Source organism: Centroberyx gerrardi, chromosome 12 (genome assembly GCF_048128805.1).
Source record: "Centroberyx gerrardi isolate f3 chromosome 12, fCenGer3.hap1.cur.20231027, whole genome shotgun sequence".
NCBI classification, from domain to species: Eukaryota; Metazoa; Chordata; class Actinopteri; order Beryciformes; family Berycidae; genus Centroberyx; species Centroberyx gerrardi.
The window spans coordinates 24,259,018-24,331,106 of NC_136008.1; the positions used below are offsets into that span (position 1 = coordinate 24,259,018).

General features: G+C 41.9%; 4 protein-coding genes across 4 annotated transcripts; 3 read left to right on the forward strand and 1 right to left on the reverse strand.

The window, feature by feature from the left end:
- The first annotated feature begins 16,626 nt into the window (after positions 1-16,626).
- On the forward strand, positions 16,627-19,949 carry ncoa7a (nuclear receptor coactivator 7a). Its single transcript, XM_071925482.2, has 6 exons — positions 16,627-16,813; positions 17,192-17,344; positions 17,716-17,868; positions 18,000-18,095; positions 18,496-18,569; positions 18,803-19,949. The coding sequence occupies exons 1-6, from the start codon at positions 16,700-16,702 to the stop codon at positions 18,939-18,941; spliced, it is 729 nt and encodes a 242-aa protein (XP_071781583.1). The 5' UTR covers positions 16,627-16,699; the 3' UTR covers positions 18,942-19,949.
- Positions 19,950-24,305: 4,356 nt separating this feature from the next.
- On the forward strand, positions 24,306-27,898 carry hint3 (histidine triad nucleotide binding protein 3). Its single transcript, XM_071925490.2, has 5 exons — positions 24,306-24,443; positions 24,740-24,857; positions 25,197-25,266; positions 25,662-25,788; positions 26,862-27,898. Exons 1-5 carry the CDS (start codon positions 24,306-24,308, stop codon positions 26,907-26,909), a joined length of 501 nt encoding a protein of 166 aa, XP_071781591.1. The 3' UTR covers positions 26,910-27,898.
- Positions 27,899-29,460: 1,562 nt separating this feature from the next.
- Positions 29,461-29,982, reverse strand: LOC139931868 (actin-binding Rho-activating protein). Its single transcript, XM_071925495.2, has one exon. It carries the CDS (start codon positions 29,980-29,982, stop codon positions 29,461-29,463), a length of 522 nt encoding a protein of 173 aa, XP_071781596.1.
- A 1,255-nt stretch (positions 29,983-31,237) lies between these two features.
- trmt11 (tRNA methyltransferase 11) lies at positions 31,238-42,944 on the forward strand. The gene is made up of 13 exons (XM_071925485.1): positions 31,238-31,318; positions 32,060-32,125; positions 32,217-32,290; positions 32,600-32,681; positions 33,179-33,271; positions 33,371-33,505; positions 33,889-34,045; positions 34,161-34,241; positions 34,348-34,512; positions 35,051-35,123; positions 35,463-35,597; positions 39,889-40,009; positions 42,544-42,944. Exons 1-13 carry the CDS (start codon positions 31,241-31,243, stop codon positions 42,694-42,696), a joined length of 1,413 nt encoding a protein of 470 aa, XP_071781586.1. The 5' UTR covers positions 31,238-31,240; the 3' UTR covers positions 42,697-42,944.
- The last annotated feature ends 29,145 nt before the right edge of the window (positions 42,945-72,089 follow it).

Genomic DNA, 72,089 nt, shown 5'->3' on the forward strand with positions numbered 1-72,089 from the left:
GTGTACACAAATCGGAGGTCTGAGGGTGACAACAAGTTTGGGCAGTTGATGGACAGTCTGTTGAGGAATGTAAGTGATACAGCTTGGGATGAAACTACTTGGGGGTCTGATAGTTGCACACTCGTTTTCAGAGGGGAATCAAAATCTCACACAAATACAAAAAAATGTAGAGTGAAATACAAAAGAAATGGGTATCAAAATCATGCCTTTAGTAATGTGAAGCAAAAATGTAATTTCATTATTAGGACTCCAACCAATGGAAGAGAGCAGTGGCCCTCCAAGGATTACCATACTACTTGAGAGAAGACCCTTTTCCCCTAATCCCTTTGCTTGCTTTCTTTATCGATTTCAATGTCTGTGCAAGGTGTATTGTGACGCTGATGTATAAAATGCACTTCAAATTAATTTCAATTGCTCTGAATTGGAATTCTTTAGATTTGGGATTTTTACCACTCTGATCTCCCAAAGGATGCAGGAACCCGCTGAAAGACTCAATACACTAATAAGAAAATAGGTTGGCTGGTGTTATCACGATTTTGGAAACTTACACTTAAACTTAACCTAATAAAGTTATTAGAATCCCCTTTTTTCGGCATTTTGTGCCATTAAACTTTCATATAAATAGATATCAGATTTTATTCCAAATTACAGCATTCTGTACACCGATAACCAGAAATGTTTAGTTGTCCTGTTTGTCTACTAATAGACTGTTATACATTTAGCTTCTCCCCTACTTCACATAACAATGTAGATCAATGCAACACTGAAAAAAAAAAACCAACCAGGTACAATTGAACTGCTATGGCAAGTTGCTACAGCTTGGTGGCAGGCTCTACTCATACTGTGGCTGGTTTGGAGGCAAATAGGCTGCTGTAAGTGGAAGTTGACATGATGTTACAATTAGAGGCACTGTGGGGTTCTGTGTTGTGTTACAGGAATTGACTGAACATGCCTTAAGCCTAGTAGGAGGGGGTTTGAGGTAAATACGTCATACAAGATTAGATGCTGATTAGATGACTGCAATACGTCATCTGTGCACAACTTACATCACTCACCCCCAAAAACTTATAACACCATGGATGGAGGCGGGACCACTCAGTTATTAAGTCAATCATGTATTTACCACTGTTGTTAAGAGTAAAAATAACCCCCTTGTTGTGGAGCCAATCAGATGTAATAACTGTATCCTTCTTGTGATTTTTCAGTTTTTGTCAGTTTGTGTTTGTTAATTCAAACATGTATTTCTTTATCCATTTATTTAGTTATTTGTGTGATGTCAAAATCCCCCTTACCAGCAACACTACTGCTGGCAGCATTACGAGTTCACCAGTAATCAACCAAATAATCACTGTTACCAAACTTGTTGATACACCCCTTAAATGTGTAACTTAGATATGCAACAGCACCTCAGTCGTCGTTGTAATCTCAGTGAGTCTGCAGATAAGTACGACTCACGCCTGGTAGATAGTGTGGGTTTCAAATTGGTTTCATAACGGAAGAAACAGGTTGGTGTTTAGCTTTGTATAACTGATTTGAGAACCATTATCTCTGAGCACAGTGTAAATAATGTGCATGCCACCTTTTACATCATAGCTGCAGGTAATCCTATAACTAATTACAGGGGGCATTCACCCATTTCTACAATATACAATATCAGTTTTAATAACATGATGATGATGATGTATCTCAAGTATATGATGCTTTTGGATTCCTATTTATTGAACAGAGAAATTATGTACATATAAAGCAAGATTTCACACTTCTGGGAATTTCACAGAGTAAGTAATGAAGTTATAAAGACTATGTAATAAAGTTATATAATTGTTGCAACTGATATTGAACCTTTGTTTTTTTTTTATATTACTGCAACTAAAATTGAAGCTTGTATATTGGGAAATGCATTTCACTCAAAAGGTGCTAGGCTAGCTTTACCGAACAATGCCAAAATCACAAACAAACTTTGTATCAAACTAACTGTAACAACATAAAAAGTACCGGATGTTCTGCAGAATAATAGTACCATGACTACCAGGCCAGATACAGTTTGACATTAAGGAAGTGGTGTTAAATGGTTGAGTACTTTTTACTGAAGCAGAACCTAAAGGACAGTTGCTCTTATCCATGCAATGTCCACAGATAATTACATGTTTTATGCTAACTGTCCAAGGATGCCATGTGCAACTGAAATAAAATTAATAAATCTATCGTATACTGCTGCTTTTGATTTCATATAGTGATATCAACACTAAAACTGGGATAATCACTTGGATAATTATTGAAATAGACCAGCATCCAGCTTGTGGTCAGGCTAATAATCATGTCCCTTTAACTGCTTCATGGCAGCAGAGTGCTGCGTCAACTAATCTGTCTAATCTCAGTGCTGCTCAGTAGAATATTAACAATAAAGAGGTATATATAGAGGTAAATAGTTGGCACTCTTGTCCTATGCAACTTGTGGCATAAAAGTAAGAATTAATATGGTGGCCTTTCTCTTCTGCAGCATGTTTGAGTTGTCAAAGGTTTTGTTGCAACAGTTTGATTCGTTTTCTGCCTGTTTAGGTTTGAGATTCAGTAAATTGTTATTTAATATTATAGTTTGCTCAGCTGATACCTACTCATGCTTCACAGGCAAATCTTCCATTGTCCAACACATCATATACAACAGTTCTTGAACGTATTCAGCAGGGACCCAAACATATTTAGTCTCTTATCGTGGGACCCAGTCACATAAGAGCATTGCTTCACTTGACATTTGGTAATCCCCATGCCTGTGACCCATTTTGGGCCATGACTAATAGTGAAAAAAAAAAAAGAGAAAAGATTTGAGATGGAATATTTTATTAACAGGGATGGCACAAAAGGTAATTAATAAATGTGTGGCCTAGTTCAGGCTGCAGGCTGTGAAGTTTATGGTGAATTGTCCTGAATAGTCTGTTCACTGATGCTAATACTATCCACACTGAGGCTGCAGTGTTAAGCTGGCAGTCTCTCTGCTCACTGTATCAGTGTAGAATCCATAACCTCACACCGATTCCCTCTGTGCCACTAGAATAAAATCTGATCTATTTAGATCTAAAAAATGATAAAAAATATTTCCATCACAGGTCTCATTTGCCAAGTGAGTCACGACAGTTTGAAAACAGAAAACATGCAACTTTTCAGAAAATGAAAAGTAGGCTAACTTTAAGATCCTACTTGCTGTGATGCAAGTACTTTAAAAAATTAGACATTGTTTAAAGTTTGCAACTGTATGTGATCCCTGACGTTTTTATGTGGCAGCTGTGACACATTTCCTGTGCTTATACATATATTGTAGACATCTGAACGTTCTCAGACTTCAGAACATACCTGTCAACATTGGGCTTTGAAAATAAGGAAGATTTTCCAGGACCCCCACCCGACCATAATTTTTACATTATGAAAGGGATTTCCTCTCTCGGTTCCAGAGATCTACCAACTAGCATGCTGGTTGACATCTTTTTTTCCCACCGTGACCAATAACGTTACTAAACTTCACCCTAAACCTTGCAAAACGCATGGTTGTTGCCCAACATACTTCTGGTCAGGAATGGATAAATAGTCTCCCAAGTGTCTCCCTTAGCTTTTTTTTGCTGGCATCTGATCAGGGACGGACTGGGACAAGAAAAACCCTAACCCAACAGACCCAGCCCACTGTGGCCAGGTAGAGCCCCAGATAACATACCACAACCTAGATGTGCACGCCTCCTTTTAAAAACAGGAACTGAACTTCAATCTGCCATTTCCGGTTTAATGTCCATGTGAAACAACAAACAAAAGGGGGTTCATAAGCTCAGCAATGGTGCGGTCATCATGTGAAGCTGCTGTAAATATTTATTAGTTGGAAAACGTGAGCGACAAGCTGGCAGGACCTTGAAAAAGCTAGTTAACTTGTAACCTCCATTATGGGGCCAAATGTGGATGAATACGCTTGCAAGGTGCATGTGTTTTCAGGTCTTGCTGGATAAATGAGCAACCTCCCTTTACAACTTGAGATTGTTCTAAGAAAAGTGATGATCTGATTTTATATTGTCACCTATTGCACAAAGAGACCTGCATTGTAGAGTATGATTCATTTACACAAAACAGGTACATAAAATGTAACATTAATTTCCCTTTGTAGCTGGTTTCACAAACTATGGGTCAGGGGCCAAAATGGGCCATGCTTCTACTTGTGGAAGGGTTCCTACATGATCAAATTAGAGTACGAGGGTAAGAGACTTGGATCATATACTGAAAAGGTTTACGTAGGCTCTGAGCTCATATGTTAGACCCAAACGATATCTTTAAATAAAAACACATATTGCTCAATGTTGAAACTGTGTGGTGAAAGATTGCACACCCACCACTGAGTAAACTGATTCTCATCACTACCTACTCTTTTTCCAACTGGGTCACAGGATAAAAATGTTCCTTTACCTGAGGCGTATTTGTTCACTGATCAAGAAAACCCACCATCAACAAGGCAAATTAATGATGAATGCATCTTCTCCCCCAAAAAATCAACCTACCATGCTATTGACTAGACTGTTTTTTTTTTTTTTTTTACTTACTTTGATAACCGTTAAACACGCAAGTTCTTTAGGTTTTTTAATCTCTATTTATGCCAGTTTCGGGCAGACAAAGAGAGTTTCTTCTCTACTTTATGGGGGAAGTTATAGAGTTCATTTCTCCTCTACCTCATGTAACAATGTAAATCAATGCAACTGTACCATTGGGCCATTTAAGCATAGGAAGACCTGTCTGTTTTTATGACAGCCCATAAACGACTGCACAGATACAGAGAAATGGCCAAGTTTTCATTGGGGGAGTATAAAGTTGGCTGTGGCTGTTACTATGTAAAGCCCAGTCTGGTCTAAAGTGCAAAAGTGACAGAAGTTCTATTTGCTGACAGCCAAGTTGGTTTTGGCAGGCCACCAGAGTCTGATAATCTAACATCTTTATCAAGGTAAAAAATTGATTTACTAATGTGGATTTATGTGTGGATTCACTAATGCCAGAATTATAAGCTCAGAGGTGATACAGGTGATGAGGATCGCTGGTCTTGAATGTCACGACTGCTCTTGGTGGCAATGTTCTGGACATGGATCAGGTTTAAGTCTAAAGTGAGGAAAAACAAAAAAAAAGTTACTAAAAAAAACATATCCAATGAAAAAGTTATATTTGTCTACTGCTAAAATTATTCTCCTACACTCTCCATACAGGAAACGTGCACTGGATGTAAAGTCAGTCACTCATCTTTTGTCTAGGGAAACGGTATGAAAATTAATATGAACTGTATGATTTTGAGCCACGCATTCCCACCAAACTACCTCAGGTAAACATTAAAAATAAGGTCAATTTTTTGGTAATACAAGTCTGTTATTAAGATTAAAATGTGATCAATCATAATAAAGGTAAAAGTGATGGAGGCCTTAATCGGACAACATCCAAGGGTTTATGTAGGGAAATGCATCACATCATCAGCAAATTAAATGACTTCAGCTGTACACATTCATTTTTCCTTTTGAACATTTCAAAAATCACATCGAAACCTTTTGGAAACTTTATGGAAACACGATAAGCAAACCGAAAACAGATAAAAAGCACAACATGTCCCCTTATCTTATTTTCCTGAGAACGGAAATTTGTACAATGTGAGAAATGTCAAATGATGACGCACACTTTCTTTTCTTGGTGAAACCCTTCTTTCATCTTCTACCCACAACTTTCTCTGGAAGCTAGTACCTAGCAGCAGAGGAAGCCTGCTGTTGGTTTGCCCGTTAACCAGGTTTAGAAGTTCTCACCTGTGGTCTTTTCTAACCTCCAGGTCCCCACATGCATGTTATGTATATGGGTCAATGGAAGCCTTACTCTCTGACAAACATCACTGATTAACCCCGACTGACACAGCAGAGTCAGAGCCAGCCGTCATCAGGCATAAAACCTTCCTTTATGCCCTTGGTACAACTGGCATTGCATCAGAGAGTCACAAAAAAGCATTAAAGTTAAATGTCCCTGGGAGCGAAGTGCTGGGTAAGCAAATTCTTAACAGAATGTCAATGGGGTGAAGAGGGGACTGTGAAAGAGAGAATAGAGCACAAGAGATAAAAAGAGAGAGAGAGAAAATTTATGTCATATATGATAACCTACTTTTATGTTTACAATTCCCAGGTCAGCACATATGCAGACACTTTGTATTGCATAATATTGTATTCTATTGTAGTCTTTTCTATTAGAAATCAAGAATTTGAATCATGTTGTAATTCCCTAAACACGCACACACCTCCATGTGCGCACACACGCACCCCCCCCCCCCCCACACACACACACACACACACACACACACACACACACACACAGTCCAGAAGCAGTGCTTTATCCAGACCAAACCAGTTCTGTGAGCTCTGAGATTTGGTTCCTCAGCAAGCGGGCACAAGAAGATAAAAAAAAAAATTGCATTAAGCTGGTTTTATGCACTAATACCTCCCAGTTGTGATGGGCAGCCATGGGGAAAAAGACTGTGACTATGCAAAAGCCTAAGTAGAGGCATTGAACTACAGGGTGTGGACAAAATAATGGAAACACTTATCAATATATAGCTAGCCTATAAGCTTCAGTCCTTCTTGCAATGCTGTCATACAAATCCTCAAGTGGGATATTAGATTCTTGAACTGTGTGCATTGACATTTTGGACTATTCACCAAGAAGCAAAGCCACCAGTTCTTTGAAGGAAGATATTGAAGGTGGAAATCTTCTTTGCAATCTGCACTCCACCACAGCTAAAAGTTCAGTGATGTTTAGATCTGATGATTGCAGAAGCCACAAACGGCATTTGATGCTGGTGTTTATGAACCCATTCATGAACTTGTTCAGCAGTGTGTATATGGGAATCTTGAGGGAACAGACATTATTTGGACTAACTTTATTCTTTTGGCTGTCCAACAGTACTTAATTGATTCAGTACTGTAAGTACTTGTAAAAATGACGCTTTTATAGAATATATAGTACTGTGCAAAAGTCTTAGGCACCCTAGATTTTTTATATAAATTTTGCCTTAGATGTTTGTGTTGCCTTTAAGGCATTTGTTTAACTTTCTCAAATTTCTTCTTTAAATAATTTGTCGGTACCTATTTCTAGTTGAAAATGAGAAGTGAATAACTACTTTACTGTTTAACAAACTCATTTGTAAAATTTATATTAGTTGTCCGTTCGTGTAATGCCACGACGTCACTTCCTGTTTAGCCCTTCCTGGTTCTGCAGAAAACTGAGACAGACATGAGCTGCGTTCGGAATGGTTCACTCATTCCCTCACTCACTATTCCCCATGTAGTGTTTATCATATAGTGAACTATATGGGCAACGACCGAACGAAATTTCGGACACTACAGTAAATATCATTGCATCAAAAAAATGTGCTGGATATTCGTGTGATGCACCGGGACGCGCCCAGCATCATGTAAACAAACCAAGCATCATGACAGCGACTCATGATTTTGACAAGTTTTGAACATTAAATTACAAATAAATTGTTGAAATTCTAATTATGTGCAAGTGTGGTTTTGTCAACTTTGGTGCTGTCTGCTAATGGCAGCAAGCTGTTTTGGTTTGGTAAACAAGCTTGTGAGCTAATGACTAGCACAAGCTTTCATATCACCTCCTGTATTGGTGGATAAAGTAGTTAGCTGACCTGTAATGATGATTCCTGCAGTTTTGCTGCTCTTGGTTCAAAACAGAGGCAACTTGAATGAGGTGTCTAATACGTCTTTTGTTGATTTGCCAACGCTGTCAACCGGTAAATAGACCAGTTTCTATTAGCTAACATGTTAGCTAGCTGCTTCTTCTTCTTCGGTAAGACACGATCACATTGCATTGTGGTATACAGGAGAAATTATAGGGTACAGTGTCTGTTCACTACAATTTGTTGTAGTTTAGAATGCTACTGTGCTCTGTTTACAGCTATGTACAATGTAATGTTTAGTTAAGAACACAGACACTGAATATTTTTGTATTTACAGTTTTCACCAGCATGTTAATGAGGAAGTGTGACAGAAAATGGTCAATCTTACTACGATTCTGTCTTCATTGGCTACGGTTTAACTTGGTGTTTAGTCAGAGTTTCGACACACTGCACGAGAACACTATAATGTTCATTTATTTGTTCTCTGCATTAGTGTGTCAGTAGACTGCTCTTTATAGTACATTTTTTGATATTTAGAAACTTTTCATTTCATCATTTTTGAATGCTTCTTCGCTTTATAGATTTGTGCCTAAGACTTTTGCACAGTACTATAAATATGCAAAAATACATTTAAAACTGAGCCACCAGGACCCCATTTACACCTGACATTAAAATGCGTCTTTAGCGATCGGACAGCATTCCGATCGCACTTATCCACATAAAAATCGAGGTGTCAATGCACCCAAAACACATTGGGGACGGATTAAAGTCCGATTGCTTAAACCACCTTGGAGGTGGTTTGAGACACACTGTGGCCGCAAGTTGATCAAGTGTAAATGGAAATGTTTCTTCTAATCACATACACAATCTCTATACTCCTCCCAAAAGTTACGTATGGTTAAAAACTAGACCTGCATTCAGGAAGAGGAATTTGCATATTGCGAGGGAAAGCACAAGCGGAGGGCAAGCGCATTTGTATCTGGCTGCGAAAGACGCATTTAAATATAATGTGGATACATTTTGCCTGTAACTTTTGTGTGAACTCTGCCGTGGCCATGCTCTCTGCCTGTGGGAATTGATTGACAAATGTTCAGTCCTGTCTTATTATCATATAGACACGTACACTGTTGACACACACATACAACCACTGGAGAAGTGAGTTTCAGCAATAGCCTCTCATGAACTTTGGGAAAGTTTTAAATCAATGCTTTCTCTGGGTTCAATGTATGGTCATGTCATAAGAAATGACCTCTGCACTGCATTTTAACTTCATGTGAAGTCCAAAGACACATACAGAATAAATGCTAAATATTGCATTAAAGCTGGTTTCTTGGTCTTTTTGGTTACCTTCTGATGAAATATCATTTAAGGCATGCAGACTACAGCATAAGCTCATCTTATTAGTGAGGTTTTTTTGACAATTATGTAAAAATATGACACATAATACACATAATAACACATATAAGTCATATACTTTGTCTATGTGAAGTTCTTGATTGTAAAATAATAGTGGCAAGATGATAGAAAAAAGTGGTCCTTCAGTCATGTCAAATAAGCCCTTTGATTGATTCATAGCAACTAATTAAAAAACAGTATTAATTTATTTTTCCTATAAAAATGTGTGTGCCTGGGGGGGTGTCCTGAGGATGAGTGGGCTAAGGCGCACACCATGTGACCGTCCTGGGTTCGAATCTGGTCCAAGACCTTTGTCGCATGTCATCCCTCTCTCTCTCTCTCGCAGTCTTTCTTGTCTCTATGTTGAACTGTCAAATAAAGGTGAAAATGACAAATAAAATAATCTTAAAAAAAGAAAAAGGTGTGTGCCTTCTGGAATTCCCCTTTTGGGGGAAAGAAGACAATTGTCTACATTGAAGAGTATTAGCGAGTTAGTGAGATGAATTGAGACCAAACCACATTGTTTAAACAAATTGAAAAACATGCTGAAAAGTTGCTGTGTTGTGGATTGCACCTCCAGCAAGTGCAAACCTCTGATCTCCGGTTCTCAGAAACGTCAGCTGTTAACTGCTACCTTGTGGTTTACGGCTGTTGAGTGGGTGGCTCCTTGGCCATGGAGTCATTCAAGATCTCTCATTCAAGTTAGCAGCACAGGTAAACAGGACTGCCTTCAAAACCAAAATAATGAAGCATTTACTTTCAGTAACCTGGTGATTGGATCAAGGTGTATTTGTCAGATATGTAATGTCTGGTCATTGATCCACTTTGAGGGAGGGAGCCTGATGAAGGCTGAACAATTGTCTTCATTTCTCCAGATATCGCACACGCTCAACTTCAGGCAGGGTCGCAGTCGCACAATGATCTAAAGACATATCTTTCCTAATTTACTTAATTTAGTGAACAAATACTTAAGTGGACTGATCAAACATTTGATGAAAACATGTAAAAACACAATGACACCTACAGTCCTCCACTTTAAGTAGCACACACCTAGCTGGCAAGCTTAACTTATTGTTTTATTCTTTTTTACTTTTTTATTTTGTCGTAACTGATTGTGTTTTGTTGTTGTATTGGATTAATTAGATAGCTTTTTGATCAGTCGTGTTTCTCCACTTGAGAGACTGATCTGAGCCTATTTGGGATTTCGGTGTGCAGCATTGCAGCTAGCCTGTCAGCTGTGTTTTAAGCGTTTCCACTAGCCTAGTGGTTAAAGGATATGGCCGGTGTTTTTTAATGCATTGCTTACCGTCAACAAATCCTGTGAAAATACAAAATCAACAATGCGTTTGCTCTACTCCCGTTACTTTCTGACTTCCCACGTACCGTTTTTAGCCTACAACACGGAAGTCATTGGCTCAAATTGTAAGCTAAAAACCTTGAAATACAGCTCACAAAGACAGTTTCAATTTTAAAAATCACTAACTGTTACCACGAAAAGTCAGGCTGTTGTAGTTATTACCAAATCAAATTCAAATGGGAACAAATTCTTCATTACGCCGGGGACTATTTTCGGTGCTACGGAACTACTTTCCTGAGATCGCAAACGTGTTTACAGCCGGCTTATTAAGTTGTTTGAGGAAAAAGTCGGCTGGCCCGGTGCATCGTGATGATGAAATATGTTGCCCAGAGCAACGGCATGGCTCTTTGACGTGTTTTTAATCGTTTTTTTAATACAATGGAGTCCTATGGCTGCATTGGGCACCGGCTACATGGATGAGACTTGTTGGTAAAACAAAATCATTGCTGATTTTGTTATTTTCATAGGATTTCATGACGGTAAGCAACGCATTAAAAAACACCAGCCTTATCCTTTAAGCTTACCTGTGCGCTCCTCTCCAGTCGTGGCTTGTACACTTGAGAGCGAAACCGACAACTATGGTTACGATGGTCATCTCGTCCATCTCACAATGTGTGTTTGTGTTTGCAAGTGCAGTGGCTAATCTACGAGTGCTAAAAAATATTTTTTACCGGCAAATATTTTAGTTACAACTACATTACGCTAGCAAAACAGTTTTGGCAATGCTAACGAAACATTTTGGCTAACAGCCTACTATGATACTGAAAGACAGCTATCCTACCAGAGCGTACCAATGTATTAGAGCGGATCTATTCTTGACAATACATTGGGTTAATTATGTGCCTACCCTGATTATTCCTGGACTTAAAGTCGAGATGAAACGGCATTTCGAGAGTATCTAACTTCCGTATCGTGACGTATTTTCGAGTGAAACAGGAAAGACAGGCAGGACATAACGTTGGGAGGAATTTGATTTGAACGTTGAAAAGTGGGTGTGCTGTTGCTAGCTAGCTAACTAATGAATCTTAGCCTCTTAGCTCTGTGCGCTAAAAGTTGAAGATTGATTGATGGGTGGATGTCATGATATTATTGGTTGAAATTAGTTTCGGGCATGCTTACGTAAGCACACGGCATATTTTGTTTTACAGGAAGAAAACATGATTGAATTTTGATATAAGAATACAATGAAATTGATTTTTGGTATTTTTTTTGGCATATATTGTTAAATAGGTGCACAGTATGACCGGGGATGTGATCTAAAAGGGTTAAAAAGGCATTTTTCATTTCATCTCGTCTTTAAGTAACTTAAATTACAGTTGATGCTGCACACCTAGCTAGGTGCTGTGGGACTGGACAGCATCTGGACTTGTCTATTTGTTCACCTACAAACATGTAGAGTGAGGCAGTCCTCCTCCTGTTTTGGTTGAGGCCGCTCCTTTGTACCATAAGTCAATCATGCATGTTTCGTGGGGAATCGTACCCAGGTAGACATAGAATAAACACTTAGAAAATAACACATAGAATAGACCAATTTCCACTATGATGGTCTCATTTCTCTATGTTATGCTACCAAAATTAATTTGAGAGTGATATATTTAGGTAAATATAGGGGCTTTAATAAATACATTAGGTAGTCCATTAGGTAGTTTTTGTATCATTACTGCAATCAAAAATACGTGAGTAACAGCTTTCCTGAAAGATTGTAATGCACTTTGAAACATTTGCAGCATTAATTTGCAGTAAAAGTAAAATTTGCATTCAAAGGATTGCCAAGAATTGCAAATTGAATAATCTTCACTGTGATAAAATGGTGCAAATTTTTTTTACATGTCAGTCCTTGACATTTCTCAAAAGAATATGCAGGATTTTCAGCAACAAAAGAGTATATGTCAAAATTGCAAACCCTTTCAATGTGTGGTGAATAGTTGGTTTTGCAAAAAAGTGATCTTAAAATGACTTCTAGGGGTTCCACTGAGGACTAATGTGTTTTTAGACGCTCCATGGATGTCGAACAATGACATTGTTCCGTAAGTCAATCTTTGGATTTACCTGCCTGTGATACTCACCCTGGCTTTAGATATTTTGCAAATCCATTGAAAATAGTTTTTCAGCTGACTTTTGACAATAACCTTTGTGCAATATAATAAGAAGGGCAACAGCGATTTGCATTAAGCATGCATGCACAGACGTAGTAACACTTATACAGAGTAACTTGTACATCTACAGAGAGACAAATGCATTTGTTTGCCAAATGCCAGCATTGGTAAATACGATCCTAATATCCCATCCCTCATAGTGATGCTGGTCCCTTTGGAAAGCTGTGTGTGTGCGTGCATGTGTGTGTGTGTGTGTGTGCATGTGTGCATGCCTGCATGCTTATTTGCTGTGTGTTTGTGTCTGTGTTTGTGTGTGCTTCTGTACAGTAGCTCCTTCCAGAAACGTTGGCATGCAGGCCCATACAGGGTTTTTCCACGTCTTGCTGGAGGCATGCTGAGGCAGAGGATTTGCAAGAATTGGAGGAGAGGTGAAAGAACGGCTCTGCAACAACTGAAGCAGTGACTAACATCCAGTAAAATGACTGTCTAGTGTGTGTGTGTGTGTATGTGCACGTGCATGTGTGCGTCTGTTTGTGTCTGTTTATGCGGTATGTAAATGTACGTGAGTATTGGTCTACAGCTTCTGGGAACTGGTGCAAACTACTTCAGTGACTGATGGTCTGTGTACGTTTATATCCAGAGAGCAGACCCCTCTTCAGTTTTCTTGGACACAGGCCTTTGCAGTCACAGTTGGAAGAATGTCCCATTATTTGTCAATGTGGCCATTATCTCCAAACCCCTCTGTCCCACTATCTGCCTGAAGTAGAGAAAATCACAACACATTGACGATTATTTGATTGTATTCTGGTTTTTTTTCACTTATCTGAACCTGAATTTGTACGTATACAGTTGCATATACACTATTAATACTAACTGTATTATTCAATATTTTTCCTGTTTCAAAGTACACCTATATAGACTATTGCGTGTTGACTTATTTTGTTGTTAAATGACTAAATAAGTTAAAAATGATGAAAATTATAGAGGATTGTTTTCATTATTATTATTATTATTGTTACTAAAAATTGTACACCTACTTTTGAAACATACTGTATAAAGTGATACATCGGAGACAAATTACGAATCACATAGTAAATGTCTGTGATTTTTCTGCTCAGTCTTGAACAGCTTGCACATACCCGGTATGCATGTATATCTGCATGTGTTTCTATTGCAGTGTTTACATCTACATCTATATATCTGTACACCTGTGTATTCGTCTATCGATCCTGTCTGTGTGTCAGACCGGACAGCGTCTCAAATTGATCTCCTCCATCCTATTTCTCTTGTGTAAGCACTTTTGTGTCTTATTGACCTCAAAATCACCCTATCGCAATCTCCCAACCTGATATCTGAACAAGAACAAACCTGTGTTCGGGGGCTGGGACCCCAATCATAAGAAATCATTTTGCAGATTAGCTGAATACAGTGTTGTATTGTCATTGTAACTGTACACATCTTCATTCTTATATAACTGCAAAAAGTGAAAAAAGATCTCAGGCTCTTTCTTGTATCTATCCTGAATTTGTAGAACACAATTTACAAATCTTTTTTTTTTTCATGGATTGAAATAACATTGCATTGCATCTGCCATCATAAAAGTGAGGAAATTTGGAAATAACACTCTCAAAGCAGCTCTCGCAAATACGATTAGTGTTTCAGCAGCACGGGGTGTTCAGATGTTCTGGCCCCTTCTGAGATGTTTTGTTTGTCAAACCTAATCCTAATAACCAGAGATAGAAGAAACAGACAACTCTGTGATTCTGTTTGAGCATTAGTGGAAAGGAGATAAGACCTGAATAGCCAACACTGGAAATTGATCATGTATGAATAGTCAACACAGAAATCACTTGATTAAATCTTGAGATTGCGGCTTGACCCTGAGACTAGGCCTGATAGAGCGGAGACTGTTGAGATAGAGGCCTCCGTTGACAGAGAGAGGGAGAGACAGAGAGAGGGAGAGACAGAGAGAGAGATGTGTGAGACAGAGAGCAGCCAGGTACCGGTATGAAAAGGCAAACAGACAGACAGGCCCTTATCTCTCTGGCAGGCCACCTCACACTGAGCCACTGCCCTGACACAGTAACTCTCTGAACCAGGGACAGGGACGGCAGAGCAGGTCAAGTTAATATGTCACCAACTTTGGCTTTCCAGCACCGTTGTGAAATCCTCGTGTGAATACGTGCCGTGGAGAAAGGGAGGGTTTCTGGACAAAGGGGCTTATCTCAGCGATCGGGCCGCTGGTATAAAAGGCCGGCGATGGCAGAGACTCAGAGTGGACATGCTGCTGCAGCACTGAGCCTCCAAACCATCCACTTTCACCTCCTCCTCCAGTTTGCCACCAGCAAACGCTTCATCCGGTTTCAACCAACCATGGGAGTTGCCTACAGTGTTGGAGAGTAAGTGAGGAATGAATGAAGGAATGAACAAGACAACTGAGAAGATTGTGGGACTGGATTGTGAATGTGGAGACCGCCATGTTGTAAAGATCTAGGGCAAAACCAGAATCAGCAGAATTTTGATTTTGCTTGTTTCAACTGGTTTAAAACATTAAGCAAAAAAAAAACAATGTTAAGCAATAAAATGCATGCTTATAATTGGATTGCTCCAAGAGAACATTTAATTATGATACAGGAGTTTGAATACAGTCCTCTAAATTTGTGTCACACTGAGACCAAATCAGCTCAGTTCCATAGTCAATAGCCTAAACCTTTTTCAAAATTGCAACTCAGATGGCAATTCTTAATATTCTAATATGTGCAAAGGAAACAGGAGAAGGATTTTACTTATTTGGGCATTGGGGATTTCTATGGTGGAGGGGGGTAGGGGGCTGTGTGTGTGTGTGTGTGTGTGAGAGAGAGAGAGAGAGAGATACAGAGAGAGAGCGAGAGGGAGAGAGGAAAGGAGAGACTGGAAATTCCAGACTTTCAGGAAAAGTTCCACAATCTCCTCTTGGATTTCCCAGAAGAACAATGCTTTATTTTGGAATGACAGAATTATGAAGTACAACAATAATCACTTCTAGCTGCCATGTGTTCATGCACGATTTGGAATTTCCTTCATTTGTACACAAACCGTGCCTCACTTTCCCGCTCTTCACGTCAGGGCTCGTCTCTTCGGTAGCCTGATATGGTTTCAAATTGGCATTTGTTCAAACATTAATTTGTTTTCATTCTCATGGGAGAAATAGGTTGGGCCAACTGTCTTTAGAAAACAGGAACAAAGCGCAACTGCAACTGAAGTAAATGTTTAGCCAAAGCTTTATTTACTGTATGTTCAGGAAAGTTGACCTAGCTTTACATGAATGCAAAATTGAAATCTTATCGTATCTTTATGTCAATATAACTTCATATTGATGAATCAGTAGCAGGGTTTGGTGGTGGCAGCAGTAGTGATAGTGGGGATGTGGCACATGAAGGTTTGCTGTCCTTCCCACATTAAAATGTTCTTTTTTAGCCATGGCAGACCCCAAAAATTAACATTCTCATCTGTTTTCATGCGACAGCGCCTTAAGATCTGCATGCAGAATAAATAACTAATGCGCTCTGTCCCTTCGCCTCCGCAGGGTCGACCACCTCTACACCTTCTTCGTCCAGTGGTCGCCGGACATCTACACCAAAGACAACAAGAAGCACCGCCGGCCCCGCTACCTCATCAGGGAGAAGCACCAGAACCGCTACCTGGTAGTGGAGAAGGACAAGGTGGCTGCGATCAACAAGCTGCTCAAAAACCCTGACAACCCCACTGCCAACAACTGGGAGGTGAGGACTGCATGAACACACACACACACACACACATCTATAGCCTTTCAGCTGCGGGGTCTCTTCAGGTCAAGTCCGTATGCCTTTTATGTATCGGTTTGTAGATATTGAGAGGTAAACTCATAAAGTATCTCTGACTTAATCGGAGCAGCAGCATGCTTGGCAGTTCTCCCGGAGGTTGTGGGAAATCCTGCCCTCTCTATATATGGACATACTTCCCCTATCTCACCCCAACAGCCCGGCACGGCGCCTCGTTTTCCTGTTTAGAGAGAAAAGAAACCGTTCAACAACCGCAGAGGCGACCAATGGGATTTCACTCTCGTCCCCGACCAATGGCATTTCAGGGGTGGAAAGTGAAAGTTTGTTCGAAGGCATTAAAAGGGGTGTATGCTGGCCAGTTCAGTGAACAGACATGTGGTACACCAGAGCAAAGCGCTTGAGAGAAAAACCTGGAGCTATGAGGCAGCTGCCCGAGAATATCAGGGTGCTTTATTTTGCCAGTCAGTGTGTGGAGCCATATGTTGAGGTAGGAATGCTCTCTGTGAATCTGTACTGAATCACACTGTGTTGCATGGAATTGTATTAGGGGATGTATTTATGGGGTAAGTAACAAAATATCTGATCTAATGTCTTGGATGAAAACATGCAAGTGTGCTTTGTCATCCATCCATCCATTCATCAAATTATGAATTTATTTATGATGATGCTGGTTTCAGCTTGCCACTCACTGGTTCTGTAGATTTCGCGTACTAGACACAGATTGTAAATGAGTCACCCAGCCACAGCATCCTGTATGTACAGTAAAGTCCAATGGAATTCAGGTTATTTGTGAATCGAATGCGAAACTGAACATGTTAATGTAAGGTTTCTAACAGACTGTGTTGTGTGTCGTGCCCTCTTGCAGATCATCAAGGTGAAGGACTCCAAGCGGCGTCAGAGTCTGTGCAGCTCAGAGGACTCTGAGGCGGAGGAGCCCGAGGACCAGGAGGAAGTTGAGGATGTTCTTCCCGTCCTCACCCACCACAGCCAACTGCTGGATGACCAACACCTAGAGAACGTGAGTTCCCACTGCAAAGGCATTTTGAATTTTGAATCAGTCTAGGTGGGCAGGTTTCGCAATAAGTACAGCAAAAGGTTTTTCTTCTTTTTTTTTTCGTGATATCATCCGCATTGACTTTGTCCCCTTTGCCCTTTGCTTGCTATTATTTATACTAAAAGCAACTTATCCTCCAATGGCTTATAAAGTTGCCTGTGTATCTTCACCACATATATTGAAGACAGCTAATGAATATCACTTTAAAAAGAAAATTGCATGAATATATATGAAAATTAACCAATTACCCAATGTGGTGTTTTGATGAATCGTAATAATCACTGTTATATCTATCATTTTCTGATTTTTTTGATGTATTTCTTCAATACCAACAGCTTGCCTCTCATATGCCAGCAAGGACCCAAGGCTATCCATGGCAGCTAGTCTACAGCACTGCGATCCACGGGACCAGCCTGAAGACACTGTACAGGAATATGGCCGGTCTGGAAAGCCCAGTGCTGCTGGTCATCAAGGACACGCACAACAAGGTTTGCATCTGAAGCCCTCTCCCTCTCTCTCTCCAAGCCATTCCAATATAAATACTGCAGTCAAACTGATACCCTCATGAAGAGTATGCCAGTGGGACTCCAGGTACTGACCGGGTGTCTCTGTCTCTCAGGTGTTCGGAGCTTTTTCCTCCGATCCATTCAGAGTCAGCAACTACTGCTACGGCACAGGGGAAACCTTCCTGTACAGCTTCGGCCCCGACTTCAAGGTGAGAATGAGACGGAGCCTTCTTTCTTAACCTCTGGATACAAACCGATGTCGAGCTACAAGTCTGAGAGCTTTTCATTAGCGCAGGACCAGGGATGAGACCCACTTTCTGATCTGCAGACCCAGTTTAAGAACCGTTAGAGAAGAACAGTCTAGATAGGAGGTTCATAGAAACCTTGAGACTGAACAGAACCTCAGCAAAATAAAACGACTTTAGGCAAACACTGAAAAACTCTCTTTGGTCCTCCATCATTGACATAGAGTATGAACAATTATCAATAATCAGTTATTATGGTTGTTTTGAAATGTCTTCACTTAGTATTTAAATGCAGTATATTTGAGCTGTGTGTGATGAGTTTCAGTACAATTTTCTTATGTCTTATATTTTGTTGTTTACCCAGGCGTACAGGTGGAGTGGGGAGAACTCCTACTTTGTGAGGGGCCACTTGGAATCCCTGCAGATTGGCGGAGGAGGGTACGTTATATGGTTATTGCCTTCTCCAATAAAATGTACACATGCTCACAGAAAGAAAAAAACAGTAGCATCCTTACCTATCTATGCCGTAAAACGATAAAGCCTAAAGCCATAAAATGATTACTTTCCTTCTAAGAAACCCTCCAGATACCGTAGATTACAACACCATTTATCTAACGAGAACATTTTACTGGGATTGGACTGTAAAGTGCTGTTTTGTTCTCGGCCTGCAGGGGGGGCTTCGGTCTGTGGCTGGACGCCGACCTGTACCGCGGTTCCAGCATTGCGTGTTCCACCTTCCACAACGCGCCTCTCTCCACGCAGCAAGACTTCATCGTACAAGACCTCGAGGTGTGGACCGTGCAGAACTGAAGGAGACCGACCGAACGGATGAGAGAAAAGCGTCCCGTCTGGAGTTGCAGGACTTCAGGGCTTCGAAGGCTTGCATGTGGCCTAGACTGGTTTAGCCCGTTTGACCTGTTAGAGCTGTCAACTGTGCACAGTTTGGCCTACACAGACAAGTGCTAAGGTGCAGGGTCCTGCTGTATGCTGCTGTAAACTACCTGCTATTCACCGGTAGCCCTGCACTAAGCCCAGTGAGTATCTGGCCTCAAAGCTTTAAGCCCTCCATCCCGTCCCCTTGGGTGTGGAGAGCGTTATAATGCAAAGTCCATATTCATGTTTTTATTTGGTTTCATGGGCCCAAGGTTCATGAAACATACCAAGCACATAAAGGGCCATACAAAACTAAATAGAAAATAGAAAAATGGAGTTCAAACACTGTAACATGATAGGATTCCAAATGGCCTATCTATACTCTAATTGTAGTTTTTGAGTCTTGTCTTCTGACGTGATTTGGATGTTTTGTATTTGAAAGCGACAGCTTGCAGGCGACGACCTGACCGCTGGGGTTCAGAAATAAAAGAAGTGATTTGCACTATACATAAGATATTCTCTGTGATGTGTACAGTTTGTGGAGATGGGGACCCCCAGCTGTTAACTGTCACCTCTGTTTTCTGACACTGAGACATCTGCCTGCCTATTTCCATAGATGGGTAGATATTGTTAGGGTGATTTTACCTTCCACTGTAAATGTATATTTCCTCTTTTTCTAAGTTGAAAGAAAAGACTAAAAATGGAAACGGTTCAGTTGCTTTTTTTTCCAGTGTTTGTTCACCTTCTATTAAATCTGTTTTACTATTTAAAGTTATTTTTAAGAAAATTAATCCAGGAAAGCAACCGTTTTACTCCTGTTTGTTTGTCTGTGTTTGGTTTACTTTTCTCTGTATGTGTGCGTCTGAATATCTGCCAGGCAGTGCTGGCGCTGCCGATACCGTTTTGTGGGTGAAAGCTTATTAAAACTTTGTGTTTTCCTGGTGACAGTCTGAGTGACACATTCATATTTTTTCTGAATGAGTAATCATGAATTAACTGATGACATTTTAAGCAGCATCACCCTTTTCCATTGAAGAAGATGATTGGGTAACCCTTTAAATTACAGGCCGTTAATTACGCAGTAATGACTGGAAATAACTAAGTAATATCCAAGTAAAATAGATGTAATAACTAGTAATAGCATTACAATGACTGGTAATTACTGAGTAATATTCAAGTAAAAAAGACGCTTTAGGCAATAATGGTATACAACACTGACAGACTGCTCATTGCCTATTATTTCCCTAGTAATTACTGGTAATGGTAATATGTCGTCTGGTAATTACTGAGTAATATACAGGCCAGAACAGGGCTTTTTACCAGTAGTTGTATTATAATGACTCGTTGTTATTAAGTAGTAAATTGTATGTGTACATGGTAACATCTTATAAATTTCACCCCAATTTCCTCCCCATGGCCTGTAAAATGTAGCGGCCGCTGTTTCCATGCTATAGCTGAGTAGTTTTCCAACAATATAATAACATCTTTGACATTTCTGCAGAATTACCTTACCATGGCCTGTAAAATGTAGTGGCCGCTGTTTCCATGATATAGGCGAGTAGTTTCAGAATTAGAAATAGTAACGTCTTTGTAGTTTCCACAACATTACCTTACCATCAGGGCCGGTTTTAGCCTGCTATATTAGGGTGGGCTGGTAGAAATAATAGGTGGGCAACTTGGGCGGTAGGTAGCCCAGAGGTTAGAGAAGCAGACTAGTAGTCCGAAGGTTGCCGGTTCGAATCCCTGGCCCGATGGCACAAAAATCTGGCAAAATGACAGCTGGCCACCGGAGGGTTGTCAGAGTCAAGATCAGATGCAAGCTCCTGCCATTGTGCCCTCAGGCCTCTCCAGTTTATGGCTGTGTGTTTGTGTTTGGATGGGTTAAATGCAGAAGAATAATTTCCCCATGGGGATTAATAAAGTAGTATTCTATTCTATTTTATTCTATTCTAATTTATAAAGAACAATTTGAAGCAGGGAAATTGGGAGGTAGTGAAGCAGCATTTCTAAGTTTGCTGCTACCCTATGATTTGAGTCAGTGGAGGGCAGATTGATTTACCCTAAAATAAAAAAATTCCTTCATCCAGATTTTAACATAATCAACTCCACAACATTTATTAGTTAGTTCTCAAAGTATTACTTTGTTCTCAAATAAAATTAAAACCTAATCCAGTGAGACTTCTCACCATAGCCAATATTTACAAAACTAGAAAGTAGTCTTATTCAAACTCAAACTGAAAAGTGACAAAGAAAACAACTAAATCAACTAACTCAAGCCTATACTCAAACTTCAATGTAACTACGTGTATATATATAATCCAACAGGTCAAAATCAGAACATTTTATAAAACCTTTTTTTCTCTTTTTTTCCACTTTGTTAGGTACCTTCAACAGCAACCTGAAAATCCATATGTACAGTATATCAGTCATATATCCATTTCTTTATTTCTTTTTATCTATCTATCTATCTATCTATCTATCTAACTATTCTCTGCTGCTGGGGGCGGGACTTTGGGTAGGGGTCTGGCAGACACAGATCATTCTCCTCAGTCTGTCCTCCCTTCATCGAATAAATTTGAGTTGATGCAAATGGACTGCTGATGGAAATTCGCTAGTAGCTAAATCTGGTGCAAAGCATCTCCTCTCTCTGATATTACTGTTTTTGTACATGATCCCTTACTTATATTACTTATACATATATTATTATTTTATTTCATTTATTTATTTCATTATCTATTTTATTCTATTAACTAATATTGTTATTCACATTATTTTTTGTTAATTTCATTCCTTAACATTGTCTTTCATAATCGTAATTGTGCTTTGGCAACACATGTCAAATGTCATGCCAATAAAGCCATTTGAAGCAATTGAATTGAATTGAACTGAGAGAGAGAGAGAGAGAGAGAGACAGCAGCGGTGGTTGAGCGAGCTAGAGAGTGAATGAAGAGAGGGAGCGGTGGTAGCGAGAAAGCCGGTGAATCAGAGAAATAAAACGTTAGTTTCGGATTGTTTCACAGCGGTTACGATCTAAAGCACAAATAAACACGCCCACACCCCCGCACAACCCTGCGGGAAGTGCCGCAATGCCTGATTTGGTGTGAATAGGCCACTCTGTGCAGCGGACGGGTCTGCTTCCGAGCTCCGTGTGTTTGTGCCTGAACACGACGAGAAGTTGGGGTGGGCAGTGGGCGACTTTGGGGGCGGGCTGTAGGCTGCCCACCCAATCAGAAGTTAGAAACGGTACTGGTATTTTCTGTGCTATTTTTCCATTGGCTGAACAAAAAAAACAAAACATTCTTAACTTTTGATTGGGTGGGCAAGACGCACGTTTGGGTGGGCTGAGCCCACCCCTGCCCATAGCTACCGCCGGCCTTGCTTACCATGGCCTGTAAAATGTAGCGGCCGCTGTTTCCATGGGATAGTCGAATAGTTTCAGATGAAGACATGGTAACTGCTTAGAAAGTTCACCGTAATTTCCTCCGCATGGCCTGTAAAGTGTAGTGGGCGCTGTTCCCAAATAACAAATCAATACATGGTAACTACTAGGATATTTCACCATAATTACTTTACCGTGGCCTGTAAAGTGTAGTGGGCACTGTTTCCACAATATAGCCGAGTAATTTCTGAATAATAGTAACATCTTTGCGATGGCATTGGCATTTGTACATTTTGCATCAATTAGTTCGTGTCTTTGACCCCCACTTCTCCTATTACACCACAGTAGGTATTTCAGCAGGTACTACAATAAAAAAACTTTATTTATATTGTACTTTTTAAAAAAAAACATTACAAAGTGTTTGAACAACGTTCAATTAAAATAAGGAATAGATACATTAACGAACAGAAAAGGTAAATAGTGGTAGGTACTATAGTGTGTACTGTAGTAATTAGTGTTGTAGCTCCTCTCATTGAGAATAATGGCTGTATTTACTATAGGCAAAGTCACTGTGCTACAATAGCATAAATTAACTCCAGTTAATTTATGCTATAGTATAGGCAATGAGCAGTCTGTCAGTGTTGTATACCATTATTGCCTAAAAATAACCACTAGTCATTACAATACAATTACTGGTAAAAAGCGTCTTTTTTACTTAATGTATATTACTCAGTAATTACCAGTCATTGTAATGCTGTTACTAGTTATTACATCTATTTTACTTGGATATTTCTTAGTTATTTCCAGTCATTACTGCGTAATTAACGGCCTGTAATTTAAAGGGTTACCTGATTGTTTTTTTCATGTCTACCAGAAACAGAATAGGAATAGACTATAATTCCAAAATGTCAGATTTGTTTGACCTTTAGCTAAACATCGATGTTTGATGCATCGCAGGGACTAGGGGGCTGAGAGTAGAGCAGAAGGCCAGTACACACACACAAGAATATATTTGCATGAATAGAGCAATTACAAGTAATTTTCCTATTTTAGTATCCACACACACAGAGGTAGCCATCATATAGGTCACCTCTTTTGTATTTAAATGTAAATTAGCAGTAGACATATTGTATTAGCGCAAACCTCCTGTCTCTCAGACAGCAGGTTGCTGCACCTTCTCTTGCAGCTTCTGGCAAGTGAACAATAGACTGTTTGGATTAATCCCCTCCTAACAAAGAAGCTACAGCTCAGCTACAGATCAGCACACATTTGCAGTGCCACAAGCTTACAGGGAAAGTTGGACTTGCTCACAGTGCAACAGCAGTCAGGAGGACTGATGGCCCCTAATCAGGTTTAGGTTTAGTGTCTTGCTCAAGAGGACAAGTCAACATGCACTACCTCTACTTCTACCACCAACCTGATCAGCTGAATTGAGTTACAAAAGAATAAATGGATGAGAAGGTAGTTCTCTTCCTGTCATACTATAGGCAAATCCACTAGATAAAACATACACATCTACATTCAATGTACAGTAGTCTTTTCATGAAGTACACTGATGAGGTGAATCCAGGTAAAAGCCATCCCTTATTGATTTCCCTTTTACCAATCACAAAGGAGGAGATGTAGATAAAGAGAAGCAGATGAGTTAGAGAGATGTGGATTGTGTAAAAGGGGCTGCAACTCAATATCAGGAAGATGTGCCTAATACTTTACATCTGTTTTGAGACATTTGGTAGGTCACCTGGTGTGAATGAATTGCACAGTATGCTGGAGCCATAGAGATAATGCAGAAATGTCGCCCTCTGGTGTCCGTTGTTCCTTACAGCCAATCCTCATCGACAATCTCTTGGTTTCCCCCTTGAACTCGATGAGCTCTTGCATCGACTGTGTCGGTCTTAATTTTGACAATTCACACCACAACAATGGCAGGAGTCGAGGCTACACAACCTGTCCAAGTCGATGTTTCTAAAACAAACGCCGTTCCAGATGAAGGATATGACAAGAAATGTATTTTCTGCAAGATTGTGAACAAAGAAATGGGCACGGAGCTCCTTCATTGTGTGAGAATATTGTAATAATAAACAATAACATTGAGCACTAAGCTAGCTAGCTAACGTTAGCCTGCTGCTAGAGAATAGTCATCCAAATTGTGGTGACCTCTAACGTTACTGAGTGAAACAACACTTAAATTAAACTGCAAAACTGCTATAGAAGTACTGATAAAGAGCTAAAGAGAAGAGGAGCTGTGTACATTTCTGTTTTATATTCACAGTAATTGTTTGTGTCACCTGTTGTAGCACCTTTACCCTTCCAGACTGAACTGGAGGTGACTTTAAATGTTTTATCTTCATCACAGGACGAGGAGATCTCGTGTTTCAGAGACATCAAACCTGGAGCGCTGCACCATTACCTGGTGGTCCCAACCAAGCATGTTGGGAACTGCAAATCCCTCAGTAAAGAACATGTGCCTCTGGGTAGGGCTTCATCAACACACTTGATGACTGATGCTTGTGGAAACAGTTGCATTTTGAAATTGGTTTTGGGCTACCACATGTTGCTGTCTTTAATTGCTGTGAAGTGGAGAATCAGAAAGTACTGACACTACAGTCATAGTAGAGTTACAAAAATCAAAGATAATTTTTCTGTTAATGCATTGAAAACCCATCGTATTTACAACTGGATTATGTTAAATTTTAATTGTAATGAGTAAAGTCAACCTTGGGCACTCTACATTCTGTGTTAAAAAGTCTTTATCGTATTAGTTACTGGCATATGTTTAAAAAAGGAACTTGTGTTTTTGTTTTGATCCCCAGTGGAGCGGATGGTGGAGACAGGGAAGGAGATCCTGCAGAAAAACAATGTCACAGATCTCAGCGATGTCAGGTGGGCTATTGGTGCACCTACCTTACTGCTTCACTTTAGTCTTGAAAAGAAAAAACCTGTAAAGCTAAAATGTTATTTCCATAACCCTCAACAATTAAGCTAAGATTTGTGAAAATGAACACATCTTTCCTCAAGTTTGAAACACAAGACAGCAAAGACTAATCCGTCATGTCAACAAGCAGCACTTCAGATGACAGTGGATACACGACTCATTTTGCAGCCAGGATTCACAGGGGTATTTTCTTGGCCAGCCATTGTGTTGATTTGACCTCAACTGGGAGACTGGACCATCTTGTGTAATCATGAGTAAACATCTTTGCTGTAGAGCCTCCTAACTGCATCGTACCTTAAACCAGTGAGCCTGTGTGGAATGAAGCCTTTTCCTTTGTCTGCAGGTTTGGCTTCCATTGGCCGCCATTCTGTTCTGTCAACCACCTCCACCTCCATGTCCTGGCACCTGTCAGTCAAATGGGCTTCATGTCCCGCGTCTTCTACAGACTCAACTCCTATTGGTTCGTCACGGTAAGCGCCCCCCTTGATAGTTTGGTCATTATTTGTTCCAGTACTAAAAATGTTCTTGTACATGATTTGCGAATGTCTATTGCAGATGTCTATTAGAATATTGTTTCACAGGCTGAACAGTAAGTCAGAAGCTAAACTAATGCAGAAGTTAACTCTCAAAGACTTGCCATATAATAAAACGACCATCAGAGAACACAGTTTTTACCATCAAGTGTTAAATCCTTGCTGTTACAGTGTTTTAGAGCGTGATGACACCTACAGTTTGTATTTTTGGTCTGAGCCGTAGTGAAAAAGTCCCTGTAACTTGAGCTAAGCATGATGAACTCTGTGTTCTTTGCTGTAATTTACCTTCTCCGGTTTTCATACCTTTCAAGGAGTTGCGAAATTTGCTCCTCTATATATACTGAGGATGCATTTCACCTCATCGTGACCCCAAGTTTTCCCTTTGGGTAATTTTAGAATCTTTCAAAGCATGAGTATCTGCTTCCTATCAGATGTCAACATCTGTTTTCTTATACCCATAAAACACTGCATTGTGGGTTTGTTTCCTGTAACTCAGGTTTGTGTCAGTTATTGAACCACATGATAGTTTGCTTGAGAAGGAAGAAGGACCCGCATTTTCTGGCACTCTCTGTGTGTGCAGTTATTTAACAGAAAACCAAACTTAAGTAATACATGCTTAGATTTTGAATAAACTGCTCCAAACATGATTGGTGTAAATGTGCCCTTAGAGGAGGGTACAGAACACAGACCTGACCTGCAGAGTAGTATTCAGTACATAAACAGTGTTATGTTTTTTGATTATTACTAAGTCAGATAAGCTTAATGTTATAGGCTTCATGAAAGGTGGGAGAGTGAATCAGATTTTGAAGCCATGTCGTTATTAGATGGCATGCACCTTACCCTCTGAGCCACCCTGTGATGACGGTCTAATCAATAGGAGCCTGCTCAATATTAGCTGCCACATCACATTTCAACTAATCCACAATTTGGAACCTGTAGCGATTGATTAAATGTTATTCCATACCATAGATCTAATTCCTGTTCTGTCCATGTCTGTCAATCTTTTGCAGGCAGAGCAGTTGATTCAACTCCTCAACTCTAAAGGAGAGACCAATTGATCACTTGGTTTGGCTCCAGTGGCTTCTTGGATTTCTTGAACGTTATGAGGTGCCTAAAAAAAAAAAAACATGGCTCCATCTCCTTCCAAATGCTGTGTTGGATAGTAAACTACACTCACTGCCTGTGTGGCAGCTCATGACAGTATTTTAAACTGGTGACAAGTTTGTAATCAAAAAACACTTTGGTTTTTGATGGTAAGTAAGACACTTAATTTTATTTTGACAGTTGGAGTGAGATGAATTAAATCTCCATTAATTCATGGCACTGAAAAAAACATGGGTTAAATGGAACTATTATACTTTATGGACCAAAAGGTATATCTCTCAGCTGTTTTAATCACAAGAGAAACAAATGTATGATGGGCATTCTTCCTGAGTGATAAATTTGCACTGAATGGAAAGGTGTGCTGAGTGGAACAGTGTCTTTTACTGAGATGCCTAGTATAGTTTAGCATCTGCATCATTTCATTTCCAAGAACCCCCATATTACCCCCTAGCTGGAAGATGCAGGACTGCTTCGGTGCTTTGCAGATCAGATGTTTTACGCATGGAAGAAATGATGTGATTTTAAATATGATTCAAACGTTGATCATCATATATGAGAAACCTGCCTATGTAATGATTACCAGAGCTATGTTGAGCTACCTCTTAACTTGTGACACGATGGACATTTTGAGGCCTACGTAGACATGAGTCAACACACTAACATCTTCATCAACTATTTACGAGGCTCCTTCACAGTGAAAGCAACTCTGTCATCCTGACATTGAAAGTAAAGTATGCTTAATGATCTCAACAAGCACTATTATACACTGAGATATTTGATAACATGTAATGTCGAACAGTCAATGGAGTGATGTAATATAGACTGATTGGTTGGTGCATGAAGTGAAAATAACACTTATGCTATGTATTAATGTGATGTAAGCAAGTCATATGTACTGTATGAAAGTGTGCAATTATTAAGAAAGATAACTTGGAATAAATTATACTGCTGCTGCCAAGTGTCTGTTACCAGTGTTGTGAGTGTAAAGTTCTAATAATGGTATCAGTTTACGCTCCTCTCATTCATTAGTTTAACTACACCAGTCAATGATAGTGCTTCCACTTCAGAAAGCAACTAACACAACAATAACAAAACATAATGGTGTTTCATTTTTTTATTTTGTCAAGCATAAAAGAAACAAGAGTGCATTATAGCCCAAAAAGGCCTTGCTGATTTATCAATGTGCTGTTAATGTGACATTAAGTATTAACTATATCTGTGTTCTATAGGCTCTGGAAAAACAAACAAACAAAAAAGATGTATATTATTTTGCATGGCCATCACGTCCATTAGCAGCTGCAGATTTTATGGCATTTATCAAAGTCGATGCATAGTTTTTCATTACTAATGTCTCACTCCCTTAAAGCAGCATCTTGTACATCTCGCCCGGTTTACCTACGGTGAACCAAGTGTGAATGCGTACGTAGCGAGGCCGCCTAATTTACAAAGCACACTTGTCGTAAGAAATACATGCCCTACCGCCCCCGGGCCAGCAGGATCAAGTTCATCCTATAGCACCATATTGTCTGTCACAGGCAGCCTCATGTTCTCTTTGGCTTGGGCCCAGTCTCATTAACCACTCTGACTTCATTTCAGCTGTCTACTTGTCCACTTTCCCCACACGAAAGAGCTGGAGGAGGAAATATGGTGAAACGGATACATTCAGCACGTCTTGATAATGGGGACAGGGATGGGGATAGAGTCTTCTGTTAATTAAACCCCACTGTTACTTAGACTATAGGGTTTGGTTTAGTGTCATACTGAATGAAACTTGTATATCTGCACTCTCAGTGTACGTTCTACCCCTTAAAAGGATTCTCACTGCCAGTTGCTTTGATACTCTTAGGTCCGCAGTTCCAGATAAGCCTGAATCTCAATCAATGTTAAACACACACCTCAATTTAGTCAAATAACAAACAAATGAACTAATATATCAACCAGTTGTTGAAGTGCAAAGGGCATTCATGGGACAAGTCTTGTTTTTTGGTCCCAAATATGCAAATTTAAGCCACTGAGGCAGAGCGATATCGGTGGTTCGATTTAACAGCCGCTTAGTTTTGGACTTGTGTGGGGAAATGAATAGGCTTGGGCAATATCCAAAAATTTATATTGCGATACTGTCCCACCAAAATATCGCGATATGCGATATTATCGCCGTAGTACCACTAGTAGATTATATGTTTATAAGTTTAAATGCTCGCACAATTGTGATCTAAGCAACACATGATGCTGCGGCCGGGTGGGGAGGGGAATGGTGTTTGATATTGATATTGATATTGCGGAAAATATCGCGATATTCATGAAATATTGCGAGATTCGATAATACTGAATATTGACCCAAGCCTAGAAATGAAAAGCATCACTGTCCAATCAAAGGTGTCATTCTGTGAATAAAGCGCCATCAGTGCTATCCCCATGTTACTCTCTCTGCTCTGCCATAGGTCTGTACCTGCCCCTGGATGTATCATGAATCAAGGCATTAGACACTATAGTCCAAGTTTGCGGTCACTGCAACAGGGTGATGACGACACGGTCATCCTGCCCCTGCCACAGCATCTCCCCCTCAAAGTGAACCAGCCCCTGCTTCCTGGCCCGCAGAAGAATCCCCACTACTTTGTTCGAGATAGTCACGTAGTGCTCAAACAGTTTCCCGAACTCTACGGCGATCACCGCCCCGTCTCGGCCCCTCGCCTCCCCGATGCTCCTGATCACCTCGCACAGCTCCTGCACCTCCCGGCCGATGTGAGTGTGAGCGTCCTTGCCCCGCTGCTCCGTCATGGAGCCCTGCAGGGGCCTCCCGTAGCCGTCCTGGCCCCTCTGAGGGCCGGCCGTGGCGGCGGGCCGGGCATCCTGGCTGAAGGGGTTGTGCTTTTGGTACTCCTGCCGCTCGTCGGACCACCTCTGCCAGTTCTCCTTCAGGCCTTTCACAGAGACCACGCACACCGTGCTGTCGTCAGGGAGCGGGGCGGGAGGCGGGACGTCGGTCTCTGTCTGCATGGTGGGGGCTCCCTGGTGGTTCGTCCCCATCCTGGGCTCTGGTAAGAGAAGCTTACATTTGCTTAGAGGAATATGATGTAGTACTCACTGTATAATAAACCTGTATTGAAATTTAAAAAAAGTAAAAAACAGCTATTCTAAATTGTCTCTGTGTAACTATTATTACATTTCCAGCTAAACATGACAGTCATTTTCACCTCAATATTATAGCCCTGTTGTGTTTTCTTTTTTCCTGGTGATCCAGCTATGTTTAGATATGCCTTCAGGTTTCTCTCTGCATAAATGTACAGTTTGAATACATTTGCATGCTTTTAAAGACATAAAATACATGATATCACTTTTAAACTATTAGGTGTGACTCCAGTTTCTAATGTAATAATAATACCTGTAATAACTGATGATTATATTGAGAGTTGAATGATGATTAGCAATAACCCACATTCAAAATAACTATTGATCCATACAGGTCATAGACAATTCATGAAAAGAGAAAGAAGGAAGATTATTTACCAAATGAAGTACCATATCAGTTCACCATTAAAATGAGGACAGTGAGTGAAGTAGCAGTCTAACCAACAAACACTCACCTGACTTACATGATCTGTCACTAATGGGAGTCGATTGCCTCTTCAGCTGCAATAAAGTTTCATTGTAGCCTGCCTGGAAAAGCCTATTGTGGTTAACATTGTAACCTTGCAGCGCAACTTTACAATGCTGCAGCACTGCTGACAGTAGCAAGAGTACGGATGCTTTAGTGCCCCGAGGCAAAACCACTCTGATGGACATCTGTCTCCACCAATGGCCTCTCGGGGATGATGTGGACAGCCAATCCCTGTCCAGTGGGGGCGGAGGTGACACATGTGCTTCTGAAGTAAAGCAGATTATAGCCAGAAGAGAGGAGATATGTTTAGTCAGGCACGCCAAGTGCAGAATAGGAATCTGCTGACGAAAATATGTAACAAATTACTACTTTTGATAAAACCAAGATACTGTGAAGTTTAGTATCAGTGGGACAGCGATAGGCAAAATTGGAAATTCAAGTCAACTGTTATATTAAAGTTCTCAAAATGACAGCAGCCTGTGTGAATCCTGGATATCTCACTGTAAATATATGTAAAAATACACACATTGCTTAACTGTATTTCAAGTGAGTTAAATGCCGCTTAATTCGAATTCCTCGTTCTTCTGCCATGTATGGCTCTGGGTCGACCTATCTAATAAACAAAGTGGTAACCTGTTTCTGGACAGCCCGGTTTCAGGCCGGACGTATTTTGAATCCGCAACAAATATGGCGGCCCCCACTGGTCGAACATGCCTACAGTATTTGCTGCATCTTGCCCAAGATAATCTTGACTTCAGGTTGCCGGTAACCTTTCATAAAACACTTTCAATGCTACACACGCCTTTATGGAACTCTCATATTTTATTGTTGTTGTTTTTTTTCTGTAAAAATAGCCGAAACTGGCAAACTAACGTCCCAGTTCCCCCTGGTTTGCTATGTTAGCTAGCTGCAGCTGCTAGACTCGCTATAGTTCAAAGCTGCCACTGACAGGCATGTAGTGTAACAGTAGTGATGGGGTTACATTTTGTTTTGGTTCTACGTCACATTATTTGGATGTTTTATTATAATGAAAACAGACATACACATACTTCTGCATATACCTCCATCTGAACATTTTAAAAGGTGATAGCCAACAATGCACCTCTACACGTTTTACATAATTATTGACCATAATGTTATCTTCAATCTGTAAATCTCCTAATGTGATGAATAGAAAACTTACAATGCATGTTTGCACGCCTGGACATGTTCTATATATTTATTCTCCCCTAATGGAAAGTGATGCACACTTGCACAATCACTTCAACCTGTAAATCAGTCAGTGGAGATGCTGCATCTGTTGTCTTTTGCTTATTGTTTTCAGTATACTCTGTATTCTGCTGCTGCTGCGACAACCCAGTTTCCCCATAGGGAACATTAAATTGTAGCCTAATCCAATCCATTCTAATCTATCTAGTCTAATATATATATCAGTGCAGGCCTCCATCGGTATTTTTGAGCGTTTTGGAGGTGCAGGATTGATCTTCTCTGTGTTCAATCTTCCAGGAGATCAGGGCCCTGCTGTCTCTCAGAGGAAAACCATTCCAACCCGGTCAAAACTTCAAAGAAAAGGTATAGCAAGTCTAATACAAGATGTACCTATTTCAGTTGTCCGCAAGACTGTTCCCAAAGTCACTGTCATTCCTGCTGCTCTTCTCTCTAGTCTCCTTTCTGGTGTCTGGATGGCTTATCTGAAGAGGACGTCCATAACATCATGGCCAGATCCGTCTGTGCAAAGTAAGTTTTTGACCTTTGTAGAAAGGAAGTTAGTGGGATTGTGCCTGGAAAAGTAGTATTGATGCTGTTGGTGATGGCATAACCTGGCAAATCTCCTTTTTTATGATGAACCTGCTGCACATGTTGCATTTTCAATTCAGACTCATGCATATGTATAAAGTGTGAGTGCTTGTGGATGTTTGAATAACATTTGTGACAAAATAACACACATTTATTTCAATAGTCATGCATCCTACTATTTGCTTGTGGCTTTGGCAATATTTTCTCTAGTCAAAATGGCTGAGACACAGCTCATGTTTATTCTTCTAGGTCTGCTTTTGAATTATGGGGTCATGGACGGACACACAGCGAACTCAGAACATCCCTCTTGAAGTATCCGTCAGAGAACATGGTTGGTGATGGACAGTATCGATATGAACAATATCGATATTAAGGCCTAACGGAGTGTGAAGCTAATGTGCTTTCTTTACTCTCTGTTTGCATTAGGGCTGAACAATTAATTGAAATTTTATCGAAATCGCAATATGGCCTACTGCAATTTTCAAATTGCAGGAGGCGCAATATTTGTTAAAGGCAAAATGTGTGTCAAAATACCATTTTAAATTAAATATTGTCATGCTGCAGAGATGTCCTGGCCTACACATCATATTCTACAGACTTAAGAAAACATCTTTGTTTGGTACAGATCCCCGCAAAAATCACACCATAATCATTTTAATACGTTTTTCAATGAAAATGAGAATAATGATGTAAAAATGATCATTCCCTCTAATATCGCAAATCATATCGCAATTGCAATATCAGTCAAAATAATCGCAATTAGATATTTTTTCAAAATCGTTCAGCCCTAGTTTGCATTCCATTTCTTTCTCCACATTTCCCCTACAGTCGCCATTCATGCAGCAAGACTCCACATACAGAATCAACGTCTACACCTTCAACAAGACTCTGGAGTTTGCAGACAGAATCAAGAGGATCGATGTGAGTCTAGGCGTATGCTCATGTGCAGTACATGGATGTGGGTGAAAGAAGTGAAAGAAGGCAAAAATGAACGAGTATATGTTTGCATTCTCTTGGCAGGCTATGGAGTATCTTCCGTTTGAGGGCACAGTGAGCCTGAAGAGCCCTCAGCACATCTTCTGTTTGTTAGAGGATTACGGCTCTGACCCCAACAACATCCCGGAGGATCCCCTCTACATCTACTTTGGCCGCTGGGTGAGAGATGTGTGACTGCAGACGAAAAAAAGCAGTGAAGTCAAAGCTCAAACAATTAAAAGTACTCAAAAGATTGGCATTCTGCAGCAGGAGGAACAGACATTTAACAGCAACAATATTCATTCAGTATTTTCACATGTTTCTAGCAGGGTGGGTAGTGGTCTACCTATGAAGGGTTGGACTGCCAATACTAACTGAATGCAGGAGAAATTCTATATTGAAATGTAGCTTAATGCTTACTCATTTGGACTCATTTTACTCTGATTCCAAAGAAACAAAGCTCACAAAACATACCTAAATCGGACTGTGGTAACAGAAAATGCCTGACAAACATTTGTGAAAAATGTATCCAATGCAACTGAATACACTCATTCCTACGGCAGGTAGCGGACGGACAGCGTGAACTGATTCGCTCCCACAGTGTGAAGAACCGACACTTCATAGGCAACACCAGCATGGACGCCGGCCTCTCTTTCATCATGGCCAACCACGCTAAGGTCAAGGAGAACGACTTCGTCTTTGACCCGTTCGTCGGCACAGGTGAGTTAAGTCTCTCTCTCTCTCTCTCTCTCTCTCTCTGACATGCATGCACACTTAGAGAAATGTGTGTCATACGGGTGATGGGAGCAATCCTGTCTTCATCTCTGTCTTTCAGGGAGCCTGTTGATAGCATGCTCCCATTTCGGCGCCTACGTCTGCGGAACAGATATCGATTACAACACTATTCACGGGAAAGGTAAGGCTTGTCTACTCGACACTAAAAGAGCTCGACACTTACGCAGTGCCTTTACACATTTCACACCGACTACTGCAGTGTCTTATATTCCTCTGAATTTTCCCAGGGCGATCCAGCCGTAAAAACCAGAAGTGGCGCGGTCCCGACGAGAATATCAGAGCCAACCTGCGTCAGTACGGGACAGAGAAGTCCTATCTGGACGTCATGGTGTGCGACGCATCCAAGCCTGTCTGGAGGGACGCCGCGCTGTTCGATGCCATCATCACTGATCGTAGGTCCTTAGTTTAGTCTTAATCCGACATATAATTGGCTTGTTCTGACAGGTCATAATACCTACCACTTAGTTAACATTTTGAGTGTGGTAGATTATAGGTTTTTGAATGCTAACAAAGTGCTAGAACAGAGAACCAATTGCAGAACACACCATACTTGACTCTATTATTATGTAGATGAATGTGTTGATAGCATTTGTGTAATTCCCGCTGTTTATTATTTTCTTGGTAGTCATGTACCATGTCACCAGAATTTCCTTCGGGATCAATAAAGTATCTATCTATCTATCTATCTATCTATCTATCTATCTATCTATCTATCTATCTGCATTTTGAGCTGTCAGAAATAGCTCCATTGTATTTTGAAAATGTTCATATCAGCAATCTGGATGGGAGAGGATACATTTAGCAATAGTTTGGGCTGTAATGGATTGTTCTCAGTTGGACTGGGACCTCTCACCCAGACCCTGCATTTATCCCCCATATAGTAGGGTTCTTGACTGTGATGTGTATTCGGTCTGTGTGGTGTGTTGCCAGCTCCCTACGGCATCCGCGAGTCCACAAGGAGAACAGGCTCCCACAAAGACGTCACTAAACCTCCTGATGACTTGTAAGTTCACCTGACACGCTGCTTAATCTCCCCCAGTAATGCCATATTGGGTCTTATTTTGTGAAAAGGAATGAAAGGTTGATGGTTCATCCTACCCACACATGCTTTTGGGTATTACTCACTAAGCTTAGCTCTTACTCTACAATTTCCATTAGGTCTTACAGTGTCTTTAGACTGTTACTAATCACCTCAAACCCCCTGCCCCTCAAAGCATTTGACTTTTCCTAAGTAAAAACGAGCAAATAATTGAAAATACTCAAAGGGAATCATTTGAAATATGTAATGTATTGTTAGCATTACTCGTCTAAACCTGTCATGTTTATTTTTTCTCCTCCCCAGCTGTGGGGAGAGCCATGTCCCTGTCTCCATGGCGTACCACCTGAGTGACATCTTCTCCGACCTGTTAAACTTCTCTGCCCACCACCTGCTCCTGGGCGGGAGGCTAGTGTATTGGCTGCCTGTCCACAGGCCAGAGTGAGTACGCAGACCTCTAATATGATCATTTAATAATATGATTCTCTTTGGAAAGATGAGCCTATTGTTAGAGTTGCAACTTTACTTTGCAACTCTAACAATTTACTTTTACTTTGAAACTTTAGTCTTTCACACTGGGATCCAGGCTTAAAGCGTACTTACTTCTGTTGCTCTTGTTGTGTGAGAACTCCCTCAAAGTAGGCCTTCAACCACTTTGTGTCCCGACCCATTGTTTATAAACATGCTATGCTGTATGAAGATTTATATTTTGATACCTGATTTTGTTGTCTACAGTTTCCTCAAGCCTACATTCAGTTTGTACAGTCTTAGATTTAGAGCTGTGATTTTGTTGAAGTGGTTCTTTGCTCATAATAATAATGTTTACCACTAGGGGGCAGGCTCATCCTATAAACTGGAACTGCATGATGCAGACTTGTGGTGGACACAGGCTACAAGATTCTGATCAGATATAGGTCTAATTAAGAGCCATTCCACGCAAATATTTCAACATAACCCAAAGAATTTAGTGCATATTCCTCATCATAGTTTTTTTTTTTTTTAGCTAAATTAAAGGATAATACCAGTGTTCATCTAGGTTACCCTTCTCCTTTACATTATTCCTGGTAGTGTCTACACATAGTCAGGGTGCATCCCAAAACTCCAAAAATCACTCTTGCTTTCCTCCGTGACCCGGAAATTGCAGAGCAGGGGAGATATGAATATGACATATTTTGTGCTGGGTGTGCATAAAAACTTTTATTGGCTGTGAGGCATATTGTGGGTTTGGGCTACATCAGTTATGATAAGGCCACTTCATCACTAGGAGATGTCTCATTTTTGACGATGGAGTAGCAAATAAACTGTCCCAAATGGCCTCCGCTTCCCTCGCTCCCTCCTCTCCTCCACTCCATTTCTCCCCTCGTCTCCTCCAAGTTGCTTCCTGGTAGGAGAGGAGTGTTAGTGAGGGAAGAGAGGAAAGAAGTAGTGAAATAGCTTTGGGATGCAGCCTCAGTGTAGCTGGAGATATCAGGGCTCGTTTTTCTACCTCCAGAAGAAGCCATTTGCTGCCATTCATTCTCAATCAGTATGAAAAACAACTGCCACACACTTTAAAACTGCCTGAGCTAGATAATCCATCACAGTAAACACAAAGCCTTAATTTGTTTTGTCAAACTTTACGTTTTATTGTTATTTTATGGTGCCTGAATTGAGTGTTTTTCATATCAATGCGTGCATTATGTTACACTCTGCTTACTGTCAATCACCTGACACCCACAGGAAGAAATAAAGTCTCCTCCAGGAAATAATCCGTCAAAAACATGTCGCCTTACAAACTTTATTGTCACATCCATGTCTTCTTGTTTAACTGGGACAGCGGTGAATTTCACGCTAGGTTTGACACAGTAGTTTGTATTTAAAAAACGAATTACATAAACCATGCGTTGTAAAATGATTGAGGGAAATTAAAACTAGACGTAGACAGTGGTAAATGGGCTATAACTGTAAATGACGCCGCTATTCTCCTTTAATTAGTTATCCAGCTATTAATTAGCTCAAGGAAACCTGGAGGGTCTATCTGCTCTTTCAGGTTCAGTGCAGCAGATTGGCATCAAAAGGAATTTCCACCACACGTTTCCACTTGGGTTTTCTACTCTCCAACTTTTCCCTTTAGCACTATTCCACTCCCACTCCCATAAAACATTGTCCTGCGTGTGTAAGCACCTGCGTGAATGACAGTGTTTACACTAGCAGTATACAGGTGTGTGGAGGTATTCCCGCCCATACAGCTGGGCCGCAGCAAACCACAACTGACAGCGGTAAGCTACTTTATATGTCGGCTGTATAAAGCCCCATCGTCTGCACAAAGTTCTTCATTGTTACGTGTTCTGTGAATTAGCAGAAAGTTTAGTGCTGACTGGAAGCGCAGGTGTTTTGACTTTAGAGGTATGAGCCACAACAGACAGCGTACATTTGGGGAAGAAAACCCCAGAGGGCTGGCACTCCGTCTGCCCACTGATTATAAGACTGAGAAGGGGGTGAGGTCATCATGCATGTATGAGTGTGTGTGTGTGTGTGTGTGTGTGTGTGTGTGTGAGTGAGAGAAAGAGCGAGAGAGTGCAAGCATGCACTTAAACTGGCTTTGCAGACTTTTAGATTACCCCCATATTGTTTGTGTGTGTTTATGCATGTGTATATGTGTCAGTACATACGTGTGTGTGTGTGTGGTCTCGTGTTATGAGCACATGCAACATGTGTGTCATCATGTTCACACATTTGTCTTTGCTACTCATCTCCTGGCCCGGCGTGTACCGGTTGCTTGACCCCGTGTCTGTCAGAGCGCCGTGCCAAAATAAACCTCCGAGGCCCGGCATCAAGTCAGATATGTGGACTCTCTGTCTCTGCGGCCCGCACAGGCCGACCTGTGTGTGTGTGTGTGTGTGTGTGTGTGTGTGTGTGTTTGTGTGGTTTTCGACGTGTGTGTCTACGCGTATAAGCCCAGACGTAGCCTGTCTCCTGGGCCTAATCTGGGGCTCTACAGTGGGGATAGGGGAGATATCGGGTGTCTGTCACCCCCACATATGTGTGTGTCTGTGATGGTAATGGTGAGAATGGTGTGTGTGTCTGTGTTTGTGTTTGCGTGTGCGATGAAGATAGGGGGCTGTCTTGGGGGGGTACACGAGTTTGTGCCGGTGGTGGGAGGCCGTGTGTGTGTGTGTGGTGGGGGGTGGGGGGCGCGATGACAAGCGACACAAAGTCCTGTCAGCAAAAGACTACGTCGAAACCGGGTCAGACCCCCTGAACTCTCTCCTTCCCTTTCTCCCCCTTAAAAACAATAAATGGGAAGGCCGGAGAAGAAAACGTATCAAGACGGATTACGGAGTGTCAGTCGTCGCAGCCATAAAGTGACCTAATTACAGCATAAACAAGGGAAGTGAAGAAGTAGAGTGTCTGTACTGTCAGAAGTAAAATGATGTTAGAGGGATGAATGAGCGATTAAGGAAACGCGTGATCAATTTTAAAGCAAATGAAAGTGATCTGACATGGCACTCTCCATTTAAAAACTGTTCTTGACTGAAAATATGATAGTTAGGATATGAAACTAGGATCTTTCCTTTCAGTAGTGCCTTCCAAAAGGCGGTGGATTGAGCTCAGGTGTGACTTGAGATAAATGAAACGTTAAGAAGTACATGATCAAACTGGCATAAGGAATAAAGAGCGTGTGCTTCTCTCTTGGATTCCCCTCCAAAAAATTGTTCTGATTGTTGGTGAAATAAAACCTTGAATAAAGAAAAAGAGGCATCCTCAGGGTTCAATCACAACCAAACTCTGTGGGAGGAAAACATTGTGTGAAACAAAATAAAGCTTGTGAGCAGTAGCGTAGTGTGAGAGAACGCCTTTTTTTTTTTGGGGCAAAGTCAAAGGGACTTATGGAAAAAAGATGTATTGAAGGTGAAAGACAAGTCCCGCCTCTGCTGAGATGTAAAGCCCAATCACGTGACAGCTCGGCAGGTCCAGCTCTCCGCTAACGACTCCTGATTGGCAGGAGAGAGTTATCGCCCGGCCGCATCACCGCGGGTCGCCGTGACGACCAAACATCCCGTCGCTGCGGAGGCCCCGCGCGTGGCCATGGCAACCGGGGAGACAAACAGTGAGGTGCAAATCTGGCTTTGAATAGGGAGTGTTGCTACTGTGATGGAGGTTAGGAGAAAGTGCTACTGACACAAATATGCAAACACATACATCATCCGCCGTTAATAGGCCCTGGCCTGGCCTGGACAGCTTTTAGCTGCAGAGGCTGGCGAGCGATGACAGAGCCAGCAGTCAACCTGTCAGCTCAGACTCAGTTTTTCCGCCATCTTTGCACAAAATGGACTACCTTTGCTTTTCCAGCCGGCTTTACGCTGCCCCGCTCCAATGTGCAATGACATGATTGGTGAGAAAGCGAGAGACAGACAGACGGAGAGGAGAAAGGAGAAGGTCGCAGAATGTTGGCGAAGGTTAGGCAGTAATTTTGAGAGGATTAGGCGACCTCACTGTATCCCAGCAGCCTTTGTGTGGCCTCCTGCAGCACTGAGGCTCCAGAGAGAACATGAAGAACTGTCTGAGGCCTCGCACATACTCTCATTTAGTTCTTTAGGTGCGTTCTGTCAAGAATAATGAAACTAGTCTATCTATTTATCTGTCAGTCAGGCTCTCTCGGCTCCTCACCTTTCTGAGACTGATCAGTAACTCTGTGTGTGTGTGTGTGTGTGTGTGTGTGTGTGTGTGTGTGTGTGTGTGTCCTGCCCAGATACTGTGAGGAGATGGTTCCCCTGCACCCCTGTCTCAGGCTGATCAGTAACTGTGAGCAGACCCTCTCCAGCCATACGTCCCGACGCCTCATCACCATGGAGAAGATCAAGGAGCCCGAGGTGTGTGTGTGTGTGTGTGTGTGTGTGTGTGTGTGTGTGTGTGTGTGCGTGTGCATATATGCGTGTTAGCGTGTGTGCACACCTGCGAGTGTGTTTGCGTGAAGGCCGAGCTGTCTGTGTCCGGGCTTGCAAGGGTTTGTGCATGTTTGGAAGTGCGTTTGCGTGATTGTTTGTGTGTGTGTGCCATTCATGAACGCTGTGTGTGTGTGTGCATGCTTGTACATGTCTCTACTGCATTGCATTTTCATTGCTGTATTTTTTCCTAGAGGCAGGTTTCAGAAAATGCCAGAACAAAAATATGGTCACTGTTCTGTACACAAAGTGGCACAAAAGTTTCCTCCCGTGGTCGTGCGGTTGATGTGTGGAAACAAACTTATATATTTGCCTTTTGCTGTGTGTGTGCGACTCTAAAGTCGTCCGTATGATCCAGTTTTAGGAGGCCTCCCGTTTGGAAGTACGACTTTCTACACAGCACATGGTTTGAAGTCATGTATTTTGGTAGCATAGTTATGATAAATTACATGGACGTGTCTGCAAAGCAAGCGTCCATGTGTGCTGCAGAATTTGTTTACGGTTTTCGTATGTGCGAACATGCACAGCAACACCGATACGACCACGTTTATGTAAAATGGGAGCATGTGTGTGTCTGCCCGTCGCTGCCTGTTTTTTTTTTTATGTGCGGTTTGCAGCCTTGTTTGTGTATATAACCGCATAAGTGTATATAGCGTTTATGTATGTAGTATGCATATGTGCGTGTTTTTACATGCCATCCCAATGAAAGTCGACAGCGATGGTGTCTCTCTCTCTGTCTGGGGCAAATCCTCACCATCTGGCTGCGATTGGCTCATTTCTTTTATACCGGGACCCTAAATGGCTTAATCACACATCGTATGGAAAACAATCCATCTTTGGATCTGACATCCACTCCACTTCAAAACCCCAAATTGCTCCCATAAAGGGCCCTGTGTGACACGCGCGCACACACACACACACACACACACACACACACACACACACACACACACACACACACACACACACACACACACACACACACACACACTGTTTGATCTGCTCTGACTGGCATGTATCTCAGGTCCCGAAGTGTTTTTTTTTGTTTTTTTTATTCCCCCAAATAGGCCTCAAGTATTAAGACATCATACCTATCAACACTCATGAGCATTCTCCAGGGTTCACAGCTTGGTGTGTGTGTGTGTACATGTGTGTGCACTTGCATGTATTCATATGCATGTGGTGCATGTGCCTACTCTTTTCTGTGTTTCTGTGTTCTGACGGGAAAGTGGCTAATAGCTGTTGTGAAGCAGATAAATGTTTCCTGCAGAAGTCTAGTGTAGAAAACTCTCTGAAACCTCTCATTTTCTTATTTATGAGGTGTGACATAGTGTGTTTGGTGACCATAAAGTTCGAGTTATTTGGCTAATTTAGCACTAAATGTAAGTAGCTCTCCACCTGTATAGCTGTTGGCAAAGGTCGCGGGATAATTTCCCCTGTTTCCAGTCGTTTGAAGTCGTGTCGCTCTGTCCCTATAAAGTCAGGGTCAGGGTTAGGTTGTCAGTCTTGTTACCCAGAGTTCTCTGTCTGATGTGGTCATGGAAACCGTCTCCGGGTTGCTTGGCGGCGTCAGCCGGCGATGGAGAGAGGTGTTGCTGACAAATCACAGGCCCGACATTGGAGTCATCACTTCCAACTCAACTCACCTCATTAGTCCTCTTCCCAGCATCTCTCTCCATCCCTCCATCCCTCCATCCCTCCGGTGACCAAAGGCTACCTTACAGCCAAGACAAACTGTTTAATTACAGCTATTCATAACAGTTCATATACATTGCTAATATACACTAAGACAGTCCTATCACTACTTGTGAACTTGGAAAAACTCTATGTAAACCTTGTATGTGATACCAACATCATGCTGACATCCAGTTGGAGTTGCTCCATTGACTATAAATGGGAGACAGACTCTTTTGACTCAAAGATATATTTGAACTTTTATATCCAAATGAGCTTCATATTAAAATAGTGCGATTGAATCAGAATATTTGCCCTTATTGCCAGAAAATTGAAATTATCCCAGTTTCTTTCAGAGTTTTTGTTCTGTTTCTAGGGAACTGTACATTTAAATAACATGACATCAGGAGGCAGGATAAGCTCTTGTTTCTAGCTATGGGGACAGAAGTGAATGATCACAAATAGACATTAATTCCTAGATGAATTTATCTGCAAAGCAACGAGCAACGACAAGTATAATATGGCTGAATGCTGAAACAATTGAATCTATCATTTCCTTGTGCACACTAACTGGGGAAACGAGGCAGGACTTTTAGCGTGACAATCTCTGTTGTTGGTAATTCTGGGCTTCTCTCCATGGTACAGTTGTGGACGGCATTGTTACAAATTTGGGGAAGGGAAAGCAGCTTATTTCCCATTGTAAAACCAGGCATTAGTGTTTCTCTCAGTGGCTGCTAGGGTTCAAATCATATCAGGTTTAGTACAGTAACCTGTTTGTGTCTCTACAGGAATCGGATGCGCTGGCTCATCTGGCAGACCCGCGCTTCAGCCCCTACCAGGGACACAACGCCTTCAGAGAGAAGTACTTCAGTGGACTCAACAAGAGGGGTGGCAAGGAGGACAATGCATTCACTATCAATGGAGAGTCACTGGATGAATGACGGCAAGATGAAGATGAAGATGAATCACCTCAAAGCCTCAATAAAAGGGATCAAACCCTGCGACCAGAGCAAAGGACAATGTAAAGGTAAAACCAGACAGATGAAGGCGGGGCATGGATGCCAGTGGACTCAAAAACAACAAATTACTGATAACTTGTTTGTGATAGTTTGGATTTTTTTTAATCTTTCACAATGGTGTAATTATGTTTTTATGCCTGTTGCCATTTCTTTGCAAATAAAAGGATTTAATGGACTGATTTTACAACTATTGTAGGTGTCCTTCTTTACAGAATAGTGTTGACTAAGAGAAACTAATGGTTTGAAGTCAGACAGTAGACTGCCTGTAAGATCAGTTTAACTCTTGCTGATGTTTAACAAAAGTCCTTTTATATGCACATACACTCTAAAACTTTACACCTTCTCCTATTTCATGTTAAAAGATCATTGTGGTTTGAAATGTACAGTTTCAAAAAGGTTCATAAACAACACTAAATTTGAACAGCGATACCAGTTTTTAACTTTACGGAGCCTAGTGAAATAGAGGAAGACCAATGCTTAATGTGGATACAAATAATTAGCGCATGTCTTCTTGGTGCCAGATTGACCTGTCGGACTTACATATTGATTGATCTGATGCACAGGCACATTTTATTTAGGCGGATGCTACTCTGTCACAGTGTCTCTATACACTGCAAATGGTGTCTAAAAATACATTTACGGCCACAGCCCCGCTTTAGTCAGACAAAGGGAGCGTGTTTAGGCGAGAGAGAGAGGCCTCCCTGTGCAGGCAGAGACCAAATAACAGGGCGTCCCCACCTCGCCGCACACCACTACAGTTAGTCAGCAGCTTTTGTTGTTTTCCGACCACAGTTTACATGCGGCCCGGCTCATTATTCATCTCCTGAAAGCGACGCAGCGGCCTTTATGTACATTACCCCGTCGCTCTGTTTATCAGTTGGGCCTCTGCCTTCCCACCACACTTCCCAGATCCCCCTTCTTCAGAGGGGAGAGAGGTCCGGGCATGATCACACGATACCCGGCTCGCCATCGCATGCGGTGCGCGCCGTTTACTGTTCCCACAATGCCTTTTTGTTGTCTATCATCATCAAGGGGAAGCGACTGATTCCACAGGACAGTTAGCGCGACCTCCCCCTTTCCTTTCCTTCCTCATCGCATCCCTCCTGTCTTCCGTCTCTCAGCCTTTCTTGCCCTCCATCACGTGTAAATGACTAATTCCCAACAGAAGACCTCTCTACGTTGAAGTTGTTCTTCTGTGTTCTTCTTTGTGTGTGTGTGTGTGTGTGTGTTTGTGCTGCCACAATACAGTGATAAAACGTGTTCTCAAGAACCCTCAGTCTCCAATGATGCAGACTATAATTAGGAGGGGGGTGTTCCTCTCCACACCATGTAATGTTGTCCAGACGTTTAGGAAATTCTGTGTGTGTGTGTGTGTGTGTGTGTGTGTGTGTGTGTGTGTGTATGCATGTGTGTACGTGTGAGATCTGGTTTTGTTTTAGGCTGGAAGCTAAGAGCAGCATAGCCGGGTTTCCTAGTGACTAGGAAAGTGATTTGAAACCTGTAAATAAATAATTGTTCTTATCTGAACCATTGGTTAGTTGGTTAATTAATTAGTTGGTTAGGTCTTTCTATCTTCGCTTCTCTCCTTGCTTATTTGTATATATGTGTATATATATATATATATGTATATCGATTTTCTTAATTTGTATTTGTGTTATTTAGTCAATTAATAATTGTCCAGGCCTGGTTCCTTGTCCTCCTCCTCTCTCCCCTCTCCTAGTTCCCCCCCAACCCAACCCCCCACCGCCTTCCGACACACACACACACACACACACACACACACACACGTACTCTTCTCCCACTCCTCACTCTTCAACTGCAACTAACAATTATTATCATTATCGATTAATCTAATGTTTTTTCGATTAATCATTTAGTCTTATTTTTAATTTAGTCTATAAAATGTCAAACATAATGACAAATGCCCATCACAACTTACCAGAGCTCAAAGTGATTCTTAACATTGCTTACTTAGTCTGACCAGCAGACAAAAAAAACAGTATAAAAACAGTATTCATTTTATAATGATATGAAATGGAGAAAAGCAAGCAAATCTTAGCATTTGTGAAGCTGTTACCAGCAAATGTTTGGTATTTTTAACTGCTAAATGACTAAAACGACTAATTGATTATCAAACTTATAATCGATTAAGTTTCTGTCGATCGATGAATCCATTTGGCATTACTGCTCACCCTCTCCCCTACCTTCTTCCCGTCCATCTTGCTCCTCTCCCATCTTCACCTCCCTCTCCTTTCTCTTTCCCACTCTCATCTCGACAGTGTCCCCTTCGTCGCTCTTCCCCTCACCACCCTCTCTCCCATCCTCCTCCTTCTCCTGTTCACCTCTCTCCCTTCTCTTCCTCCTCTTCCTCCTCTCCCCCTCCTCTCTCCTCTGTCATGTACACTCCTCTCCTTTTTGTCGGGAGGCGACTCCCTGTAGGAGGAGAGGGCCGCCGTTTTGGAACGATGGCTCCTGATTAGACTCCCTTCTGCCTGAAAGCGACCTTCAAACTGCTGAATCAGGTGGTACACCATGAGACACACACACACACACACACACACAAACACACACAGCCACCCCAAACAGTATCCACCCACCCACACATACACCATGCACCATTAGAGACCAGAGGAGCTGGGGTACAGGGCAAAAAAACACACATAACCACACCACAACTGGTATCATTAACCACCAGAAGAAGAAGGCAACACACACACACACACACACACCCCTCTGAGACCTTTAGGGAGTGTCCCTGCAGTCAGAGGGAGCGGTATATCCATCATGATGTCCTTATCAGGTGCTGCTAGATGTGATGGATAGATGTTCCCCACATCTGTTAGCCGCTGATGGACGGCAAGTGATTGGAGACCTATTGACCTGTAACACTAGCCAACATATTGATCTGTTTTCACTGAGGTGTGTGGGGTGCACGGTGGAATGTGTGTGTATGTGATTGAGTGTGAAAGAACAGGGCTGTGTGTGTGTGTGTGTGTGTTTTGGGAGGCAGGGGCGGTGGGTATGCGTGTGAAATGGAGAGAGAGAGAGAGAGAGTGCAGCTGGTAGTGGGGAGTGTCCGCGCTCCACGTCCGCATGCGAGCGACTGAACAGATGTGGCGCAGGTGCAGTGCACCTGTCCGTATAGCCAGGGGAGTTTGGACACCTGCAAGTCCTCCACCCCCTGCCTCCCTCCCTCCCTCCCTCCCTCTTTTTCCATTCTTCTCACCCTCTCTCTCTCCCCCCCCCCCCCCGGCCCTTAGGTCACCCCGGTGCCCCCATCCGCCCCTGGAAGCCCTCCCTGCAGCCTCCTCAGCTCCTCAGCTGTGGACGCGAGGTAAGGCGAGAGCCGTTATCTCGCCGTCTGGGAGGAGAAGCGCGGCGGAGACAGAGTCATTAGAGTGCCACAAATCACCACAGGAGTCCCGTCGCGCAGCTGTGCGAAACTCAAACCGCACCCGGAGGAAAGTCGAAAGCGATACGTAGAAGTGAGGAGGAGGGAGAGGCGGGAGGAATGGAGCGGGACGAGAGGAGAGGAGAATATCCTGAGACGGTAACTTTGCTTGTCAAAGTCTCAATATATCCAAAAAAAAAAAACATAGATAGTGTAAGCAAGACATGATAGAATTCAGATGCCACTAGATGACAGCCTTGAGCAGAGGAAACATTCAAAAGAAGTGATAGCCGGGTGGCCTGTCTGTTAGCCCGCAGACTGTTTGCCATACATGCGGCTAGTAAACAGGGGAAGTTCAGGGGCTAAGCGCTTGAAAACGATTGTCCGACAGAGCTGCGAGTGAGAAAGTGCAGAGCCGCTCCGAACACACAACATCCTCTTTAAGACCCTGGCCTGGAAGTGGCGAGGGTTGTTGCCCCGGGAAGTAAAAGGGGTGAGTGAACGGCTTGTCACACAACTTCCTCATCCCGCCATCGCCTCGTCTTCTCATCACGGCCTCCTCCTCCTCTCCGTTACCTTGTTTGCCTGGCATTTTGAATCGTGCAGTTTTAGTATAATATTTGAGGAAATGATGCTGTAGCTGCCCTAAAACGTCACATTTAACTCTACTTAATATCACTAAAATTATTTGGTTCATATGCTTTTATAACAAGCTTAATACTGAATGTCAGTGTTTCAAACCTTGCAATACTTTGAATGAACTTAGTTTGTGGTTTATGCAGTTTTATGCCTGTTTTTTTTTTTTTTTTATTCTTTTTTTTTTTCCAGCATATGACCCTTAAGTCAACCACAGAGCACGGCACACATGCATTGTTGTTTTTGTAAAATTCCATGTTTGTGTGTGTGTGTGTGTGTGTTTATAGGGTCATCACACTTAATACAGCCGGAAAGGGGAAAGAGTGTGTGCCGCAGAAAGCAGCAGGCAGCTGAACCCAAGACAAACAGTGAGATCAGTCAATGTGTGTATTTGTCTATGTGCGTATGTGCCTCGTGCTGTGTTTATAGTGTTTGTCTGTGTGTGTGTGTGTGTGTGTGTGTGTGTGTTCTTGCGGTTGTCACTGCTGTTCTTCATTAATGAGAAGAAACCGCTGGATGGCTCCCTCACGCCCTTTTTTAATGATTCTTAACTGCCAAGTGGGCACACACACACACACACACACACACACACACACACACACACACAGAGCCAAGATGGCAAACATGGTGGCTGTGACACATTTCCTTTTCTACTCTTGCAGGGATCATAAAGCACTAATGCTTCTAATCAGGCTTAATACTGAACCCCAGAAAGGATGTAGCCTATATTAGAGCCTTTTCTGAAATGATGTCCCTATGAATATGGAAATCAGGATCAATATTTTTTCTGGTTTGCAGCCATTTTGAAAATCACCCTTTGCGCTTCATCTTCATCTTCATGACACCAAGAGTTCAAGCTTTGACTTCTTTCTAGAACCTCTCCTCTGCCCTGTAAAACTGTCCTGTCCACATGTTGATATTCAGCTGTACCTGCAAAAGCCCGGTCCACCATTTTCTTTGAATTCCTCATGCCCCCTCTCCACCTCCAGCCCACTTTGCACGGTGCTTGCATCCCCCACATGGTCCCTCTCCCTGAGAAATTACATCTTTCAGGATGAGCTGCTCTGCCTCTCAGCGATGAAGAGCGCAGGCTTGTGGGGGTCGTTGGGTTTGAATTTCAGCGATGCGCCTCAGTGCCTGTGGGGAGGGTCTGACTGAGGTGTGGGGGTATGTGTGTGTGTGTGTGTGTGTGTGTGTGTGTGTGTGAACATGTATATAGGTGAGTGTGTGAGCATCCCTGCTTGCATGGATATGTGCGTGTGTCTCTCACGGCTGTATTGCTGGGTGGAATGTGCTGTGCATGGGGGTGTGCGTTAGTCGGGGCCGAGATATACGCACACGGCGCTGAGATGTTGTTGGAGACTATCGCCCCTATCGCTGCTGGCTGATGGCTGTAGCGTGGAGGAGAGGAGGAGGAGGTGCCAACACACTCACACCTGTCCCCTCTGCACAGGTGAGCCTGCTGGAGACCGGCTCACCTGCATGTGTTTCTTCTGTTGATGTGTTTCTATCCGTGTGTCTCTTTCCCTCCGTCTCTGTCTCCCTCTTGGCCATTCTCTCCGTCTCTCTCCCTGACTCTGTGTCTCTCTCGCTGTTACTCTGTATCTACTGTATGTGTTTCTGTGTGTGAGCCTGCATCTTTCAATAGCTACACTACCAGTCAAAAGTTTGGACACACCTGATTGAATGCACTATGTTTTTTATTCTCTTAAAGCCATTTTGATCTAAAGGCTTATGCTTAAATGCTTGGAATTTGTTTGTTGATGCCTATGCATGAATTTCTTTCCAAAGCCTTTGCTTTTCCATCAAGGCAAAGGGCGGCTACTTTAAAGAATCTAAAATATAAGATAGTTTTGATTTGTTTAACACTTTTTTGGTCACTGCATAATTCCATTTGTGTTATTTAATAGCTTTGATGTCTTTACTATTATTCTAAAATGTGAAAAATGGTAAAAATAAAGAAAAATGTGGTGTGTCCAAACGTTTGACTGGTAATGTTTCCATCCAACTGTCAAGTGATGTTTTAATTGTTGCATAAATAAAATGTGTTAGGTTTCTGTCAGCTGGCTTGAAGTGAAGTAATAGGCTTCTTAAATGTAGAATATGTCAGAAAAGACATCCACAAGAAAATGGAAAAGTCTTTCAAGAATTGATTAGTATCAATATTGTTTTTGTTATTGTTTTTTAATTTCTCATGCATGAATTAATGCCATATAATCACAAACAGACAGATGACAGTTTGATGCACAGAAAAAAACATTCAACATCCAATGCGGCGTAACTTTATCGACAAAAACCTCTTTCCGCCTCAAATGAGTGTGAAAACCTTTGTGCGGTATTGAGGAAATTGAATCGAAATTCTGTGTTTTCATTCAGCTTTTCTAATCTGATAAATCACAATTCACATAAATATACCTGGATGGAAACTCCGCTTCTGACTCCATCTCTCCCTTTCAAACTTCTTCTTCTTCTTCTTCTCTCTCCCGCGCTGCGTGGCCAAACTCTGCCTTGCCAGTATCTGACAGAGTGGAACTCAAACCCAATAAACCCCACAGGTTTTACTCAGCGTTGCTCTTGTTGTTACAGCTTTCTGGCTCGGTCTAGACCGGGGGCCGACACTCCGGGTTTCATCCGTTCGGTATTCGTGCCCGGAGCTGTAACAGTTTTGTTTTTCATGAGATAAAACCCAATGCAGTGAGGAAAAATCACGGTGCTGGTAAAACGTCTCTTCTGTTGTCTATAAACTTTGAAAGTGAATTAAACTTAAAGCACAGTCCAACTCGTGTACTTTCCCATCTTTTGTTTAAGTTGTGTGTCTCTCCCCCCTCAGCAACCACAGAGGCAGCGCTGGGAGGAAAAGAGGCTACTTGAGGGATTTTAAATGGTCTGTATTAAATTAAGTATTATGGGCAGGTTAACATAAAAACACGGAATTCTGGGACAGACCGCCAGAAACGCTGTTTATTTTTGCTCTTTTTCTTTTCTTACCGATATTAAACAATGTTGCTACGGTACCTCTTCTTGCCGTAAAAATCGTAAACAATCGGCGGACCGCAAGCGACTCCGCTGGTGGCACGGGGCTCGGCTGCTGGGCTGGGTTGCCAGGTCACTGGGCTATCCAGTACACACAGACAGCAAAACAGATGATGATTTTACTTATTTTTCTTGCGTTTCTATTTGATCAGTTTGTATACTGCACATTTTGATGGGAAAATTGGAAGAGAGAGGGCATAAGATGCAAGGGCAGTCTGATTCAAAGCCATGACATCATGAGCAAATTTTGGCTCAGTCCCACCAGGAAGCCCAAAACCGGACTTTGATCTGAGTCTAGGTTGCATCTCACAATCTATAGTGTGTAATATGAGGATGGTGGGAAGTTGGTTTGATATGTTTACCTTGCGTGTTTGGGTATTGTAAGGGGAAATTGTTTGTTGGTGCTGTTACTTCATTTCATTCTTGCATAACTTTTGTTGAACATTTTGGGGTTTTATGAATCTAAATAAATCAAATGTGTGTTTGTGTAAGCTTCTGCGTGTGCGCGCATGAGCATGGCAGTGTGTGTAGATGCTTGTGCATGTGTGTTTGCGTGTTTGCGTGTGTGATCGGAACTATATCTGTAGAGTATGTATCATAGGGGCTTTCCACAGCGAGTCTTTCTTAGCTTGCACTTTTTCCTTTCCAGTCCAGCTGCCCCCATTGAAATCCGCTCTCTTCTTGTTTTCCTCTCCCTCAGATGCTCTCTATCTCCCACCTGCCAGACTAATGAAATGATTCAGCATCTGCCATAAAACAGCAAACGGCCCCGGTAGTCTAAAACCACCACTCCGTTTTATTTGGATTCGATTTGAATCAAGGTGTTCATTCTTCGTGGTCCGGGGTTTTTTCTCTCTGGCAGACTCTTTTGAAATCTTTTCATGTACTGGGACGATCACACCTGAGACAAACTCCTTTGAATGTATTTTATATACTGTACATCACTTGTGTCACGGTTCAAGTTCAAGTCTCCAGTTTCAAATCCTAGACGATTCATTCCTTTATAACAGCGATGCATTTGTCCTACAGAAAACAGACACGGAAAAGGATGAACACACTTCTTCCTTCATCCCTGCTGTTTTCTATGCAACCGCTCAAACATCTCTATTCTGTTAACACTGGAGGCAATGCAACAAACTGTCTGGCATTCTCATAAGCCAATAAATGCTCGAGGAAACCAGCACTAGTTTGGAATATAGCTGCGAGCGGGCCAGCCCATGCTGTGCAGCTCCGTTGCGAGTTGAGTTGGATTTGACCCTCATACCTTGATGCAAGCCGACAGGTACGTCGAGTTCTCTGGTGGTTCTGTACGACTCGCAGAGCTCCAGCGATCTCCACACTCCACACAGTCGGTCATGGTTCCTCGGAGAACTGAGCCAGATGGTTCATAAAAGCCAGCAACGCAGCAGGATAGGAGGGAGAGAGATGACCATCGAAAGCTTTAGAAGACGATGGACTCCTGAGAGAGTGGCAGGCGTTGAGACAAGGCCGCGTCATTCTGACAGCTTCTTGGCACGATCGTGGAACGAAAATGAAAATATAAAGCATATTTTCATTCTTTTTTCCTGATAACTTTAATATGTGAATGTTTGTGGTTATGTCTGTGTGTGTGTGTGAAAGAAACAGAACTACCTATGTGGTACCAGATGAAGTCCCTCCATCTAATCCTCTTTATTGAAATTGGACCACCAGTGAGTCTCCATTTGCTCACATAATATACCACAAGCACAGGAGCCAGCAGCGCAGTAATCCTCAACACTGGGAGGTGAATGGCTTTTCTCAGGTTTACTTTATGGACCATTCTGGTTCTCCAGCGCAATTACTTGCAATTGTAATAGCATCAACAAGCAAAGGCCATAATCATTAAGGAAACAAATTACAAACTAGGATATTTACTCACTAACCCCTCTACTGAGCCAGCAGAGAGGGGAAAACAGCTCAGGAAAAGCTTTCAGAGAGCCTTTTCATCCACTGCTCAGATGATGCTATAGTCGCTTTTGAAGCCTACTGAAGTGTAAATGCACAAGACGAAGTGTTGGGCGCTTTGGCAAATTAAGGAACGGTTGTTGGAAGAGATATGAAAGGAGCCTTGTCCTGATGTAGGGAGTTTATCTCAGCCTTTATTAGACACTTAGCACCTCATCAGAAGCTGCCAGACGGAGACGTTATAAAAGGGCTGATTGGAGGAGAGCCAAACTGCAGCCACGGCCAGCGTGATTGGCAGGTGTTGGTGGGCGTTTCCGCCGGTGGCGTTTCCCGGTATGGTCCGCTCCGCACTGGGAACGGCCTGGAATTCATCTGGATCCGTCAGCCACAGTGGCTTTTAATGGTGACGGGAGCTATGCCGCAATTTTTAAAGTCTTTCAAGTTATCAAAGATATCTGAAGTTTTTGCTCCATCGTGCATGAAAAACCAGCGTAGAAACCAGGCTAACCAGTCCAGCAGCTTGCTGGTCTGTGCCACAGTTTGATCCGCTGCACTGCACATTTTGCCTGGCAGCATTACGCGAGGCACAATGTTGCGTAAAGTTTGTATTGGGAGAACCTTAGGTGAGACATTCTTCTCTGATTTCATAAGCACAAGTGAAGCAGTTTTTCTTGCAATCGGCTCTCTTTAAGCCACTTAAGGAACTTTAAAAGCTTTAAAAGGAAAGCAGGACTTCATCTCTCTGTCCCAACCTCACCTCACCAGCCTCTCTCCATCTCATACCCCCATCCCTTCCTCCCTCCCTCCCCCCATCAAAAGTACATGTGCCCTCGGTGAAACGTTGTGTGTGCCTCCAACAGTCATTTATCATCATATACTTATTTCCAAAAAAGAACCATTTGTGTAATGAAAGCTGAGAGGGAAAAAAAAAAAAAAAAAAAAACGGAGAAAAGAAAAACTTTCAACCTGTAATAAAAAACAGACATGCCATGCACCGGGAGGAGGCGAGGAGGGGACGTTTCATTTGCTGCCAGGGTTCCCCAAGGTGGGGGGGGGGGGAAACGTTACATTATAAGGAATGAATTAAGGCTTGGATGCAGAGAGGGAGCTTAGATGCTCGTCGCTTTTATGAGGCTTCAAGCAGAACCGAACACACCGGTGTTGGGCCGGCTCCTAATAGCTGAACGCTCTTGCACAACGGCATCGGCGTTGGATTGTCCCGCTCCCAGAACTGAGGTATATTTTTCCACTGCTGAGATGCCATCGAACAACAGTTTAGAGTCTATGTCCAATAGAGTAGAAGGCAGATTTCTGTTATGTTCTTAATAGAGACACCTGAGGAGATGCAGGCAATTATCAGCAACAGCAATTTTTAATCATACTTTTGTTCTTTACAGCTCCTTATGTTATAGTCTGTAGACAGAGTTGGTCACTGTTGGCTGTAAAAGACGTCTCAAAGATGTGATGCCACACATGGAAATGAAAACAAATGGCACAGAGACACAAGTGAACAAAGGAGTGCTGATGTGATTGCATGTCATTGGTTTACCTATTTCAAGATACATTTGTAAACATGGCAAAACCCATTTTTGAGAGTTGAAGAGGCACAACATACATTACAAATGCACTGTCTCCCTGCCACACATTCATGTTCAAGGTAGCATATTCTTCATTGGAGTCTAACTTAAAGTGTTATTCATCCCTAATGTTTTGAAGCATGTGTACATTACCTTGTGTATGTTTGCCTGAGGTACATGTAAAAAAGATATTCAGAGATCAGGGATGTGAAGTAGGCGGGACTGGAAGAATAGGTCAAGGCCTTTTTTTTGCTCATTGTCATAAAAGCGACTTCCACACAGTTGGAAGTGCCTTTATCTGCATGGACTTTTACCTCTATTACCTTGGAAAATCCTCAACAGGTGAGCAGCGGGTTCTCACCTAAGTGTCGCTTATACAGTTTGGGGCAGGAGGTACAAGGGACAGTGGACAGAGGTGGTAGTACACAAATTCCTTACTCAAGTAAAAGTGCAAATACTCATCTAAAAATATACTCTGGTAAAAGTTTAAGAACCATTTCAAATCCTCTACTCAAGTCAAAGTATAAAAGTACATGGTCTTAAATTTACTTAAAGTATAAAAGTAAAAGTAGTCCTCTAAAAAAGGTATTTCTAATGTACTAAACTGGTTCTCTGTTGAGCCTTCTGCTGAATCACCTCAAATCACTAACGTTAATTCTAGCAGCTGAATTCACTAACATTAATTATCTGCTCTCTTGTTGCTTCTCTCTGTTCTTTTCCCTCCTTTTTTTTTTGGTGTGAACAAGCAGCCAATCGCATTTGACACTTGATCAGTGAGTAGAAAGTACAGATTTTTCTTTTGAAATGTAGTGAGTGAAAGTAAAAAGCCTTAAGTGAAAGAAAAACTTGAGTAAAATACAGATACTTGAAAATCTCACTTACTCCCGCCTCTGACCCTGGACCTGTTTATGCACAGATCCCACATGATAGTGAGTACTGGTATGCTTTAATAAGTCTTGGTCCCATGATGAGACAACATTTACTCAGTTTGGTTGAAGGGTTTGAGAACCCCTGCTCTATCAAAGGCTTGATCTTTCATATAAAAGTCAATAAAATATCGGTGTTGCCCTACCAGAAACAAACAGCTTCTGCGTTTCACCTGTTTCCATGCACCCTGGCAGCCAGGCCGGGTTGGGTTTGTGAAATGCCTACAGTAATTGGCATAAAATAGCCTCTAAAATCCACAATGTGCCTATTACACAGTAGAACCTTTGAAGCCATGAGGTAATGGACTACTGTGCTGTTTTTCTTCTTGACACCCTCTTTAGCAGAGAATCAGATCCAGCACATATGCCGGCAATGAAAGCTCTGTGATTTACCGACCAGTTAACTGACACTAATGGCTGGTAATTGATCGTTCACATTATTTATCGAGCATTGCGAATTTACAATTTGCAAATTCAAACACACCTTGTTTTCTCACTTATCTCTCCAGAGGGCGGACTTCTTTTTTCAGTGACCCATGAATGTGCATGAGGAGAGGTAACGCTTGTTAGCAACACCCTCTCTCACATACACACACACACACACACACACACACACACACACATACTGTATATATATATATATGCAAGCATGCCGCACGCAAGCTCAGTCCGCACCTCAGTGTGCTGGCGAAGGCCTTTGGATTATTGGCGAGGGAAAAAAAAAAGAAATGATGAATTACAATTTTTGGAAATAACAGTTTATCTTTTAAATGTCAAAGGAATCAAAATGAAAAGTGAGCAAGTGCGCAGTGTATGTAAACTATAACAGGGTTTTTCATTCGCTTTGGCTCTAAGGCCGTGAGCTAATCTGAGAAGCAACAAACTGGTGCTGCAGGATTCTGACAGATTTTTGTTACAGTGGTTTATGAAAGCAAACATAAAGCATAAACTGGTAGATTTATGCACTGGCTTCACTTTGTTTACAGTCCGTAGATAACTATGTTTAACTGTATGGCCCAACTGACATGATAGTAACTGTACTCTCTACTCTCCTGACCTTTCTTTGTTTCTTGTTTTTCTCTCTTTCTCTCTTTCCTCTAACTGCTTTACTTAGCGTCTTCCAGCCAGGAGGGACACACTGCTGCAGTATCAGCACCTGACAGGAGGGCCACACAGTCCCCTTCACACTGTTTGAATGGGGGTCAAAGCAACCTAGTGACTATTTTGCTTTCCTCGTCCTTTTTCTGCCTCTATTTGTCCCTCTCTCTCCCCACAAATTGAGCTTCCTACGGACAACCAGGGAGTATGGAGGAAATTACCCGATGGAGGAGACCGTCCCACTGTGAAACAGACTCAGGTTGAGGTTACCTTCAAGCGGCAGACCCTGGGTCGTTTCTGCAGTTTCCCCTCTGGAAAGGTTAAGCGTCTGGTTTGGTGAAAGTAAGCCGATCCCCAGCGCGGCGCCCAGCGAGGGGCAGCAATTTAGTTTTAGAGTCAAATATTCATGGTGGTCGCAGTGCCAAGAGGCTGGCATCGGCTACACACACACACACACACACACACACAAACATTCACCATATCAAGTCGTTCATGTGTAGCAGGCCTCATTAGGGAAAAACAAGCTGAGATGACATCACTCCTTGGGCTCAGAAAAAGGACTTCTGGTGTGGGTGTCTGTGAAAAGAAACAAGGGAAAAAACAAGGGGGAAAATCATTCTTTGAGCTAGATCTGCATTGGACTCCTCTCTTTCTTTTTTCTTTCTTTTGTTGATGCTACAACAATAAATCACCTGTCTGTATATTCATCATTATAATGCCCACAGAGGGTTAGAGGAGTATATTATCTATATATATCTATATCTATATATATATATCAGAAAAGGGAGTTATCGTTTGGAAAACTCACCTCTCGCGCATTTTATGATTTTAAACGTCTTGGATGTGTCTTTCTGAGATGGGTCATCAGTTGTATGAGTCTTATATGAGGCTTTCTCCTGGCCCGGTGTCTACAGGTGCTCCTTGGCGCCTGGACCGGTCCGAAGACCAGCCGGCCCAACGCAGGTGATAATGATCAGCACTGATACGGATTTGGTTCGCATCTCATGTGATATTTAATCTGTCTGGAAGGGAGAGAGGTTACGTGACACAAGGGCTTGGAGATTTATGGGCCTACGATAACTTTAGAGTTGACTCATGAAACCTTTATGAGGTATGGCAGAAATCAACTTCTCAATAGATATATCACTTTCTCATTAGATGTATCATTAGCTTTTATCTTTTCCGTCAAACTGTGGACTACACTCCTCTCAAAGCACGGCACTTGTCATATTAACATGATCTACAAGGATTTTATTACTCCTATCAGGATTGTTTTTTTTTAAAACTGTTAGTAGATTGCAATGCCTACTGTACATGTGTGTGTGTGTGTGTGTGTGTATGCATGCACAATTGGAAGTGGAAAATACAGGCCCATTAATTCCTCTTTATGCAGAAGGGAGGAACATTAATAACTTCTGAAAATAAATAGCTCCTTGTTTATATTTTAATAGAAATTTCCTTCATCTGCAGTTTGGACATGGTTCATATAATTTGAATGTGATAAATGCATGTTTGAGCACTGATGATGCCACAGATACTGTCTCAGAAACTAAAGCAGACGTCGGATCTGATGAGGATTTGACTTCAAAGTCATATACAGTAGTGCGCCAAACTCTCTTTCTCTCTCATGACCAACTCTACTCTATGACCAAGTGGAAAACATTACCTCACATTTTCTTAAGTGTTTCTCAACATACCGAGCAGCAATGTTTATTCATGTAATCAATATGGAAGTAATAATAATCAAAGCATATCTCTCTTCTATTTTGGCCCTCAACAGTAGTTCTCACCTTCACTTGTCAAGACTGTCCTGGACAGGATTCCTAACACTTGATGTGTTCGCTGACCTCTCCGCTATGAAAAAGCAATAACCTTAAATCATATATTAATAGAAGTGCTGCAGAGCGTGGAGGACAGCCTTGTTTCGGTCTTTTTTTAGTCTGTCCTCAGCTGCTGTTTGGTCTAGTCAATCATTTTAGAATTTAGCTCAAGGTCAAAGGTAATTTTTCAGTAATTTCCCTATGAGGGTTGATAAGTCTATAATATTTGAAATGGAAACTATGTGACTTTATTTGGTGTGTGCCACAGGACCAGAATTGGCCAACAAAGCCAGACAAAATAATGCAAACAGATGTGGTCTACAATCAAAAAATAAGACGCATATTCCTTTTTAACCTATACAATCAGGGGAAACCAGGCTGGATTGAGGTTCAGAAAACTTTATAGTCTATCACCTGGCCAGAAAACTGTCTTTGGCTTGAGCTCTTAACAATCAATAAAACCAATGAGAACACAGACATTAGACAGACATCTCACATGCTCCATTGTGATCGTATGGCTGTCACTTTCTATTGTGGATTTGTAAAGAAGATTGAGGATGGAGCAAAATTTGGAAAGCAGAGAATCAGTGGCCAACGGTGAAGTAGTGCGGTTTGTTATGGGTACGGACTGTTTTTGAACACCTCAAACTGTGTGAGCGTGGAACGGAGTGGTGATGAAAGAGACCAAAGGGGTGTAGTCAAGATCGCCAAGCATCAACTTTAGAATTTGTTGAAGTCTGCGGAACAGCTGGCTAAAACAGTGGAAGGTAGATTGGGTGAATTCAGAGGGAAACACCCAGGAATTCACATATGTTATCCCCATGATCTTGGACTGTGCAATCAATGTTTGTGAACAGGAACGACTCTTTCCAAAAGCTAGAACCCAGATAACAGATCATCTTTGAATTAGAATCCTTTTTTAAGGTGGATTTTCTCATCAGGTTTAGACCTATAGGAGGTTCAACGGGTTCAGTCCGATAATATAAATGTGAGAAAACTTAAAATGGAACGAAAGAGATGATGTTAGCGCTAAGATCCTTTGGGGGAACTGGGCCGAGGCATGATATGTTTTCATTTGCAGCCTCTGAGGTATCGCGAGCACATAAACACATCTGACCTATATCACTCAATCTCTTTGACATATTGATCTCTAAAAAGCACTAAGGCTCCCAGTCTTTTCAACCTCAGCAAGCATTGTTATGATCCTCTGTCTTCCCCCATAGACCAGAATGAACCAAATGACAAACTAGCGTATTTAGAAAACGTTGTCATCTTCTTGGCTTGTTTTCAAGCTGAAGGTAACACCGTTCATTTATTACCTTGCAGGCTTCCTCCAAGTCGATTATGTTTCACATGTTTGCATTGTCTTTGGCGCATGTGAAAGTGTTTTGCATGTACATGTGCATAATGTGTATTCATGCATGTGTATATAGGCCTAAGTGTTGAGTGTAGCGCTGGTTGTGCGTGCTTCTGTCTGCGTGTGTGAGTGGTAAGTGGCTTTGGTATGTAGAATGTCTATCTATTTGCGTGTGTGTCGGTGCCTGCAGACGGTGTGTCAAGCACGCATTGGCTGCTCCTACGAAGCACCTGGCATACCCCCACCTCCTTGCTAACAGGGCCTGACAGATCCGCTTCATGCAGGTCCAGAGGAGGAAAACACTCTGAGATGGATCTTAAATTATGATGAGTTGGCAGGTCATTACTAGTATCTCCGTGGCCTCTTCACATCAGCCAGATGAGCTATGAGCAAGGGCAGAACTTAAGGATTTTGGGCTGTAGCCCAGGAGGAATATCTCCATACCATGTTTATAACCCCAAATTCATATTTTGTGGCCATTAGGGACAAGTTCGCACTAGCCCAGACTGAAGATTATGAGCCGCAGATGCACAGAGAATAAGTGAAATGTTTCCTGGATTTAGGTTTGAGTTAGGCCAATTTGCTCATAAGCCAAAGGGGTGGTGGGGACAAACAAAGAAGAAGAAGATGAATTACATAATTTATACCTCACCTTTGCGTCACCCAGCCCAAACACACGCGCACATGCACATAACCGCATGACAAAATGCATGTGTGTGTGTGTGTGCATGCATGGGTGCTTCTATCCATGCAAATGTTTGTACGTGTGTTTGTGTGCCTGTCTGCAGGTATGTGTCTTTGTACATCTGTGCATGTTTGTGTGTATGTGTATGTTTTTGTGTGTGTGTGTGTGTGCATGTGCATGTGCATGTATTTTGCACTCTCTAAGCCCCTGTCTTTGATGTGCCCTCTCTGAGTTGAAAGGGTAACATGAGAACTCAGGACCCACAATGCCGCTCTCACCTGTGTCCTTTGATGATAGGACAGAGGCTAAGTAGACCAAACCATGGATGTCTCTGTCATGGAACTCACACACACACACACACACACACACACACACACACACACATATATTCTCCACGACCTTTTATTGTGGTGAGTGCACGACTCAAACCACTCCAGCTGCCTTTGTTGGCCATAGCTCTGATGCGCTCCTGTTACGATGGTGGATGGATGGATGTCATGCAGAGGTTAAGGCCCTGCTGTCCTCTCTGCATCACTCAGCTCCGCCTGTGGGAGTCTCTGAAAACCCTGGACACCCCTATTAACCTCCAGACCACTGATCCTTCTCTATACATCGCTTTGCATTTCTAGACTCTTCATGTCTCTCTATTTATTTACTGTATTTCTCTGTTTCACCTTCTCCCGCTCCCTCTCTCTCAAGACCTTGTTTGAGGACCGGTCGTTGCAGCCTGGTGTCCGACATGGCCAATATTATTTTTGTTGAGAAACAAAGTTGTATGTTGCATTCAAATCATAACATTTGACTTTCCGCTGCCAGTATGTCTGAGGATTTGCTTGAGAACCAAGTTGACAACTGAAGACTAATAAGTAGCTTATCCTCTTCAGATACACACATGCACATCCCCAATCTCAAACAGGTGTACAGAAAAAAGTAGACTTGTCTATGTCGGTGCTAGCAATTACATTTACATTTACAATTTGTTCTTTATAGAGTCATACTCGTTGTTTGTTTGTGTATATGTAGTGGAAAACTGGACAAGACTTAATCACTTGGTCACACATGACTGCTTTGGCCACAGGAGGGAGCAACAGGGCCATTTCTCCCCATCTATTGATTATTTGTCTATCTGTGTCTCTCTCTGTCCCACTTTATCTGTCTTGCTATGTGCTCACACCTGCAAAGTTACTTTTCTATTCTGGGATTCCTAGAGCACTAGCAAGATAAAGAAAGCGGAAGTAGAAATCTAGTAAATCCACTGTGGCTATGGAACCCATTTTACAGTGGATGTGATGAAAATGTATTGTAAGTATTACCTTGGCAAAATTAGTTGCATATTAAACTACCTGGCTCTGTTGCAAGTGGGATAACGCAAACGGAGGTTAACAATAGATGATAGTCCTAGGTCTTGCAGTCTGGTGTGCAGCATAGTCGCATACTGGCTGGACAGAGAGTGATGAGTTGACAGCAGGATGAGGAGGACAGGTGAACCAGATACTGGCTCAGGTCAGTACAAGGTCAGAGCACAGAGTGAGAGAAGCGGTGTGTATGTGTGTCAGTGTGTGTGTGTGTTGGGGGGAAGGGGGGCGGAGGGATAATTCCATGAGGTAACAACTCTTCTTCCCTCTGAGTCTCTCACTCTCTCGCTCTCACTCGTTCTCTCTCGCTCACACACACACACACACACACACCTTCGAGCTCTCCCTCCACACACAAACCCCACCGTTTAGCCGGGCAGAAGCGACCCATTGTCAAACCAAAGAGGCGCTGAAGGGTCCTGTCCTCCCCGTCCCTCCATCCCTCCCTTCACCCCCCCTCCCCTCCCCCAGAGGGATGACAATGACCTCCGTCTGAAACAGAATAGGTGCTGCACCTGGGGCCAGGGGGGGTCCCACGCAGGCCGGTCTGATTCACCTCTACTCTTTTCACCCTCATGATCAGTGTCACACAGCACCTTAAAAGTCCAAAATAGATCACGGGCCTTGCTCTCTTGGGTCCTCTGCATGAGAGGAGTACTATTCTGTTATTCTACTATGATTGTTTTGGGTCCCAGGTCAACTGAATAAAATGCTCAGTTTGGGTGCTAGCCAGGTTGAAAAGGTTTAAGATTAAATGAGATGATCCCTGTGGGGAAACTGGGTCATTGCAGTTGCAGAGAATAGCATATTGAGGATAATACAACACATAAATAAAGGTAAAGTGTCTTCGCTGCCAGATGTACAGGTTAGCAGATGTTTGCAATTTACACATATACAATTAACAGTCTGTACTCAGGGTGTGCAAAATATTCATCATTGGCTCTCCACATTATAAGATTTACAGAGCAGATGTGGAAGTGTGCATCGCTAGTTGTTCACATCATCAGATATACAGATGGAAGAGCATATGTATGGATTGTGTCTAGCTGTGCAAACGTAAGCGAACAACCCTTGCCATAGAATGACACTCGCCTCTGCTCCAGCCAACGTCTAGCATGACATGATAACACTTCCTAAATCAAATCAAATCTGTGCTGACACAGTGCCATAGACACTCAATGATATAATCATCTTTATTTTACTGAAAACAGATGATTTTTTCCCCCCACCAAAATAAGATATCCACTATTTTCAAAACTGACCTACAGTAGCTCACAATAGCAACATTTTAGAGGATGCAATCATTTACTGCTGGCATGTGAAAACTTTGTAACTTCAATTTCAGCAATGGTTTTACGTTCTTTGTTTTTACATGGTTGTTGTTTTTATGTGAATTTTACATGATCCATTAGGCTACATGTTGAGGAAGCTGAAGTGAAACACATTCCAACCCTATTGTATAATTCTTTAAAAAAAAAAAGGCTTGGGAGTTGATCTGAAAACAAGGATTTTTTTCTGAGAAGTTGACAGAGGGATACATGGTTTTCATCCTGTTTAATTTAAATTTCTGTGTCATCTACTCTGCTTTTAGTTCAACTTTCTCAGTGGCTGTTTTGTGGGAGAACATTTGACCACATGAAACATGATCTTTAGTCAGTCTCTCTTCTGCTTCTTCTTCTTCTTCTTCTGTTTGTACATCCTCATCTCACCATCCCTCCCCCTCTCCATCCCTCCTGCGACCTATCCTGCTCCCTTCCTCACCCCCCTCCCTTACTTCCTTACTTCCTAGCACTCTCCCTCCTGCCCCTTCCTCCCTCCGTCCCTCTCTCTCTGCTGTCACTATGCCCAGCCCCAGTCTGTCTCCAGTGGCATAGCCTGAACCAACAGAGCTCTAATCCCAGGATCACCTCTCATCGCTGGGGGACAGAGAGCAGGATCAGCCCTCCTCCCATCATCCAAGCTCCAGGAATCTCCAGTCTGACTCTCATGGCTGGACCACACCACAAACACCACATAATGCCCGAGAGAGAGACAGAGAGACAGAGAGAGAGAGAGAGAGAGAGATGCCAGACACATACAGTACGTGGTACCACGTCTGTGTAATGACAGTAATGGCTGCTATTTATTGACCCGCCTGAGCCTGTGTGTGTGTGTGTGTGTGTGTGTGTGTGTGTGCATTTGTGAGCTTGTCTGTCAGGCCGGTATGTTTGGATACAAGGAGAAAAGGGCTTGTGACAACATTTCCCTCATAGCTGACATTGTGTCTGTGACCCCTCCAGTGTATTAGTAAGATATACTTCACACTCACACATTAATAGGTCTGTCTGCAACACTAGGCTGAGGGTTAACAGGGATGAGTCAAGTTTTGAAGAAGTCAGCAACTCAGTGGGCTAACATGGGTCAAGTGCTGTCCTTAGCACAGTTTGCCCCAAGGCAACAAGTTTTCTTTGCATTTTCTGTGTTCCCCTTTGGACAGCGAAGCAAGCAAAAATCAAACCAAAACCTCTGAAACAAGCACAGATCCTATACAGGCCCATGACACATGTTCAATTCAATTCAATTCATTTCAATTTTATTGTCATTGTACAATGCACAAGTACAGGCACAACAAAATGTGGACTTGCAAGCTCCCAAGGGTACAATGCAAAGAGGTATAAAGAAAAAAAATAGGCATTTAGAATATCAGAAAATAAAACAAAACCGACCGTAACTTCAATTTAACAGATAATAATTATCTGCTCAATGTCTATAGGTAATCACATTTGTATTTAGCAAGCTAGCTAACAGTTATGGTTAGCTAATGATATGCTAGTGTTAGCTAACATTAGCTAGCTACCAGGTAACTGAAAAACCGCATCTTTTTTTTTTTTTAATCTGATAATGCAATGCTCAGCTAGCACGACATGGTTATCATTCAAATGACCTAATTCCACTAATGTTACCTAAATACCACAAGATACCGTTACCTACAGTTAAAGTTCATAGGGCAGCAGAAGACGTGGACGTTCATAAATTAATAACAGAGAGTGGGACTCAGTGTGAGGGAAGTCAGTGTGGCATTTAGCCTATAGGCGAGAGGCCATTTCACAGCCAAAGACGTCATCTCACAAAGCGTTGATGACTGACTGACTGCCTCCCTGCCTGACCTGAATATGCCTCTTGATGCTCCCGGTTGCACTTTGGGAAAAACAATACGGGTCTCAGCTTTTTTTCCTTAACGTGGTGATGTCATTATCTGGTCCTTCTTTTGTTGGTTCTAGCTGTAACGAAAAAGCTTACAGATGAGCGGAAGTGCTCCTGATGTCCCATGCAGAACTGATGTCCCATGATGTCCCATGCAGAACAGAAATACCTGCACATATCTATACACCCATATGAACACACACACACACGAACACCATACAGGTACAGTACAATAACAATACATTTTTTAGACTTGACATATGACCATAGACATATACCATTAGATTTACAATATGAAGGGATTCAGCATTCTTAAGAGGAGCTACAAGAAAAACATGGTTACTGTAGTTAATGATGCAGTTAATAATGAGTCCGGTCATCCCCCAGTTTCACTGACAGCTGCTGTTAATCAGGAAACTGTTGGAGCCGTCACGGGCCACAAAGGAGGGCAGCAGGCAGGCAGGGACCTCTGAAACTGAGGGGTTGACTTCAGTAGCACTGTAGCCCGAAAGATAACACACAGCACATCTGCTTAGTCTCAGCACTCACACTTTATCATCTACAACCATGATCAACCATTATCTCAAGATGCTGAAAAGGACGTTTCAGTCCATAGTTGCAAATGTCATGTTTTGGAGTAGTCCAACAAGTATTCTATTTTTAGTTGTTTTTCCAGTGACTGTAACAGATTATAACTGCAACATATTTGTAATCAGTTTACTGTAATGTGATTGCATGTAATCTTACAGCTCTTTGGCAAGCCATTCAGCCAAGGAGGAAGACTGGAAATGGGAAGACAGACGGGAAGACAGGCAGGTGAGATGCTGTGTGAGACATCTGACCTTAACAACTTGTTTAATTGTTGTGTGTGGCAGTGTGACAGCACAGTATGGTGTGTGTGTGTATGTTTCCCCATTCCGTATCTGTCTGCCTGTCTGTCTGTGTGTGTGTGTGTTGACCAAAAAAGCAGACCTGAATCTGATTTATTCAGGGCCAGACACCTCTGAAACCGAGGAGTTACCTCCAGCAGGCATCTGTTCAGTGTCAGAGCTCAGACATTTTGTCATCAGATCATTATATTTCCATTACACGTAATCCTGCTGTTAATTAGGTATCAAGTCCAATTGCGAATCCAATTCAGGCCGGGCCCCTTGGATCCGAGGGGTTGCCTTCAGTAGTTGCCTTCTGTGACATGACAAGATAAAACGCAGCACATCTGCTTAGTGTCAGCACTCCAACATGGCGGCGGGTTGGAGGGATGAACTAGCCAAGGGGAGTGTGTGGTAGTGGTGGGTGATTTAAACTCATGAGCTGATGGCTCTGCTTTTCCTCTTTTGGAGGAGGGGGCTGGCTACAAACACACGGAAGACCTAATGTAGTACAGCAGCATGCAGACTGTGTGTGTGTGTGTGTGTGTGTGTGTGCGTGTGTGCGTTATACAAAGGTTGGATGGTAATGGAATACTTGTAATGGTGTTACGTATATTCTAGATAAAATAAATAAATAAATAAAAATGTAACTATTTTGTTATGTTACCTGAAAAAAGAATGTATTCTGTTCACAGACCTTTGTGAAAAATTTGTGGATTATGTATGAGAACTTTTAAAGTGAAAGTGAAAGTGAAGTGAAGAAAGCCATTTAAATCTTTATAAAATCTTTATAAAATTACATTTTTAAAATCTTATAAAATGTGGCACAGGAGAAAATTTGGGCTACCTGAAATACAATTTCTGTTCACTTTATTCAGGTTTTCTTAAATGTTCAGTTTTTCTTATCTGTACATTTATACCTCAAATATTGCAAAATAATCTGAAAGTAATCAGAATACATTACTGAGTTTGGGTAATCTCTTGGATTATGTTACTGATTACAGTTTTGATGAGACAACTAGTAACTGTGGTGGAATACATTTTCAAAGTAACCCAGCCATTCCTGTTGTTGAGGGATGCATGTATGAGTGTGACTGTCTGTCTTGTGTGTTCTCATACACTCTCTCACCAGGTCAGAGGCTGTACATCATGCTGGATGACACAGTGGAGTACAATCCTCACCAGGAGTAGCTGCATCCTCTGACTAACAGGTTTACACTCATCACCGCATCATTATATCTTCTCACTACCGGATGATTCACACAGTCTTCCTCTAATGAGATGAATTTATCTGGAACTGGAGGTTGTTAATTTGAAACAGCAGACTGACTGGGAAAATATTGGTGGGGAAAGTGAATGAGTAATGCAGTGACTCTCTCTCCTCCCTCCACAACCACATCGGTGCCCCTGAGCAAGGCACTTAATCCATAACTTCTCAACTGGAGGTGCTCAGTGGCCAACAGTAGATGATTGGAGTATAGTGGGCGTCTCTCATCTAACCCTAACCCTATTGAAAAAGAGCATTATGCTCTGCAATAGGCGTGGGATGGGGCTTTCAAGGGCAGTATCAACTCAAAATGTTCAGAACATAAACTGAAATTACCACCAGATGATTTATGAATATGGTCTAAGCTGAGCTCATCTCTGCTTTCAACAGGACACAGTGAGAATCATACAAAACAGGTTTTGGGGACACATGAATAATATATAAAACTGCAGAAATCAGACTGTGTGTGTATGTGTATAATGAACCCTTTATGAAATGTCTGTATAAAAACCTGTAATTGAGCCAAATGGAGTCCTTTAGGAGCTGCAAGATAGTTGATTTGGTCATATCTTTATCAGAGGGCCCCAGAGCAGAAACAAAACAAAGTGAACTGACCTGTAAAATGCTAACCTGCTAGCCCATTCAGTAAAGTACATTGTTGGAAATGTGTTGTAAAAATATGTGCAATAGATATGACTTATATGTCAAGTTATATCATGACTGTAACTGTATTTAGTCCGGTTACTAACATAGGGCATTCCAGTATGAGCTGTCATTTATAATGCATTCTAAGAAATGATGAATATTCTTCTAGTCAGGAATGTAGTGGGGGTGTAAACTCATCTAAACTCAGCTTACCCACTTTTATATTTGGAAAATAAAGTTTACCCACCTTTTTAGGCTGATAAATATTCCTGATGTAAATTCATACTAGAAACCATAGAAAGTAGTATAAAACAGATGTTAGTTATAGAAGAAGTTATATGTTATATGAAAATATGGTCCTTTAAGAAAACAAAACAAAGCATAACCTAATGCGTTTCTGACAATATAATGGATTTTTGTTCATAGTGGTGGTTGTTTGGTTATGATGATCACTGACTGAAGGTCATTGTTCCCCCACTTTTTATTTACCACTCCATCACTGCTTGTAACACTGTACAGCTGTATGTCTGTTAGGTAGACTGTAACCACTGGGCAATGTGAGCTGGAATTATGAAGGACAAGTTTTCTCATAGTCTGATGAAACAGAGAAAATGGGAAAAGCTTTACAAAGTATCTTCCTCTCTCTGCTCTCTACCCCCTTCTGAGGTGGGACCTCTAGCTTACACAACGCCCCTGGAGCATGGCACTGCCGAGCAGACAAAACACACACACACACACACACGCAAACATGCAAACACACTCAGTCGTCATACAGAGAAAGAAACGCGCTTGCAAAACGCCTTTTCCTCTCTTATCATTTATCATCAAAACGCAATTCCCCAAACTCTTGACGTATGTTTGCTCGAAAAACAGGGAACATTTACAGAGAGATACCGGTCACAATGATGCATCAGTGTTCCTCCAACTATCCACAGTAAGAACAACATGGGCTCATTTGTTCAAAGCCATGTTTTTGGTCTTAAAAATGTCCAAGATGATATGAGTTTATGAGTATCTTGCTCTTTCCCTTAAAAGGTGTTTGTTTGTGTATCTCCTTCTCTCTCTCTCTCTCTGTATGAGTGTGTGTGTGTTGGTGCGAGTGTGTTAATTCATGTGCTCACATGTACGTTTACAAGTCTACTTCTGTGCGAATTTGCGCATCCATCTCATGAATGTCTGCATCTGTGTGTGTGTGTGTGTTTAGGTGCGGTTGTGAGCGTGTGTCTCTGTGTGTGTGACCAGGGGTCGTAACTCTGCCCAGGACAGTTTTATAAAGTGTGGTGCAGCCAGCGAAGCGGCAGTAAATCAGTTTTATTTGCTGTGTGTTGGGGGTCAGCTCTCTTGACACCCCCAGACCCTGACTCCAGAGGAATGGACTGGCTGGGTTTTGCTGTTGCAGCTGTGTTGTTGTAGGCTGGTAGTTAAGGGGGATTTATACTTCTACAGGCGCGGTTCACCTGAGGAAAAGGAACGCTCGCCATTTTTTGGGGGAGTGCTCAATACAGTTTGTGATTTTAGTCATGGGCAGCACACTAAATATCTAATAGTAATACTAATAATAACACATTTTATTTGTATAGCGCTTTTCAAGATACTCAAAGACACTTTACATGAAATAGTATTTGCATTAAAACAGTGTACAAATACATACCGTTTATAAAAACTATACTATGAAAAACATTTGAACATTCAAGGTGGGAAACTCTGCCAGGAAGATTGGCATATAAAACTAGCATTACTTCAACACATAAGTGAAGACTTTAGATAGGCCTTTATCAAATTAGCTAGCAATCTCAGGAACAACACCTGCAACGACTGCTTGAATATAGGGACGTTAGCTAGCTTACTACTTAATTAGCTACTAGCTAGCTATCTTGGCTAGACTCTGGTAGCTATGGTGGTTCAAATATTTTAAACTGTGAACCATTTGTTTTTAATATTTTTTCTAGTGGGGAATTTGAGAAATGATAAATGTTTGTATGATGTGCATCTTGGTGCAGTATAGGACTTCCTGCTTTACCTTATTTATGCCATTGGGCGAAAACCTTGTAGCTCGTTTTCATGTTTTAACTTAAGTTGAAGGATTTCATGCTCCTCCATGGGTTGAGAAAATTCTACCGCCCTTGGGTTTATGAAATCTTTTCCAAACCAATTAGATACTCAATAATGCCTGGTTGCTAAAGCTAAAAGCAAGGCTATTTTTCTCTTGACAAGCTGAAATTTTGGATATAGAAGGTTTTCAACAGCAATATGGTTAGGTGGCTAGATTAGGAATCTTTCACACTTTTTTCTCAAAGGAATACACGTGCACCCATTTACACATATACATTCATATTCTGTGTTGTGGGGAGCTTCTCCACTCACCGTTCATGCTGTCACACAGCAACAGACACAGGCAAGCATGACATTCACATACACACATTAATACACATGCACAACAAAACAAACATAACACACACCAAAACCGCACAGTGAACTGAAATTAGCACAATCACAATGTCATTATATTTTTGAAGGTTTCACTTTCCAAATGGTGTTTATCATCAAAAACAGATATTCATTACTCAGTAGTTCTAAAACATTAATCATTGCATCTTCAAAATTCATACTATTTTGCAAGCAAAGGCCTTAAGATTGCTCCTAACTGAAATGTAGTTCCATAATGAGTTTCATTTAAAAGCTGTAAGACTCAACTTACTGGACTGATTTACAGTGCGGAGGGCTTTTCTTGGATATCTGCAGAGGTTTCAGAGAATACAGTATCAGTCAGACTCAACACTCATGCTTCTGTTTATTTATCCTTTCTATGGAGTCTGTTTATTGCAAACATTCGAAACAATGTTTGCCGCAAAACATAAACACCAAAAAAGTTAGAGCAAAACGAATAAACTAGATTATGTCATTACTTTTTGGTAACCATGCTGCCCATAATTGGGAAATAGTAGTTTGGTGTACTGTACCGTAACTCATATTGGATTTTATAAATGAAATGTCCTCCGTACACAACTTGTCAGAGCTAATGGTTTCATTTTGCTGACAGAGACTTTGCCCTAAATCCTAGAGAGAATGGTTTGCACACACACACACACACACACACACACACACAGTCCTAGAGAGCAGGGCTGTACGGCGTGGCACACCGATGATATAAACACGATGTGGGAATGCAAACAAACTCCCTTGCTATTCCTCTCTTTCTCTTTCAGCAAATCTGTTCTCAGAAGGTCGTTTTCCTCGCAGCTCATTTCTGTCATTTCTCCATTTCAGAGTTCCCAGACCCCGAGACAACCTCTCACACTGCAAGTCAACACTTAGGCCATAAGCAAACTGCTGATGAATTGAATTTACAATTAAAATAAGTATTACTGGATGAAAATCGGGGTGTGTAGTAATGGGCTTACAGATTGTGGCTTGAAACATACACAGACACAAACACACACACACACACACACACACACACACACACACACACACACACAAGCAAGTGCATGAGTATTCAAACACTCACATATACCAAACAGTACAGGAGCAGGAAACCCCACAGATTCTCTTGTTGCATGACTCTACAGTTAAACAAAAACGAGTGCAATTAGAGAAAAAAAAAAGAATGGATGTTCCACGTTCATGTTTAGGTTCTTTCCAAAATCCCCCTCTCTCTTTCATTCTCAGCGATCGCAGGATAATTGAAGTCAACATTACTTTTAGCATTTTTTGTACTGAAGCCATATTATTCACATCCTCTCATTTGTGTTTTTTTTATTTATTTATTTTAACAAATCATTCTCTGTTCTGGGTGTAACATCGCACTTCTTCCTGTGAAGTGAAGGCTGAGAAATAGTGATGGTCTCTATAAGTATAAATTAAACTGGTGCAGATGTTTGACGCAGGAGTATTGAATCTTGCAGTGTGTGTCCTGCTTAGACAGTGCATGGGCTATGCTAAGTCGTGGCACCCTCATGGCTAAGAACCTGGCTTACAGTCGTTCGTTGCATGTCATACCCTCTCTCTCTCCTATCTTTCCTGTCACTCTCTAATGCATGCTATCTAATAAAAAAGAGATGCAGAAGAAATATTCTTATCCAACAGAAGAGCAGAGTCTTTTGAAGCCCCACTTTGCCGTCAGACCCCCTGCCGCTTTTGAAACCGTGACAAATTGCTCTCCCTCCATTCCCGATATCTGAAATTACCTGCATCTGCCTACTATAGAAATACATATATCCTCAGCGGGGGGTAAAGAGTCGGCTCTCTGATGCTGTAGGCATCGTAAGATGATAAGATTAATGCCACATCAGTTTATAAGTTCATCCAGCTGCATATTCAAAAGAAAAGATAACAAATCCCTGCTTTGAAGACATACGGTCTCCCAGTGCATAGGTATCTGGAATGTAGTGTGTGTTGAAAAGTGATCAGAGATATAGCCGCGGGACAAGGATATTTCATGATGAAATGAAAGGTTGAGAAATAACAATAATGTATAATGTATTTTGGCCTCCTGCTGAGGAAGGAATATTGGATTAATGAAGCAGATTTTATATGAAAAAATGAATCTAAGTGTTGTCTTTGAACAGATACATACTGTGACAGATGAACATTCAAAATTTCTCTCTAAATGTTATGCATGGGGAGAGCAAAGAAGGTAACATGTAGAGGGTGATCACCTTACAGAACATGTCACCCCCTGGCAAAATGAGGAGCGTTTTCATAGGGGTGAGTCATACAGTAGTGTGTGTGTGTGTGTGTGTGTGTGTGTGTGTGTGTGTGTGTCTGATCCCATGAGCAGCGCCTCTTGTTTTTGACCACTTCTCACCCTTTTACATCCAAACCTGTCGACTTTGCCACATGCGTGGTTCAAACGGTGCCCACACACCTCTGCACATGTGCTTCGGTGTTTAGAATAAGACGTATTGATATTCAGCAGGAACAGGAAAAAGCCCCCTTCACACATTCTCTGTGCGAATCTGGGGGCCATTTCCTCTCTCTCTCTCTCTCTCTCTCTCTCTCTGTGTGTTTGCATGCACCTGTTTTATGTTTCTTAGCGATCAACTTTGGAGGTCTTTTGAAGCAGGTTGCAGAGTCCAACAGTCAACAGATGCCTTCTCACTGGGTCAACATGAGAGAGAGAGAGAGAAAGAGAGAGAGAGAGAAAGTGGAGAGAGAGAGAGAGAGAGAGAGAGAGAGAGAGAGAGAGAGAGAGATTCAAATTCTGACCGCAGGTTTCTGAGACATTCAGAAAACTTATCTGCCTCATTGCATGGACCAGACAGATAATTGTCTCTATTAGAAGCTCCTTAATGAAACAGCACAGACCTGAAAACACAACAACCACATAATACAGTTATACATAAATGTCTGATCAGAATGTGTCAGTGTATTTCTCAATCAGTCATTGGGTCATGATGGGAGAAGGTGAGTGACTTGCAGGCTGGTGGCATTCACCTGCTGGAGGTCCCTAATTGGAGCAGACACATCACTCGTCACACATTTAACCAATCACCTTGTCCAAAACAGTTAAGTGTGAGGTCCTCTGGCCAGGGCAAATGTGTGGGG

Excerpts from the sequence above, each read along its gene's own strand:
- ncoa7a (XM_071925482.2), top strand. The coding sequence starts at position 16,700 with ATGTGGTACACCAGAGCAAAGCGCTTGAGAGAAAAACCTGGAGCTATG. Across the intron at positions 17,869-17,999 it reads TCAAGGACACGCACAACAAG|GTGTTCGGAGCTTTTTCCTC; the intron begins GTTTGCATCTGA and ends TCTGTCTCTCAG. Across the intron at positions 18,096-18,495 it reads GCTTCGGCCCCGACTTCAAG|GCGTACAGGTGGAGTGGGGA; the intron begins GTGAGAATGAGA and ends TTGTTTACCCAG.
- hint3 (XM_071925490.2), top strand. The coding sequence starts at position 24,306 with ATGGCAGGAGTCGAGGCTACACAACCTGTCCAAGTCGATGTTTCTAAA. Across the intron at positions 25,267-25,661 it reads ACAGATCTCAGCGATGTCAG|GTTTGGCTTCCATTGGCCGC; the intron begins GTGGGCTATTGG and ends CTTTGTCTGCAG. Across the intron at positions 25,789-26,861 it reads ACTCCTATTGGTTCGTCACG|GCAGAGCAGTTGATTCAACT; the intron begins GTAAGCGCCCCC and ends AATCTTTTGCAG.
- LOC139931868 (XM_071925495.2), bottom strand. The coding sequence starts at position 29,982 with ATGGGGACGAACCACCAGGGAGCCCCCACCATGCAGACAGAGACCGAC.
- trmt11 (XM_071925485.1), top strand. The coding sequence starts at position 31,241 with ATGGCGGCCCCCACTGGTCGAACATGCCTACAGTATTTGCTGCATCTT. Across the intron at positions 33,272-33,370 it reads ACAGAATCAAGAGGATCGAT|GCTATGGAGTATCTTCCGTT; the intron begins GTGAGTCTAGGC and ends TTCTCTTGGCAG. Across the intron at positions 40,010-42,543 it reads AGAAGATCAAGGAGCCCGAG|GAATCGGATGCGCTGGCTCA; the intron begins GTGTGTGTGTGT and ends GTGTCTCTACAG.